The sequence below is a fragment of the Phoca vitulina genome, unplaced genomic scaffold, assembly GCF_004348235.1.
Source record: "Phoca vitulina isolate PV1807 unplaced genomic scaffold, GSC_HSeal_1.0 scaffold3, whole genome shotgun sequence".
Taxonomy (NCBI): Eukaryota; Metazoa; Chordata; class Mammalia; order Carnivora; family Phocidae; genus Phoca; species Phoca vitulina.
Genome location: NW_022589706.1, coordinates 53,498,957 through 53,571,045, shown reverse-complemented (window position 1 = coordinate 53,571,045; position 72,089 = coordinate 53,498,957). Strand labels below are relative to the sequence as shown.

General features: G+C 36.9%; 1 protein-coding gene across 1 annotated transcript; it reads right to left on the bottom strand.

Moving 5' to 3' along the window:
* Window positions 1-45,265: 45,265 nt before the first annotated feature.
* CXCL8 (C-X-C motif chemokine ligand 8) lies at window positions 45,266-48,523 on the bottom strand. Its single transcript, XM_032398271.1, has 4 exons — window positions 48,281-48,523; window positions 46,979-47,114; window positions 46,608-46,691; window positions 45,266-46,159 (listed from the first exon to the last, which is right to left on the bottom strand). The coding sequence occupies exons 1-4, from the start codon at window positions 48,342-48,344 to the stop codon at window positions 46,138-46,140; spliced, it is 306 nt and encodes a 101-aa protein (XP_032254162.1). The 5' UTR covers window positions 48,345-48,523; the 3' UTR covers window positions 45,266-46,137.
* Window positions 48,524-72,089: the final 23,566 nt, after the last annotated feature.

Here is a 72,089-nt window from a genome sequence, read left to right as displayed (position 1 = left end):
TGCCACAACAGATGTGATTTAAACCTCAAATTTTACACTAAAACATTTGTTTCATATTCAACAATGAGATGGTTTTGCTTCAATGTTTTACTTAAATATTTATTTGTTACTGGTCAACTCAGCAAACACTGGGGCTTATGGAAAACCCCTGATACTTCATGACACAGGTAAGAATGAGCTGTCTGTTGATTTAGCAGTATGAGATGTTGGAGTGCGAAATAGGAGATTCTCAATAAAAACAATATTAATGCCCAACTGTGCATTTCCGTTTCTGAGATCAGTCATCTCTGAGTTGGGTTTCGCCAACCTGGTTGCCTTAATCATGTTGATACTTGTGATACAAATCTTAGTATTTAATGTTTTGGTAAATACCAAAATTGTGAATTGGCTCCAAAATGATTCAAGCATGCTTATGAATCATAGAAATCTCAAATGGTATGATTGGATATGAGCTAATATTTGGATTTACTAACATATTAAAGGTGTATATATTGGAGAAATGGGTAGAAGATAGAAATGACAGAGTAAATATAAGAAAACATATCCTTACAGTTTTTTTATTTATTATTGTGATTGAATAAAAAAATATAATTCTATATTTACATAATGCTATAATACATCTATCATTTCTCCAAAAGCGGGGATTATAAAGAGATCTCTCACTTGTACTTTTCTTCATCATTTGATAGCCATGTTCACTAAAGCTGGAGTTAGTGGCCTCTGGCAATTGTTGCTGACGTTGAATAAATTAGTCTTAACTGTCCTTAGGCTGCTAGGACACATGATACTGGTTTATAGCTGAAAAAAATAACAGGATATGGTGTAACATGACGCACTAAATCCTCTGCTGAATCAGGCTTTTGTTTTTCTCAACTATCTTCCTCTTTCATCTGGCAGTTGATCTAATTATGCCTTACCTCTATTCATGAAACCTAAAGGTCTAACTAGGTCAACACTAGAAAGACTGTGACTGTTGCCATTCCTGTTGCCACTTAATTCTTCCTCTAAACAAGCACTTTAACAGGTAAGAAAGGCCTTACTTACCTAAATATTTGTTACAGAATAAGCCCAATTCTTGGATCTCCTGATCCTTTTTTTTTTTTCTCTTTCTTTCATTATTTCACCACTAGCCAGCCCCACTCTATCAGGTAATAATAAACAACAGCTAATATTTAATGACAACTACTTTGTGCAAAGTACATTTTATGAATTATCTTAATTTAATCCTGCCAACAACAAACTCTTTTAACCAATTTTTAGATAGGCATATAGAAGTTTAGAGAGGTTCAGTGGCTTGGCTAAAGTCACATGGGGATGTGGTGGAAGTGGAGCTCAAAATCAGGCTTTGTGACAGCAGAGACCATTCAGGTAACTGACACCTGATAGTCTTCCTTGCCTCTCTCCCAAGGTCCATTTTGCATATGCACAACTTTACCTGCTGAGGATGGGATTTGACTTTTTACAATGACAGGACAGGTGTGTCAAAGTGTCAGCACTTTCCATGCTCTTGCCACTTGCCGTCATCCCCAACCATTTGTCCATATCTGTCTCATCATCTTTTCTCTATGACATTTTTTATTCATCAACCATTTATTGAGCTTCTACTAAGTACCAGGCAATGCTCTTAGCACTGAAGATATAGCAATAAACCAATTAATGTTTCTCTCTCAAGGAACAGGCATTCTGCTGGGGGTGACAATTGATGAATAAGGAAAAAAAGGTGTGTGTGTGTGTTTGTGTCTGTGCATATTATAAAGTGTGTTCTAAGGAGGACTCTAATGCAATGATATTTGAGCAAAAGCCTGAAATAAGTGGACAAACTTCAAGGCTTTAGGAAAAAAAGTATTCCAGGCATATAGAACAGCAGGTGCTAAGATCCCAAGGTAGGAGTTTGCTTTGTATATTTAAAAACAAGTGTATCTGAGCATTATTAGTAAGAAGTAGTTAGAGGTGGTAAGATTGGAAGATTTGTGACTTGTAGGGTATAATGAGAACTTTGGATTTTCTCTGAGTGAATGACAAAGCCATTTGGAGGATTTTAAACAGGAGAGTGAAATAACCTCTCTCACTTTTTAAAAATATACCATGCACTATGTGAAAAATAGAACACAGGGAAGTGAAGAAAGATGAAAAGAGATCAGTGTGAAATCTTTTACAACAATTCAGTTGCAAGATGATGATGCCTTCATTTATAGTGGGATCCTTATAGCTGGTGAGAAGTTTTTGAGTTGGGGGTGTCTTTGAGAGGTAAAGCTAATGGGACTTGAGGATGAATTGGATTCAAGGCATGATATACATGATGTATTAAGAATGGCTCTGAGATTAGCGTAAGCAGAGTGGAAGCATGAAGTTGCCATCATTGAGATAGGGAAACTCAAGAAGATTAGATGGGGGATGGTTTGAGGTTTAAAGTTTTATTTGGGTCATGTAATGTTAGATACTCCTATTCATTCAGTAAAAATTTAAAGTATTACACAGCTGGATATAGGAATGTGTAGTTGAACAAGAGGCTTGGCTTGAATTATGTAAAGTTGGGAGTGATTATCACATGGATGGTATTTACAATCAGAGAGTTGGATTAAGTCACTTATGGAAGTGACTATAGAATAAAGAAGAGAAGCCTCCTCTTAATAGTTCCTTATCCTAGTTGCACATCAGAATTCCCATGGGACTTAAAATATATATACCCATATCAAAGCTCCACCACAGGCTCATCGAATCAAAATCTTTGAGAGCAGAACCCAAGAATCTATATTGTCAATATCCCCAGGTGATTGATTATGTAGAAATTGACATGTGTTTGGGAATCAGTATTATAAGCCATTCTGTTTGTGTTATAATAGGAATTAATTTTTAATGCTGTGAAGACACTTCTCTCCATGTCCACTGTCATCTACTTAAATCCAAGCTATGGTTTTCCCTTACCCTAAGTGTTCTACTCACATCCATCCTTACCCCTATGTTTGCACAATTAGCTCAATAATTTTTTCAAAGAATAAATCTTCAGTGCATCTCATTGTTCTCAAAGGCAACAATCCTAAATGTGGCCTGCAAAATCATGCCTGGTATTGGCCACCTGTCTATCCACCTCATCAGGCACCAGCCACCTCCTTGCTCTCTGCACTACAATCAGACACTGGCCTTGCTTCAGGCCCAAGTACACATCTATTTCCTCTTGTCTCCAGGTTTTGCATTTGCTCTATCTTCTGATGATTTTATCCTCCCTTCTTTCACCTAATTAACTCTTGCTCATCTTTTGACTTTGACTCAATCATCATTTCTTCAGGGAAGGCTTCTCTGACTTTTCTGACTAAACCAAATTCTTTACCCCCCTGGTACTAGGTTATGAAATAAGTTGAGGAAGTTATGACTAGGATTTTTTTTTAAAAAAGGAAATAGAATAGAATGGAATAGAAAAATGTTGGAGTGGGTTGCACATAATAAAGATAAGTATTATCTTATAAACTTTTGTTTCTATGTGTATTAATAGGTTGATGTACTCTCCTGGTAATACCTTTATAGTTACAATTTTTTTGTGCAATTACTAGTTTACTGTTTGACATTCTCATTAGGTTGAAAGTCCAATGTGAGCAAAGGACTGTGTCTGTCTCCATTTTATCCATAGTCCCTGATCAAATGAATAGCCTTATCTAAGCACTCAAAGTATATTTATGGGAAGGAGGGAGGAAATAAGATAGATGTGGGAACTTGTATTTAGGGCAGGGTAAGCCTGTACTATCACACTTTATAGTGTGGTCATGCTAGCTCTGCCAAAGCCAGTTCTGTGGGTTCATTGACCTCATACCTGAAAACAACAAGGCTTCCCATAATGTTTATTTATCTTAATAATGTTTAAATAAGCAATGAAATGCCTTCATTTACAAGTGTTAAGTGAAATGATAAGCTCAGGAAATCTGATACTGCTGTGGGTTGCATTATTTCTTGAGAGGAGCTTTAGAAATCCAAGCCTGTCTGAGAACTACAGTAGGGAAATCTATTTTTTTTTCCTTCTGAAAATTTATGGACAATTTAGAGATGGTATCACAACTAACGAATTAGTGTCTCATCCCTGCTTGAGAGCACTTTTTATTTCCTTAAGAGATGACTGTTTCCTTCTTGAACGTCTGATTCACTGCCTTATGGCATACACAGTACCTTCTTATATAGTAGGCTTTTCTTAAATTATATCACCGCATCATTTAACATATAAACCCCGCTTTTCACGCTCTCTGGTTTTACCAAAAATTTCATGTGCATAACTTGTCATCCAAGTATATTCTAATTTTTTTGGTGACTATGAGGTTATAAACTGTGTTATACTTTTACAGTGATGGAATCTTGATCTCTTCTTAAAAATTCTTTTAAAGATTTTATTTATTTATTTGAGAGAGAGAGAGCATAAGCAGGGGGAGCTGCGGAGGGAGATGGAGAAGCAGGCTTCCCATGGTGCAGGGAGCCTGATGCAGGGCTCGATCCCAGGATCCATGTGGGGCTTGATCCCAGGACCTCAGGATCACAACCTGAGCTGAAGACAGATACTTAACCAACTGAGCCACCCAGGTGCCCCTTAAAAAATAATTTAAAACTGTGGCTCAGACATAAAGTGAGAAAGTGCCAAATGAGTTATTTTACTCATTATTGAGAAAACTAAAAGGATGATGAACACTGGTTCAAAGAAAGAGAGGAGAGATATGTTTAACCAGTAGGAAAAGAGAATGTTGGGACTAAATTACAAAACTAGATAAAAACTGATTAGTGTTCCACAGGGTAATAAAATTGTAATACTTGAGGTTATTTTTTCTATTGGGCAAAAATAATTTGTATCACTCAGGAACAAAAACAATTGGCACTTATCAGTCCTCTACAAATTAACATCTAACTTTGCAGAGGATGGACACAATTATAGTAAATAGAAAATCAAATAACATTACATCCACTATTATACAATTTATAATCCCCATCATTATGTTGTACCCTGAAACAAATACAATGTTCTTTGTCAATTATATCTCAATAAAAAGTACAGCAACAACAACAAACTACATTACCTAGAGAGAGAGAGATTTAACTTACATGGGCTTGACAGAAAATACTCTAGTATGGCTCTGAAAATTATGCAGTAATCTTCTTCCCAGATTTTAAATTTTTTTTTCTTAACACTATAAATTAACAAAGATATCTAAGCACATAGGTTGGAATGGAGAAGGTAAAGAAGGGCTATTTTCAACTTCTAGGAATAGAGGAATTTTTGTGTCACAGGACAGGGCAAGTTGGAGAGAGAATAGTCAGTTCTGTTTCCATCAATTGGCCTAACCAAACTGAAAATACACCTTAGCAGTGGACCAATTGATGTGTGAAAGACTAAGAGCAGAGCCCTTCTGGGAAGCTGACTAAAACTGTGTGCCTAGCCTGTTGAGGTGGTCTGTTACTGGGAGATCACTAAAAGCCTTTAACCCATAAGCACACACTGTAAGAAGCAGCAACTACCTGACAAATCAATTTATGCTAATGATGTATGCCCTTGGATTTGTCATTCCCTTTTCAGCAACTTGCCAAAATGAAGGTGATGAATCAATAACAGGTTGATGGGAAAAAATTTTCATAGCCAGGCTGAGGGGTGGAAACCCCAGTAATTTGTAAGTTGCATAACCAGGATAACTATCCGTTGCATCCATAGACCAATCTCTGCTCTTCATATGCATGATTTTCTAGTTCAGAAGCTTTGCAACCTGTTTCTTTCTAGCTGAAAAACAAGTTTTATTCTCACTCTATTTGTGGCAGTATCTATATACTCTCTTGGTACTTTCTGCTCCTTCATTCTTACTAAAGCCTTGTTTAACTTTCTTGTGAGGCTGGGAATTTCCTCAGGGACTTCTAAGAATAGCAGAGACATGACCCTATGTGTTATTGTTGACCATTATGGCAACCATCACCATATTTTAATTGCAAAAATCACCTCCACAATCTCCATTCTCAAAAACGCAAAAGACATGTTCAGGTCATAACCATACCTAATGTTACATTAAATATATTTGAGGCTGGGAATTCAAATAAAGATCCTTACTGCCTCTTTGGAGATATGGTACATATAGAACTGACTCTTCCGTGTAGCAAGCTGATAGTCCCTTCCAGAGAAATTCCCAGAGGAATGGCCCTGAAATTGTGGAAAATACATATTTCTGTTAACTTTGTTTTAAACAATAATTCCGTGCTTTTTTGAAGCAGCAGAAAACTATAAAGTGGAAAATAAAGGAACATACAAAAATGAGAGTTTCAATAGCAAGTCTGGCATCCTGGGGAACAAAGATCTTTTCTTACTGTCTGGTGCACTCTTCATGGTTTTCCTCAGTTTTTCATAGTCATTTTTTTCCATTTTAATCATGTAACAAAACTGTCTTGACCTCATATATATATAAACATCTAGGGATTTCCAGAGAAGATCTCTTCTTTCTATGTTCCTATAAAAACAGAATTCTCTACCTTAATGGTAATAGAATATATGAAAAGGTGATATAGCCAAAAGCATCAAAAATGAACTTTAAAGAATATCAACTCTTTGCCTCTATTGAGTAATCATAGATTTGAAATGGCTTCTCCAAGAATAATATTTTCCAGAACTCTATTCTGGGAATTACCATAAAGGAAGGAATCATCACTTAAGAACTACCCCTTTCCTGTAAGTTCAGTCCATATAAAATATAATGCAAAGCCACACCTGTGTATTCTATCTGCTTACCTTCTTGTTCCACCCAGGGCAGGCAATGACTGGGTAAAGTGTGTGTGCCTTTTGAAATGTTGTTGTTTTGCTTCTGACACTAGAGAGGGTGGTAGATAATTGGCCATAGGTTCCTAGGGTGAAACAGTGGGGCACCACAGTGGAACCAAAAGTAGTGACCACAGAAGTTAAAGGCAAGGCTGGTTCATGATCAAGCAGTGAGGGAGGGGACTTTTCTTCCTCCTTACCTAACTATCATCTCCAAATCTCTCCTTTTCTCCCCTGGCATTTCCTCACTATCAAAATATTTTTTTTTTTCTCAGATAAAAGATCTGATCTCAGTTATGCACATCTTACTGTAAATTTTTATGTCTGGCAGGGAGATAGAGCCATTGTTTTTGGCATTTCAGTCCAAGTGCCTAATGAAGAGTAAAGGTCAGTTACCCCACAAAAAAATTTCAGGCATAAGAGTGTACATGGGGAATGTGAGGGAGAGAAGAGGTGCTTTGCACTCAGAGCCTGAAATTGGGATAATCCTGCCCATAGAAAATTAGCAGTGCCTGTGCTCTGAAAGAACCTAGCTTATTTTGGGTCAGAGGTTTTGAAACTTCAACTGTAGTGCTTTGTCTTAGTCACTTTTCTGTATTATTCTCAGATATACCAGTATCATTATACTTAGTTTAATTAATTGCATCATTATTTTTGTGATTAATTTATGTTTCTAGCTTCCAAATGACACATTTATTTGCCATTTACAGAGAAAAGCATAAAACCACTTAAATTATAAGTCCTCATTTTTCTTGATCACAACAAATAGGCTTCTTCATTCTCCTCTCTCAGCTCTGCAGTAGGATTACTTAACCATTACTCTTTCCCATCACTACCACTTCAAAATAATTATTTTTTATCCGATTGTCTGGGAAACTCTGTCTTTCTATGATGCTACATTCTTAAACTTCTTTTAGACCTCTTGCTTTCCCATGAGAGCCAGTATCACTAGTTGGCTACATCATTTATGTGGTGCTTGTTTTGTTTCCCTTAAAGACCTATTTTTCTTTTTAGCTCTTATTCTTTTAATGTCTTCTTTACTGTAAGCTTCTTGTGAAAAATATATATATATTTCATCTCTGTATTCTAAGTAATTTGCATAGTGAATTTTTAAATTGTAGTTGCCCAGTGTATTATTGCCGTATTTGAATTGAAGAGTAATGAGAGGTTGCAAGACTTATAAGACTTGTATCCAAAATATATGAAGAACTCTTAAAACTCATCAATAAAAAAACAAGCATCCCTTGTTTTCTTATTGCCCAAGAAAAAAAAGTGGGCAAAAAATCAGAAGAGACTCTATTATAGAAGATATACAGATGGCAAATAATCACATGAAAAGATGTTCAATACAATTTGTCATTAAGGAATCACAAATTGAAACAACAATGAGATGCCACTCTAAACCTATCAGAATGACTAAAACCCAAAACACCGACAACACCAAAACCTTAGCAAGCATATGATGTGAAACAACAGGAACTCTCATTGAGTTTTCCAGACTGGTACATGATCTTGAAATAAGACAAATAACATTATGAATATCCCATAAGATAGTGCACATAAAGAACTAAGCCCTATTGATGAGGGAGCAGAAGGCAAGCTGAGGACAAAGCACAAGCCTGCCCTGCCACGGAATATGTGTGACATTCCTCAGGCACGCCTGGCTGCCCTACAGCTAAGGGAAGGAAAAACAAATGGTTAATTTATAGAGATTACAGTCCTGCAAGACAAGAGTTTCCCTCAGTTTACAAATGTATTAGTGATTTACAAGAAAAAAAGCATTCTTTCTATTCAATAACCAAACTTCCAGAAGGAAATGTAGAAAAAGTAAATGTCCTTATAACTTGTAGCCCATTGACAAATCCTTGAGGCAGGCAGAGTATAAAGTTCCTCCCGGAAGCTCCCAACTGTCTTCATGTTAATGGTTTACTAGAGGGAAAAACAACTTGACAACGGCAAGGCCTCAGGTATCTTGTAGGTCCTCTTTAGCATATGAAAGTTCTTTAGAAAACCTGCCTTTTCCTTTACCTCCCCCAACTCCAAGTATATAATCAATTGCTCCTCACAACCCCAGTGCAGCTTTTTCTGCCCAGGGGTCCTGCCCCCATGCTTTAATAAAACCACCATTTTGCACAAAGATGTCTTAAGAATTCGTTCTCGACCATCGGCTCCGGACCTCACCCCACTGAAGCTCACCTATATTCCAAAACTACATCACTATTGTGCAGAGTTGGCCCGCCGCAGCACCTCAGTAAGAACAGAGTCATGGGTGTCTTTTTTATTTTCCCAGTGCTACAAGTTTCCTGCTTAACATTTCAAATTCTGTTGTTATTCTGACCAAAAAAACCCTTTTAGGCTCCAATGACAAGAAGATTGGCTCTGCTTCTTCTACAGTGGATCATCCACTCGATTCCCACATGCTATTGCCAGGGTAAGCACTGAAATATGCATAGAAAGAGTTGTGCTCTGGTGAAATTTGTAAGAAAGAAATGGTCTAAAAAATGTGAATTTGATACAACAATCTTAGAGAAGATTTCTATTTAACTGTTCTATTGTTTATATTCATTGAAGGTAAATTTTTATGTTCTCTATCAATTACCTTGGATAATTAGATTAGGTTGAAAAATATTAATGGTCTGAATATAAACTGAAGAACATAGACTATCTTATGTATATAAAGTCTTTCTCCATGTCTTTAATCATAGTTTAATGAAAATTTAGTAGTTTAATGGAATAAGAACAGAAGTGCATATAAGTCAGAGAAAATAATGTATGGAAATTTAATAGTCTAGATATAAAGAAAATGTGTAAATTGGCCCCCTAATGGCCAGTTGGAAATCCTGTGAACAAAAGGTCATTTGGGTGCCAGAAAAAAACCTTCTGACCATTAAGCACATAAAATTTCTGGTGATATTACGGGGGCGCCTGGATGGCTCAGTCGTTAACCGCCTGCCTTCGGCTCAGGTCATGATCTCAGGGTCCTGGGATCAAGCCCTGCATCGGGCTCCCCACTCAGCGGGAAGCCTGCTTCTCCCTCTCCCACTCCTGCTGCTTGTGTTCCCTCTCTCGCTGCGTCTCTCTCTGTTAAATAAATAAATAAAATCTTTAAAAAAAAAATTTCTGGTGATATTACAAGTTAATTACTTAGAAACTTTTCAAAAAGGGGTCTGAAAATTTTAGGGAAGGAATGAGTTATCCAAATCAGTATGAGTATAATGCCTAATGTAGGACAAGATGTTAGGATTCGAAGCTGATGGCCAAGAAAGAATTCTTGAGACGTCTTTGGTGCAAAAATGTGGTTTTATTAAAGCACAGGGACAGGACCCATGGGCAGAAAGAGCTGCACTGGGGTCATGAGGAGTGGCCCATTATATACCTCCAAGTTGGGAGGGGGTTAGGGATAGCATAAGTCTCTAAGGAATTTTGGAAGCAAAGTTTCTGGAACCTTGAGGGGGCTAGCTATTGTTGGGAAGGGGTCATTTATTACCGTCTAATAAAATCTTAGTCATGAGACCCTTCAGATGTATACTGGTGAGGCATATGCTTGGGGGATGATTACCAACCATATCTTGGGGGTTTAGAGATAAAGGAAATTTTTAAAGGAATTTTTATGTGTTAAGGGAAGCATATAGGGCCGGGGGGGGGGGGGGGGGGGGGCGGTGCTAGTTGGGCTAGGATTGCCTTTTGCCCTTAGCAAAATATTAATATCTAGGCAGTTGAGTCCCTAGAGGAATGTCACTCTGTTTCAAGGACATGTCAATGGGTTATAGATAGTAAAGAAATTTAATAATTTTTCTTCTGCCTTTGTTTCCCACATCAATGCCCATCAACTTCATGGTAAGTGAAAACACACACGGCAATTACAGATAATGTGCTAATGCTGTATTTCTTGTTTATATAATTACTTCCAATCTATAAAACAAATTATTAATTGTAAAATTACAAAATGACAATTCCTTTATAAAACTATTCATATGTATGTTGTTGAAGTGGGAAGTTAGAGATAAGCAAGGGGAGAAGCCTTGCTGATTTACATGGTAATGGATTAGAATTTTTTTTTTTTAAGATTTTATTAATTTATTTGAGAGAGAGACAGAGCATGAGTGGGGTATAGGGCAGAGGGAGAAGCAGACTCCCCACCGAGCAGGGAGCCCGCTGCGGGGCTTGATCCCAGGACTCTGGGATCATGACCTGAGGCGAAGGTAGACAGACGCTCAACCGACTGAACCACCCCAGGGGGGCCCCGTGGATTAGAATTTAAAACATCAGTATGAACTCATGTTTAGCTTAATATAGATATAGATGGTTACATACAGAGTTATTTATAGATACATTTATGTACTTTAGTTAGTATTCACACATATATTTTCCTGCTTTGTCAGGTGAATGGGTCAATAAGCAACAATCCCCAAAGAACAATGAGCATACCTAGTGTGCAGATTTTAGTTTCTAATACCATTCTTCAAAAAAAGAAGAACCAGGAATCCTTGGGTAAATGGCAATTCTAAGATTGGAGCACAACATTTATTATATGATTCTGGAGCATCTTGTAGTTCCAGAAGACAAGAAAGTCTTAAAAGGAAACACACAATGATGGGGTATAACAAAGTAACACAGAAGCCAATGAAAGAGTTCCCAATGTCCAAAGCTGGAACAATTTGAGCAACAAAATAAAACAATATTGGATTATAAATCAAAATATAAAGTAAATATTCATGAGTTCATACTGCTATAAATAATTGATTTAATAAATAAATAAGAGAGACTAAACAAATCTCCTCTACAGAAGAATTCCAAATAATTTATGTAGATAATCTGTCTTCAAGGAGGCTCAGCATAAGTATGGGCTTTACATACTGACTTCCTTCCACCGAGTATAGTATACAAAGGACAAAAATTAATATCGTCAGAGTAGAGAACCTGACAAAGACTACTTCAGCCAGATGACCAAGGTTAACATCAACAGGGATGTCATGTTGACATGATAAAGTTAATATGATACTTTTGAGATAATGTGATGAGAATGACATATTACTTTTGTGGGCTTCCTCCCCAAAACCAATAATTCCACTATAATTACGGAAAAAGCATCAGACAAATTCTAGTTGAGAGATATTCTACAAAATGTCTGACCAGTACTTCTCAAAACTGACAAGGTCATCAAAAACAAGGGAAGTCTGAGAAACTGTCACAACCAAGAGTTGTCTTAGGAAATTTGACAACTAAATGTAATGTGGTAATCTAGATAGGATCCTGGAACAGGGAAAGTTGAAAAGGATAAGAACAAGTAAGGAATAGAAAAGGAAAAGTGAGTTGAATCTCAAGATAATCCAAAATTTGTATGGCAAGTAATGCTATCATTATATCATACTTTTTTTTTTTTTCAGTAAACAGTACTTTCATAGACTAGGTAAACATTGTTTAATGGTTTATAAATTTTACAATCAACAAGTCCAGATGGCTTAATTATGATCATAGAATAGAATGTGACAGAAAAAATTAAGGAGACTAGATTATCAGCTCTTATAGAAATACGTCAGTAGAAACTCAATTAAAATGTATAAATTAAAAGATTTTGATTCAAGCACATTATTTAGAGATATGCTATTATCTACCAGGACAAAATCTGTTTTGTTAAAGGAGACAGTTTTCCAACACTTTATCTATTTTTTTTAAAGATTTTATTTTATTTATTTGACAGAGAGAGAGAGAGAGAGACAGCTAGAGAGGGAACACAAGCAGGGGGAGTGGGAGAGGGAGAAGCAGGCTCCTGGCCGAGCAGGGAGCCTGATGCGGGGCTCGATCCCAAGACTCTGGGATCATGACCTGAGCCGAAGATAAACGCTTAACGACTAAGCCACCCAGGCGCCCCTCCAACCCTTTATCTTTGAAAGAAGGAAGTTTTTTTTTAAATACTTTGTCCTGATGTTTAATTTTTTGAATTCATATATTTCAAAGAAAAGAGAAGTTAATATTTCATTTGAAACAGATTTTATGCTGTGGTCTTTTAAATAATTTGCCAAATCAAATTTACTTACAGCAAAATTTCATTTGACACCATACACACTCATGTCGTAAGTTTTGTGAAGTGTATTACCAGGGAGAATATGGCAACTCAGTATTTTGATTTCATAGAATAAAATCCTTTTGTAAAATTCAAGTGAAAATTACAGAATGAGGGGTGCCTGGGTGGCTCAGTCGTTAAGCATCTGCCTTCGGCTCAGGTCATGATCCCAGGGTCCTGGGATCCAGCCCCGCATCAGGCTCCCTGCTCCGCGGTAAGCTTGCTTCTCCCTCTCCCACTCCCCCTGCTTGTGTTCCCTCTCTCTCTCTGTGTCTCTCTCTGTCAAATAAATAAATAAAATCTTAAAAAAAGAAAAGAAAAGAAAAGAAAAGAAAAGAAAATTCCAGAATGAAAGCAATAAATTCGAGTAGGAAAGTGTCTCAATCTGTTCTTTTTTTGGTGAAATTCTCTGGAATGACTTGTTATTCCAACGTCTCTGCTTTGATTTAGAAGTTTACAATCCCAGAGTTAAAAAGGGACTAGGCTTATTCAAAGGATTTGAAAGGCCATACTACTTCTAAAATAACAATACCTATTCTGCATCAATTATTAATTAATTTAATATATTTGTTCTGAACCCTAGATCATCTGAAGTTATTTTGAGCTGATTATCTTAAGCTATTAGGGATGTATGACACACAAACAGAAGAGATACCTGAAATGAATATTTAAAATATAAGAATACTATTTTGGGACTTCTGAGTGAATTTTTTGGTTGGAAGAACTTTACAGAATTACAAAGACTAGGATTTTATTCCCATAAAACTGCAAATGGCTTGGTAGATTTCTTGCTTTTCTCTCACATGTAAGCATATGAAAAGTCAAAAATGTGAATATTTTCCCAAACTTATGGGAAGAATTCAGAGTCATGCTTTTTAAGAAAGCCAATGTAGAAGTGACATTACCAAAATAACAGGCTAGGAGACCCCAGCTTCAGTCTCCCCACAAAGATCAACAACTAGATGACAAGTCACAAACCAAACACTTCTGGGAGGGCTCTGTAGTCCTCTTAGGAAACTTCAGCAGAACAAAAAATCTGAGAATACCACACACAACACAGAAGGAAGACAGTTTCATTTTGCCTGCATTATCCCACCTCTCATGCCAGCATTGCTCAGTGCCAACAGGGAACTCTCAGTTAGAAAAATTCCCCTTACCAGGAAAGTAAAAACATATCTGATAAAGGTTAGTATCCAAAATCTATAAAGAACTTATCAAACTCAACACCTAAAAAATAAATAATCCGGAAATGGGCAGAAGACATGAACAGAGATTTTTCCAAAGAAGAATACAGATGGCCAACAGACACATAAAAAGTTGTTCAGCATCACTCAGCATCAGGGAAATACAAATCAAAACAATGAGATACCACCTCATACCTATCAGAATGGCTAAAATTAACAAGACAGGAAACAACAGATGTTGGTGAGGATGCAGAGAAAGGGAAACCCTCTTGCCTTATTGGTGGGAATGCAAGCTGGTGCAGCCACTCTGGAAAACAGTATAGAAGTTCATCAAAAAGTTGAAAACAGAGCTACCCTATGACCCAGCAATTGCACCACTAGGTATTTATCCAAAGGATACAAAAATACAGATTCAAAGGGGTACATGCACCCTGATGTTTATAGCAGCATTATCTACAATAGCCAAATTATGGAGAGAGCCCAAATATCCATCGACTGATGAATGAATAAAGATGTGAGATATATATATGACTCCTTATATATATATATATATATATATATATATATACACACACACTTATAAATACACACACATATATACACATACATATATATATGCACATACATATATATGTATATATAATGCAATATTACTCAGACATCAAAAAGAATGAAATCTTGCCATTTGCAAGGACATGGATGGAGCCAGAGTGTATTATGCTAAGCGAAATAAGTCAATCAGAAAAAGACAAATACCATATGATTTCACTAACATGTGGTATTTAAGAAATAAAACAGAAGAACATAGGGGGAAAAAAGAGAGGTAAACCATAAAACAGACTCTTAACTATAGAGAACAAACTGAGCGTTGCTGGAGGGAAGTGAGTGGGGGTGGGCTAAATGGGGGATGGGGATTAAGGCGGGCACTTGTTGTGATGAGCACTGGGTGTTATATGTAAGGATGAATCACTAAATTCTACACCTGAAACCAATTTTACCCTATATGTTAACTAACTAGAATTTAAATAAAAACTTGAAAAAGAAAAGAAAAAAAAAAGGTAACATGTTGCCAAGGTTGGAGAAATGGGAACTGTTTTGCTGTTTGTGGGAATGTAAATTGTTGCAACCACAGTGGAAAACAATATAAAATTTCCTCACAAAACTAAAAGTAGAACTGCCGTATGATCTAGTAATCTCACTTCTGGGTATATATCTAAAGGAAATAAGAACAAGATCTCAAAGAGATACTACACTCTCATGTTCATTGCAGGATTATTCACAATAGCCAAGATATAGAAACAACTGAAGTGTCTGTCAATGGATGAATAAATAAAGACGATGTGGCATATGTGTATAATATGGAATATTAGTCAACCAAAGAAAGAAGGAAATCTTGCCATTTGCAACACCATGGATGGTACTTGAGGGCATTGTGCTAAGTGAAATAAGTCAGATAGAGAAAGACAAATACTGTATGATCTCACTTGTATGTGGAATCTAAAAAAGCTGAACTCATAGAAACAGAAAGTAGAATGATGGTTATCAGGGGCTGGGAATGGGGCAAATGGGAAGATGTTGGTCAAACGGTATAAACTTCTAGTCACAAGATGAATAATTTCTAGAGGTGTGATATAGATAGAGCATGGTGATTATAGTTATTTTTTAAAGGTTTTATTTATTTATTTGAGAGAGAGAAAGAATATGAGCAGGAGGAGGGGCAGAGGGAGAGGGACAAGCAGACTCCCTGCTGAGTGGGGAGCCCAACACGGGGCTTGATCTCAGGACCCTGAGATCATGACCTGAGCCAAAGTCAGATGCTTAATAGACTGAGCCACCCAGGCACCCTGATTATAGCTATTAATACTGTATTATATTCTTGAAAATTGCTGAGAGAGTAGATCTAATAGAGTAAATACTCTGGTCAATTTTCTCACTACAAAAAAGAAATAATCATTGTGTTGATGTGATGGATGTGGTAGTTAATGCTATGATGGTAATCATTTTGCAATATAATCAGTGTATTAGATCAACACCTTTTACACCTTAAACTCACACTATATGTTGATTATATCTCAATAAAATTGGAAAAAAAACAAGAAAATCAATGTATTAGAGTCCAGTGAGTTACGAACAGAAGATCAAATGATTTGGGTTTGAATAATCTCTGCCACTTAACTTACATGTGTGACCTTGGACAAGTCATGTTACTAAGGGCTTCTTGACTTCAGCTCTACCCCTTATTTCTATCTGGAATAAGATGAGTAACCTGGAGCTTACCATGGTTAAGTAATTTGCTCAAGGTTACCAAACTCTGGCATTGAGACAGGATTTAAATTCAGAGAGTGTAACTAATTCCAGGGACTGAGTTCTTAAACAATAACCTTTAGAACACACATACATGGCCAATTGATTTTCTGCAAAGGTGCCAAGATATTTCATTGGGGAAGATAGTCTTTTTAATAAATAATTCTAGCCAAGTAAATATTCACACGGAATAAAATGAATCTTGATCTTTGCTTTACATCAAACACAGAAATTAACTTAAAATGTATCATATACCTAAACATAGAAAACTATAATTATCAAATTTCTAGAAGAAAACACAGGAGAAATGTTTTGTGACCTTGGGGGGGGATGCAAAGGGTTTTTTTGCAAGATAGTAAAAATACTAATCATAAATGAAAAAAATTGTTGAATTTGACTTCATTAAAATTAAAACCTGCTGCAACACTCTTTAGAAAATGAAAAGTCAAGTCACAAACAGGGAGAAAATATTTGTAACACATATATCTAACAAGATTCATAATCATTCATAAGATATAACAACTCAACACAGCTCAGTAATAGGGAAACAAACCATTTAAAATCCCAAAGTTTTAAATAAGGACTTTATAAAAAAAAGTATGCAATTGGCCATTAAACACATGAAAAGCTGCTCCAGATCATTCGGGGTTAGATGGGTTGATAGCTTTGTCAAAACTCATCAGATTCTATACTTTAAAAGGATGCTTTTACTGTAGGTAAGATAAATCTGGGTATGTTTGCTCTTCATATCCTTATTCAAATGGAATGCCAAAATGGCAGCTCCTGGAATTTGTCACAGACGGGAAACACAATGTCATCTTCACCCCACAACTGTAGGTCTTGAATCTGGAGAAGCCCTGTATATCTTCCAGACTCCATCTGTGGCTCAGTTTGGAATTTCAGTGGCTTTATAGACGTAGCCCTCCTGCAGACAATGGCAAGGCATTCCTCAGCTGATTCATTCACTCAGTCACTGTGAAATGTGGGGTAATTTCTACCACTCTGCTTCATCGTTTGCTCTTTCTGAGGCTCAGATGACACTAAACCCATCTGAAATTTTTATTCCAGCAAGTGGCAGCAAATGGTATGAAAAATTTCAAAGACGACTGCCACAGAGCCCTTTCTTCTGAAAAACATAATGTGAATAAAATAATTTTAAAAGGCTCTTAAACTTGTCATATTTTAAATAACACAATTTATAAGTGGGAAGCAAAAAAAAAAACCCAAAAGATGAAGATTAATTTTAAAAAGTACTTAGTGACTGTACATCATCATTATTAAAATACAATTTTATAAATTAAACTACAGAAAAATGAAAAAAAAAGTCATCATTAATGACATTTTCCCCTTAAACTTAAGATATTTTTCAGAAGCAAAGGTTTTATTTGCTTTGACTCAAATGCATTATTTACTTAAAATTAAGTATAACCAAAAAGTGAAAGTAGTATGCTTTTAATGTTTCTCTAGCAATTGAAAACAAATTGTCAAGCACTGTGGTATTACAATGATTTACCAGCGTAGTTAACAAAATCAAGTACATCCAGCTTCTAGAGACTATATGTAAAATATATCAAACATACATTTTACATATTGGAAAATAATTCCTGGAAGCATTTCTTTGGATTACAAGGACTTCAAATAATACAAGTTGGATGTCATTTTTTATCTTTGCAAAATCATACATTTTCACTGAGATAGCCGCTGTAAGTAAAACTTTTAAAACAATCTTGGGATTTTTGCAAACAAGTAGAAACAATGCATTAAGTATTAATCCCAGAACAGCATCATGCATGTTCTCAGAATTTTTCCACTCTGCTCTGAACACCCTTGCACCAAGTGAGGGGTGAGACGGGGTAGTTTTAAGGCCCACATTGCAGACACCACAAGGGAACACAAGCTTGGTGACCTTTAGAACATTTCACCAGAAGTTGTGTCAACATCAAAATGTTTTGCCTTTTCCCTGCAGCACTGCCAAAGAAAATAATTTCCTTTTAAAACCTCCAGCTTAGAATCTAGGTTAGTGGAGGGCTTTATGTAAACCAGCCACATTTTCTTTTTCAGAATGAAACCACGGAAGTAAATACAATTTGAGATTACTAATCCCCATAACAAGGAAGAAGGAAGTTTGTCAAATAAAAACTCAAAGGGATTTTTTTGATTAAAGAAATATTTAAATCCCTTTCTTTTTCCCATTTCAAGAAAAAAAATTCCACATATATTACTTTTAACAGTCAATTATAAAACCTTTTAAACAAAAAGTAAAATGCATAAAGTACATAAGACTTCCCTATCTATCTACTTCTGAGATTAAGCAATATTAACATTTTATTATACTTGCATTTTTAATGAAAAAATAATATAGATACGAAAGCCCTATTGATCATTCATTCCTTTTCTCCCTTCACTGCCCAAATCCTAGAATGATAGTGTCACTCTCGTAATGTTCTGACCCTTTACTGCGCATGCACATTTCTATAAATAATAAGCACAAGACCACTATTTGGTGGTTTAACATTTGCATGAATGGTATTATACTGAAGGTACCTTTTTTTTAATCCAAAAGTATGTTTTGAAGTCTTACTCATATTAATCTAATTAGGCTGAGCAGTTTCATGTTAACTCTCTATCATGGCACTGTTTACCAATTCAACACTGAGGGATAGTCATTTCCACATCTTGCTATTACCAAGAGCATGTCGTGAGCATCTTTATAGATCACTTCTCATGTACCTGACTGAGAATTTCTCTAGGACAGACACTTAGAAGGGATAAAGTGCAGGGTAAGATGTACAGATTTTCAGCTGCAACCAGCCATTGCCAAGCTCTTATGAGCATTTATATGTCCTCCAGCCATGTCCAAGTTCCCATTTCCCCATATCCTCACCAAAAGTCAGTGTCATCAGATTCACCAATTGTTGGAAATGAAATGCTGTCTCATTGTGGTTTAAATTTCATTTTTTTGATAACTAATGAAATTAAGTATCCATTAAGTTCTGCAAATCATCCATTCATGTTCTTGTTCATTTTTCTATTGGGTTGTTTTTCTGTGTCTTTTGATACATAGCAGTTTGTAATATATTCGAGATATCCACTGCAGAAGAATGAGATTTTCGTTGTTTAAAGTTGATCTGTTAGACCATTTATATGTGCCCATTTCATTTCAATTTCACTCGGTCTCAGTAGAACAGTTTTACAATTTATTTTACATCTATCTTGAGTCTCAAGCCTTACTCCTCGATATTGCATACAAATTCTCTTATGTATACAAATGCTCTAATATTCCTTGATATATCTCTACATAACTATTTGTCTCAGAGAGACAAATACAGCATCATGTTTAAGAGGACAAAGCAGGTTCTGAGTCAGACTGACACTTTCTAGCGTTTAATCTCAGATCTGTACTTACTAGCCATATAATAATGGGCATATCATATAACTTCTCTGTGTCTTAGTATTTTCATCTGTTGAATGTAAAAAATAATAGTACTTACCTCATCAAGTTATAATAAAGATAGAACACTTAGCACACTGCTTGGAACAGAGTAAGCACTCTATGTTAGCTATGATTATCATTCTATAAAATATTTTTAAATTACAATATTATTGGGGCACCTGGGTGGCTCAGTTGGTTAAGCGACTGCCTTCGGCTCAGGTCATGGTCCTGGAGTCCTGGGATCGAGTCCCACATCGGGCTCCCGGCTCGGCGGGGAGCCTGCTTCTCCCTCTGACCCTCTCCCCTCTCATGCTGTTTCTCTCTCTCTCTCTCTCTCTCGAATAAATAAATAAAATAAAATCTTTAAAAAAAAAAAAGATTACAATATTATTGACAATTTTTAAAACTTTAGTTTTAATATAAATTATATTTAATAGGGATATCAAAAGTAATTCCTATAGCCTCAAAGTACCTCTTTCCTTTAAATATTTAAATATTTAATTACTGTGCTGTTTTTAACATATGACCACAAATTCTTTGACAGTCCTGTCCCAGGAGATGGAGCTTAATTTCCTTCCCCTTGAATATGGGATGGACCTAGTAACCTCCTTTCTAACAAATAGGGTACGCAAAGGAAAGCACTTTACAGTGGAGCAACCTGACTGACACCACTTTAACCAGATGATCAAGGTTAATGTTATTTGTAATAAATAATGTAGATAGCATGTGCCCCAATATTATACACTAAGAAGGGCTCTTCTGTGATAGTTTTCAAAAAAAATTCACAAGTCCAGTCTATTCATGAGAAAATATTAGGCAAATTCAAATTGAGAGATATTCTACAAAATACCTGGCCAATACTCATCAACATCATGTGTCAAGGTCATAAAAGCCTGGGAAATGATCACAGATTGGAGGATCCTATGGAGACATGACAACTAAATATAGTATAGTATCCTGGTTTGAATCCTGAAACAGAAAAAAGACAACCGTGGAAAAAAGACTGTCGTTTAGTTCATAGTATTGCACTAAATGTTAATTTCTTAGTCTTAATAAATATATCATGGTTACAACAAATATTAACATTAGAGGAAGCTGAGTGGAGGTATATGAAAGCACTGTATGACTTTTGCAACTCTTCTATCAATCTTAGAACAATTCTAAGGTAAAAGGTTTAAAAAGTGAATACCCATATTATTTTACTACTGTTATGATGAACCAAGACCATTTATAATTAGACAAAAATATATAGATAGCACACACAAGGAGATTATATGTCTTTATTTTCTTTGTTTGGGGCCCAATATATTTAGAATTAAATTTACTGGGTATATGTTGCAATGATCTGTAACACAATATGAATTGTCTAGAAAGATGTACCCCTTGGAGGATAATTAGCATTTAGTTAGATTTATTCTAGGTGATAAGAGAGTATATAGACAAGCAGAAGTGGATTTTTTTTTTTTTTACATCATGTTTAAGTATTATCTATGCCCTCAAAGACCCACACACATTAAAATTACTTAATTATTACTTTAATTTTCTTCCATCCCTGGCTGTTAAGGTACTAGAACTTTTAATTTCTTTAAAGATGTTTACATAAATACATATAATCTATTACTTTGGAATTGTATTAGTCCAAACTGACAAAAATCAATTAAGGAATCCAAAAAATCTGAGTTAACAACAAGGTAAAATACAATTAACATGGATACCAGGATATGTCACAGAATTTTTTTAAAATCTACCTAGAAAATTTAAGTGGAATAATTTTTATAAAACCATATAATTTGCAATATTGTCAGAGATTCATAGAAACCAATTTTATTTATTTATTCTAAAAAGATTTTATTTATTTATTTATTTATTTGAGAGAAAGATTGAACATGAGCAGGGGAAGGGGCAGAGGGACAAGCAGACTCCCTGCTGAGCAGGAGGCCCAATGCAGGGCTGGATCCCAGGACCCCAGGATCATGAACTGAGCTGAAGGCAGATGCTTAACCGACTGAGCCACTCAGGCGCCCCCATAGAAACCAATTTTAAGACTTTAATTATTGACAAATAATGTAGTTACAAACCTATGCTTATATTCATATACTTTCAAATATCAGTTTGGATAATGATGAATTATACAAGGAAATAAAAGAAATTTAGAAAATTTTCACCATTTCAATCTTTGTGTAAAATTCAGAATTTTTCAGTAATTAAAGTTTCATACTTGTAACCAGATTTTTATTAGTTGTAATTCACTATCATCATAGGAATAAAAACATATATTCAAATATTTTAAACCCAAACCTGTAAAATAATTCAGTCACCTAAACATCTTGTCTTAATTAAAGTTAGTGGAGAAAAAAAAATCAACTACACTTTATTTTTTTCAGTTTAAAATTTCTAGTAATAAAATTCTCAAATGGAAAGGATTTTCAGCTTGTAATCCTAATTTTAAAATTAATTTTTCTTAAAAGAATGGCAAGTAGAACAGACTTCTTTCAGGCTCCCTTATCTCTAGCTAGAGATGGCTTCAAGTGAAAGGAAAAATCTTTCTCTTTTTTTTTTAAGATTTTATTTATTTATTTGACAAAGAGAGAGAATGAGAGAGAGTCCTAGCGGGGGTAGGGGCAGAGGAGTGGGAGAAGCAGACTCCCTGCTGAGCACAGAGCACGAGTGGGCTGTTGTGGGGGGTGCTGGATCATGACCTGGGCTGAAGTCAGACACTTAACTGCCTGAGCCACCACGTACCCCTCTTTCTGGTTTTAATATATAAAACTTTTAGCCTTTTAAGGACTACTATTTTTGGCATGATGTCAGTTTTAATATATCTGTTTATTGTCTCTGATTAAGCTTACACTAAAGAAGCTGCCGTTTCTAAGTCAGATCTTTTTCTACTTTTTCTTATTAGACTGCTTGTATAGATAAGAAAAGGAGTTGTCCTGAAAACTAGGATTATTAGTTTAAAATAGAACTCATATACAAACAATTCTGATTTGTTTTCCATAATTATATTTATTCACATTCACGTTTATTTTTCTTCACTAAATTTCATGTGTTTTTTTTAAAGTTTAATAAGTTATAGAATATTTAATTTTCCATCTCAGAGGGAGCCCTTTCTAACAGAAAGTCACTTTATGATCCAGTTCCTTGAACACTAATTTCTTTAACTCAAGTAGTACAGTTGTATAGATCACACTTGTCAAAGTTCAGCTCTCTTACAGGCTCCATCTTATTTATCTCTAAGAATAGATCAGTTAATACCTGCTCTGACACAGGACCTAAAAGGGACTAGCGAGAGAGAATCAACCAAACTTTTAATTTTACTAAAACAAACAAAACACCAGAAATTTATATCAATGTTTTGTTGATATCTCAATTACCCCTGGAGGGTTAATTCCCTGTTAAAATTCCCTGGCCTCCCCTTCCATAGTGTGAAAGCATATATGATAAACAGTGGTTCTAAAATATTTCAATGCACTTGGGGCTGATATTCAGGAATATCATTTTCATATAATAAATAAATTATTTAATCTTATTATAATGAGAGATTGCAATGTGGCATTCCCTCACTCAAAGTATTTGTTGCTTACAACGTCCTATTCTAATCAAACTGTAGGGTTTATTGGACATAGCATGGAATATTAACATCCAGAAATGTGGCTACATATCGTCATTATACATAGCATTTTCTCACTTTATAAATCTGCTCATAAATATTATGTCAACTGAGTCTACCTGTGTGTGTGTGAGTGTGTGTGTGTGTGTGTGTGTGTGTGTGTGTTGGGGGAAGATATTCAATCAGAACCAAGTATCTGAACACGAAGTGTCTAGAATTGAGAAGACTTTTGTCAGCCATAGATCAATACCTTCCACTCCCTTTGTGGGTGCCTGTCTTCACCCAGAGTCCAAAAGAGAAAACCCACTCAGTCCCCTAGTGGTGGGCAGCTTTTTAAACATAACTTTGTTATCTTCCATCTGAGAACTTTTTTTTCCAGGGACAAAGTCCACTTTGAGAATCTAGTAACCAGGGTTACTAGGGTTACCCACAGATGTTGGAAGATACCGTTTTGGTCAACAAGCAGTTTTGGGATTCTCTTGTCGGTGGTATAAGTCAACTCATTCTAAAATAAAAATTATACAAGCACTGTATATATAAGCACTGTATATAAAAGCACTGTAATCCCTTAATTCTCTAATCTGACTAACATCTTAATCTATACGGATATAAAGAAAGGCTGAAAGAACAATTGCTAATCTTTTATGATCTCATAGTCTGTAAGCCAGAATCTTCATAGAAATGCAAAATATACTGATGATAATGCTTCTAAACATAAGTTATTTATTAAATATTCCTATATTCTTATGTTTTCTTTACCTAATTTAATGAGTCTAATAGATTCCACTACAAAAGGTATGAACTGAAATGGTTCTGGGCAAGAGAACTACATTTTAGATGGGAAGTCTCCTTTCTGAGGATAAATCTACTCATTATTTGATAGTACGTTTTACAGTTTATTTTAAAAATCCTTCCATATCTCAAGATTTTAAAAAATTCACTTATTTTTTCTTCCAAGAGTTTTAAAATTTTTATTTGGATTTGTTTTTTAGGCATGCTGTGAGGTAAGGAACCACTTTTATTTTTTAAATAAATAGGTAACTTTTTTCTCTCAGTATATTCTTTTCCTCACCAATTTTACATTTGCTTTTGTGGTGTGTCCATGTTCCATCACTGTTTATTTCTGAGCCCTCTGTTTGTTCCATTGGTCTGTGTGTCTCTTACTGTATTTGTCATTCACTGCATATACCACACTGTCTTAATTAGTGTAGATTTGTAATAATTCTTGAGATCCAGTATAGCAAGTCTCCCCTCTTCATTCCTTTTCTTTATAAGAGTCTTGACCAGGGGCCACTGGGTGACTCAATCGGTTGAATGCGTGACTCTTGATTTTGGCTCAGGTCATGATCTCAGGGTCATGGGATCAAGGTTCTTGGGATCGAGCCCCATGTCAGGCTCCGTGTTCAGTGGGGAGTCTGCTTCTCACCCTCTTTTTCTCCCTCTCCCCCCACTCATGCTCTCTCTCTCTCTAAGATAAATAAATAAATCTTAAAAAAAATATATAACAAGAGTCTTAGCTATTCCAGGATCTTTTTCATATCAATTTTAAATTCAACTTGTCAAGTTCCATGAAAATCCCAATTAAAATTTTGGTTGAGACAGCATCGAATCTATAAATCAATTGGGGGAAAATTTACATCTTTAGGATTTTAAGTCTTTCAGATCACTTAGGACAGTATTTTTAAAACTACTAATTATTGATTTCTTTTTATGTACATTCACTTATCATGTTACATAATTTTTATAACTCTCTCCTGCTAGCATTATATACTGTTTTGAAGTGTGAATAAACTCACTCTTAGATTATTTGTTTCAACTGACAGGGCTATGCAGTAGCAGAATGAGGAGTTAACACTATGTCAATCTTGGTTTAAGATCATGTTTTCAACAACTTTTCAATGCTCCTTTGTCATGTATCATGAAAACTTCTAGCTAAGACCTTTATTAAAAAGTGTTGCAGCCGCAGATTCCCTGGAAAGAAGGAATATGCACTGTCCCACATAACTCCACCATAACAAGAACACAGCACTGCTTATCACCTAAATTATTTTCTATTGATTTTCTTTGTATAGTCTGCATTCGTTTGCTAGGGCTGCTGTAACAAAGTACCACAAGCCGGATGGCTTAAACACCAGAAATTTATTGTCTCATGGCTCCAGAGACTAGCAGTACAAGATCAAGGTGTCAGCAGGGGGGTTCATTCTGAGAGCTGTGAGGGAGAATCTATTCCATGCCTCTCATCTAGCTCCTCGTAGTTTGTTGGCAATCTTTGGCATTCTTTGGCTTGTAGAAGCATCACCTTCATCCCTGCCTTCATCTTCATGTGGCATTTTCCCTGTGTATCTGTGTCCAAATTTTCTCTTATCTCTATCTCTTATATTATCTTAAGTAATTACATCTGCAATGACCCTATATGCAAATAAGGTCATATTCTGAGATACCAGGGGTTCAAACTTCAACATATGAATTTGGGTAGGAGGGCTAGACACAATTCAACCTATAACATGGTCCTAGTAGTAAATTGGTGCTACTTAGAAGCTTCTTAAATAAAGATAAATTTGTAACATTGTACTAATTATTGTATTTATTTTTAAAGTGGAGGAAGACTCTGACAAATTAGCAAGATAAAGGCCAGTCACTTGGGAAAAGTTTTAAGGAAGTCAATGTTTTACCACTATTTTATGTGGGAATCACTCATGACACCTTAGTCATTGTCCTCTAAATGATGTGTGGGAACAGTGAAAGCCCCTGAGTCAAAGGTAAGAGCTCTGTTCTCTATGCTCCTGTCTTGCTGTTTTGATTTTATGTGTCCTCTCTGAGTCTCGATGGGCTTTCGTGAGGATTAATGTACACCTTCATATTCTCAGCACAGTTCTCAGTATTGGGTGTTCAATAATATCACTTCTTTACTCTCACCAGGAGTTCTCTAAAAAGAGTGTATGAGTTAATTTGATGTTAATTTGCATTAACATCAGCCACCTAGACTCTACTTATCACTTGGAGATGTGAAGTGGTGGGGACAATAGAAACCTACATTATTTGAATGAGATAAAACACATTTTATCAACAAAATGTTGCATGCACATCATTGTATCTGAACACCACTGACAGATTTCTTTTTTAGGAAAAAGGGGATTTTTTTTTTAAAGATTTTATTTATTTATTTGACAGAGAGATACACAGCGAGAGAGGGAACACAAGCAGGGGGAGTGGGAGAGGTTCGAGAAGCGGGCTTCCCGCTGAGCAGGAAGCCTGACGTGCGGGGCTCGATCCCAGGACCCCGGGATCATGACCTGAGCCAAAGGCAGATGCCTAACGACTGAGCCACCCAGGCACCCCTGAAAAAGGGGATATTATAGTAAAAGCCTTTCTTATAGCCTTTCTTCTATATCTATCTATCTACCTATCTATCTATCTATCTATCTATCATCTATCTATCATCTCCAAAACGGTAGATCATAAATATCTAGCCCACAGTAGGTACCCAGCATATTTGAAGAAGGAAAAGAAGAAGAGAACCAAGGAGAGGGAAAAGAAGTGAAAGAAAGGGAAGGAAAGGGAAGAATAAAGAAGAGAGGTTATAAGAAAGGAAGAGAATGGGAGAAGGGAAATGGAAAAGAGGTAGTATCAGGCTGTTCGTGATCAAATTACCCTGTAATTGGTACCTAGGACTGTAGGAGTTCAGTGTTGTGACCGATGTAACTTAGTCTGAGATTCCATAAACATAGATTTGATTCCCCCACCCAGTGGCCACTGCTGATTCATTTTCTATGTGAGTTTATTGGGGATTCCCTTTATGTCATGTGCACAAAGAAGATTTTCTATATTTTATCCAACATTTTTAGGCATTTTGAAGGAATTTTCTTTGTAATTTTGTAAAAACCTAATTGACTCTTGCCTTCAGCTGCAATGCCCTGAAATCTACCATTGATTTGCCTTAAGGCCAGCCTTCTCAAGTATTGCTTCTCACTGACAATGAAGTATGACATGGATGCTATGGTAGATCCCCTTCCTGGGAGATGCGGATCTCCTCTGACAGGTCACTCTGGCTTTACAATTCCCAGATGGCCTTACCAAACTTTCCTTTGAACTGCACTGCAGTCTAAGATGCCACCACCCAACCCTCCACTCCCACCTTGACCCTGGATCAGACCCGCCTTGTGGTCTGCTAACTCTCACAGCCTCCTCCAGCTCCTTCCCCATTTTCTCCCACTTGCATTTACTCTAATACATTTCCTGCATATCCAAACCTGACATCTACTCCTCCCAAGATTTGGACTAACTCACACATACACAAATATATCTTCAGCTGCACCCTAGGTTAATATCTCTGAATGATGGATGACTAATTCAGAGATATTAACAGATGAAATATGAACAGACAAGATATAAACAGATGGATCTGTATTTCATTATCCCCAATCTATTCTTCCACATGCAGTCACACCCAATCCTATCCCTTAGGTCCATATCCCATGATGAACTCTCTTTCCTGTTCATTCACATTCTACTCTGCTACACTACACAGAATATTTACTCATTTTTAAAAAAGATTTCTATTGAAGTATATTGAAAAGTACACATAGTTAAAACTCGCTGAGTTTTAACAAACTGAACTAGCTTCCAGATCAAGAAGCAGAATATTACCAGTACCCCAGAATCTTCTTTTCTAGTCATATCCTATGTCCCAAGGATTACCACGATTCTGAATTCTGAAAGCATACCTTGCTTTTTACCTTTTCTTTCTTCTGTGTATAAGTGGAATCATGTAGTATGTAAGTTTTTGTGTCTGGATTTTTAAACTCAACAATACACTTGTGAGATCCAGCCATACTTTTGTGTATAATTGTAGATAGTTTATTCTCAATGTTGCATTGCTGTAGAATATTCCATTATATGAATATATCATAATTGATTTATTTATTCTGTTGTTGATAAACTTTTCAGTAATTTTCAATTTAGCACCACTACAAAACCGTATTGCTATGTACATTCTTTTTTTAAGTTTTTATTTAAATTCCAGTTAGTTAACATACAGTGTAATATTAGGTTCAAGTGTGTAATATAGTGATTCAACACTTCCATACAACCCTCTGTGCTCATCACAGCAAGTGCACTCCTTAATCCCCACCACCTGTTTAACCCATCCCCCACCTACTACCCCTCTGGTAACCATCAGTTTGTTCTCTATAGTTAAGACTCTGTTTCTTGGCTTGCCTCCCTCTCTCTTTTTTTTCCCTCTACTCATTTGTTTTGTTTCTTAAATTCCACATATGAGTGAATCATATGGTATTTGTCTTTGACTGACTTATTTTGTTTAGTGTAATACACTCTAGCTCAATCCATATCATTGTAAATGGCAAGATTTCATTCTTTTTTATGGCTGAGTAATATTCCATTATATATCTATATCACATCTTTCATTATATATTGTGTATTATACATTCCATATATATATACATTATATTATATATACACATATATTATTATATATTATATATTATATTATATACACACATATATTATATATATATTTTATATATATATACTTATATATAATTATATATATATATACATATATATATATATAATATACCACATCTTCTAAACTCAACAACACAAGAAATAACAGGTGTTGGTGAGAATGTGGAGAAAGGAGAACCCTCTTGCACTGTTGGTGGGAATGCAAGCTGGTGCAGCTGCTCTGGAAAACAGTATGGAGTCTCCTCAAAAAGTTAAAAATGGAACTCCCTACAATCCAGCAATTGCACTATGAGGTATTTACCTAAAGAGTACAAAAATACTAATTCAAAAGGATATATGCACCCTGATGTTTATAGCAGCATTATCTACAATAGCCAAATTGTGGAAACAGCCCAAGTGTCCATCAACTAATGAATGGATAAAGAAGTGGTATGTTTATACAATGGAATATTACTCAGCTATGTACCCTCTATTACATGCTTTTTTAAGACTATGCACACATGTACACTTATACTGAGTTTACCTAAGAAAAGATTTAGTGCGTCATAAGTAATGTGTATGTCAGCTTAAATAGATGCTGCCAAACAGTCTTCCAAACTGTAGCATTTACTCTCCCATCAGCAGAGTTTAAGAGTTCTAGTTGCTCCACGTCCTGACTGATACTTAAATGTTGTCTGTCATATTTTAGCCTTTCTGATGGATGTGCTCATTGTTCATCTGTGGTTGTGTTAATACTTAGATGGATCTCTAATTGCTTTGCTTCTGAAGCATTACATCACAGAAAATGAATACTATTGATTCTTATTCTACTTCTTTATTATGTTCTGCTTGTTCTTTGAATCAGAAATGTTGCTAATTCTGTATCTTTCTGATATGAATAGAATAATAGTTGTCTTCCATTCCTCCTCAAACTCTTTGTAGTCATTGATGAATAAGGTGACTATGCATTAAAGTAGCACTTTAGTTACAGATCATTGATGCAAATTTTAACGACTACATTTGCTACCTGAATGTGTTATTTGGAAAAGCTCTAAGACAAGTCCTTATACTCATCAACATAGCTACTACACACAGCGGTGGCAGAAATGCTGTATTTCTCCTACTGTTTTGCCCTGAGGCTTATCAAGACATGAGGCTCACCCAAATGTTTCCAAATTCTGTTGGCTTTGCAAGGACAAGTGGTTTCTCTTTCCTTTCTAACCAGACCTCATTAAGATTTTTGCTATCCTAGAGTGTAGTCATTTGTACAGTAAAAGTACCCAGCTTTGTTTCCAAAAGGATACAAATTTATTTTATTTTTTCAAACAAATCAGATATCAATAGTGCCTTTACTTGGAAGCATGGTTATTATCATCCCTGGCATTAATTTTATCTCCAGAATTGAAAGACTCTCAGAAATAGGTTTATGAAATCTCTTCAGTGTGCCAGTTCTGCTTTTTCTTAGTATCCAACTGATACCTAATTCTATATGCTTTGATTTTAGACTGACAAATGCAAATTCTGCATTCTAGCCAGAGCTAGCAGTATATATATATTTGAGCCTTGAAAACAAAAAACAAGTTATACAATAAACAAGTTATACAATCATAAGGAACACCTACACTTCCTCAGGAAGTGATTATATAATTTGTTTTCAAGGCTCAAGGCAATAACATATACTAATAATCAAATTACTACAGATTAAATTCTTCTCTCATCCAGATATATTTTTATTCACAGTCATCTTTATTACCGGAGGAAATGCAAGCTACGTGCTTCAAGATTTTTGCAACCAGGGGCGCCTGGGTGGCTCAGTCATTAAGCGTCTGCCTTTGGCTCAGGTCATGATCCCAAGGTCCTGGGATCAAGTCCCGCATCGGGCTCCCTGCCCAGCGGGGAGCCTGCTTCTCCCTCTCCCACTCCCCCTGCTTGTGTTCCCTCTCTCGCTGTGTCTCTGTCTGTCAAATAAATAAATAAAATCTTAAAAAAAAAAAAAAAAGATTTTTGCAACCACACGGGAAGAATATTTTAGCAGGCTGACACATGTCACTCTTCTCAAGGAAGAACCAATGGATTTGCAACTTACAGACTTCCATTTCTCAGAATTGTTTTCCCAGGAACAAGCGACTAGAGGATTAACAGCCCTTCCAACTCTGCATTTTTGTGGTTCAGTGCTTGGCAAAATCTCAAAAGAATACAAACATACATCTTGTTTATTTCATATATTTTATAGTCCTTACAACATTTGGCCATGTGATGGGCTCTTAATATATTTACTTTAGAGTTTGTTTTTAAGAAAAGAATTGTTAAATGCTTAACAATTGGAGAATGAGAGACCAAAAATTCTCTTTAAAAATAACATCTAGGGGTGCCTGGGTAGCTCAGCTTGTTGAACGTTGGACTCTTGATCTCAGCTTAGTTCTTGATCTCATGGTTGTGGGTTCTAACCCTGTGTAACCCTGGGTTGGGCTCCCTACTGGACGACAAGCCTACTTAAAAACAAACAAACAGACAAACAAACATTTAAGGACCTAGTAAAAGGGGCGCCTGGGTGGCTCAGTCCTTAAGTATCTGCCTTCAGCTCAGGTCATGATCCCAGGGTCCTGGGATCGAGCCGCACATCGGGCTCCCTGCTCTGCCGGAAGCCCGCTTCTCCCTCTCCCACTCCCCCTGCTTGTGTTCCCTCTCTGGCTGTCTCTCTCTCTCTGTCAAATAAATAAAATCTTAAAAAAAAAAAAAAAAAAGGACCTAGTAAAAGGAATCAACACTTCTTTTAAGATTTTATTTATTTGAGAGAGAGAGTGAGTGAGAGAGAGAGAAAAAGAGAACACAAGTGGGGGTAAGGGGCAGAGGGAAGAGGAGAAGCAGACTCTCCCACTGAGCAGGAAGCCTGACTCAGGGCTCAAATCCAGGACCCCAGGATCATGACCTGAGCCAAAGGCAGAGGCTTAACCGACTGATCCACCCAGGCATGCCAGGGATGAACATTTTTTAAAGTGATCTAGTGAGACAGAGTTTTAATATATAATAATCACCACCACCATCACCACCACCACCATGAAATACGATCTTGATCTGGCTACTACATGAGCATTTCTAGTAGTCATACCAATTTCTACTGAAAATTCATCATAGTCAATTCAAGTTCTTTTCCATAGATACCAGCTATAGTTTATTCAGTATGATTACACCATAGTTAAATTAAATATTAATCCTTTCAGTTGATATAAATGCAATGTCCTCAGATAATGGAGATCAAGGAGAGTGAGAGAGGGAGGAAAACATAATGAAAGCAAAGTATTTTATTTGCCAGAATTCCTCATAAGAATAAAATTGTAACTTTTGAAAAAGTATTATAATGGCAAGTAAGGAGAAAGGTGAATTTCCTAAAGGGTGCTAAATGTGATTAGAATTATTTCATGTGAGAAAATGGAAGAACTTGAGATGAGAAAAAGAGGAGAAAGAGAGTGGAAGAATTAAATCAGTGAGATAGAGAAGACCATATGATTTTCAATGGACCTTTTTCCTCCCCAACTAGTATTTTTTTTTAAAGATTTTATTTATTAAAAAAAAGATTTTATTTATTTATTTATTTATTTATTTATATTTATTTGAGAGAGAGAGAGCAGAGGGGCAGAAGGGGAGGGAGAGAGATAAGCAGACACCACGTTGAGCACGCAGCCTGACAGGGCTCAATCTCAGGACCCTGAGATCATGACCTGAGCAGAAATCATGAGTTGGGTGCTTAACCAACCAAGCCACACAGGTGCCCCTGCTCCCCAACTAGTCTTATGACAGGTTTCTAAATGCACAGACGGTCTAGAATTAGTAACGTTTGGAGATGCAATCTGGTGAAGATTTAGGATTTGCACCATGATGATCACAGAAGAATGAGTAAGTTCTGGAATCTCACAGGATTTGTGCTTCAGATTCTGGATTCTTAAAAAGCCTTGGACATGGTGCTTAGGTCAAGTTTAACCAAATCCCCCAGGCAGGAGGGCTCCAGCTGACATCTAGGTTATAAAGTAATGGTGACAGTATTAAATACTTACTCAGAAATGGAAGTTCTCTATGAGTACTCAGAGCTGCAGAGCATTTGCCAATGCCTGTGGGATATAGCACATTTGACTGTACCTATGTCAAATGATAATACCGATGACTACCAAATTTTCTACCTATTTCTTAAGGAAAAGAACTGTAGGTTACTCACTCATATCTATTACCCAAAGTTTCCATCACAGAGATTAATAGATGGTTGATAATGAATTCTTACGAAATTAATTTGAGTGAGCCTGACAAGGTCTTGTGATATAATGGAAAGAGAAGATTGATTTGGGGACTAGAAGACCTAAGGCAAATTGTGGCTCAAGGTAACCTTAAGCAAGTTCCTTAAATTTTCTGAATTTTAGTCTTATTAATTGCAAAATGAGATAATATTACCTTTCTCAAAGTCTTGTACTGAAATGAAAGAATATAAAAGTACCAATTAAATAATAAGCATAGGAATGCAACGTGTGTGTGTGTGTGTGTGTGTGTGTATGTGTGTGTGTGTGTAAAATATACATTTTATTGCCCGGTTTTCAAAGATTATAAGCCTTTTACATTAAAGTTTGGTACAGTAAGGACTATTTTTCTTACATTTAGAACAATGCTTTTGCTTAATTTTGTATAGCCATGGGCCCCTGTGAAAAGAGGTTCCGTGAAGCATTTTTGTGAGGTTTTAATTACAGTTTTTAGTATATCTATATGTAAATTTTAGTGACTATATTCTATTTCTGAATGTCTAAATATCTGTAAATACATTTAGTTCTTATTTAAAGTGAAATATGACTATTACTATCTTTCAGAAGAGAAAATAGGTATTCATATTGAAAGTAAGGAAACATTTTATTAAAAGCACCTTGTCACTATTTGTACTAATATAGTGTTTGCATAAAATATCTGGCATTATTTACTCACCATTTTCATAAAAATTCAGAATTCAGAAATAATTTTACTGTTGCTATTAGTAGTATATCCCCCTTGGTGACTGTGACCTTCTTAAGCTTCTAGAGGAAGCTTAATATAGCAAGGATAGAAACTAGTCAGCATTGCAGAATTTTGGGAAGTTTTACAGGCCTCATGATTACTGTTGCACCATGGAGTTAGGAAATGATACATTCCAAGCCCAACTCACAACTATAAGTTTTTTCAAGTCTTTACAAAGATTAAAATCCTTTTTTCTATGGCAGTATTTTTTCCTATACTCTCCTCCAAAGCATAACAACCAATACCCAGTGATAACTGGCAGGGGAAATTCCAGAGAAAGAGAGAAAATTGAGCCTCCTCAGAGAGCTCATTCAGTAATTGTTTTCTTATGAGTTCTTGGTCCTTGTAACATAAAACAAGCACCCATGAGCAAGAGAACAATCCTCAGATGGATCCAAGAACTCTTTGTGCTTTGGCTGTCAAGATTTTGCTTTCTCATAAAGATATGCTTTTCTTAGAGTCTAGAACATCAGATAATATGTCTTACAGATCAAATTGGGGAAATATATAATGCTATAAAAATTTTAACACATATGATACCAAAAGCACAGGCAACAGAAGAAAAAACCCAGATAAATTGGACTTCATAAAAATTAAGCACTTTCACACATCAAGCAGACACTATCAACAGAGTGAAAAGGCAACCAATAGAATGGGAGAAAATTTTTGCAAATCATATACATGATAAAGGGTTAACATCGAGAATAAATAAAGAACTCCTACAACTCAACAATAAAAAACCCAAATGACTCAATTTAAAAAGGGTCAAAGGATTCAAATAGACATTTCTTCAAAGAAGATATGTAACAGCTAATAAGCACATGTAAAAATGCTCAACATTACTAATTGTTAGTAATGGAAATTCAAATAGAAATAGTATAGTAATAGGAATAAGAATATTAAAATCAAAATCATTTTGAGATATCACTTCATATCCACTTAATATCCTTAAAAAGGAAAAGAAAATAACAAGTATTGACAAGAATATGGGAAATTGGAAATCTTGTGCATTCTTGGTGGGAACGTAAAATGGTGCAACTGCTATGGAAAACAGTATGGTGTTTACTCAAAAACTGGAATTACCATATGATCCAGAAATTTTATTTCTAGGCATATACTCCAAAGAATTGAAAGCAGGGACTCAAACAGATACTTGTACACCAATGTTCATACATTATTCAAAATTCACATTCGTAACATTAGTCACAATTGCCAAAAGGTGGAAACAACCCAAATGTCCATTGATGGATAAATGGTTAAACGAAATGTGGTCTATACGTATAATGGAATACTATTCAACTTTTAAAATGTTAGAAATTCTGACACATGATACAACATGGATAAACTTTGAAGACATAATGCTGAGTGAAATAAGCCAGTCACAGAAGGATAAAAAATTGTAGAGTTCCACTTATAGTAGGTACCTATAGTGATCAAATTCATAGCTACAGAAAAATAGAATGGTAGTTGACAGGAACTGGAGAAGAAGGGGTATGAGAGTTATTGTCTACTGGGTACAGAATTACAATTTGGGAATATAAAAAAGTTCTGGAGACGTATAGTGGTGATGGTTGCACAACAATGTGGATATACTTAATGCCACTAAACTGTGAACCTAAGAATTGTTAAAATGGTATGCTTCATTATGTATATTTTATCACAATAAATAGTTTTAACACAATAGGAAATGCCAGTGACCCCTAGAGATAAATAATAGATAGATGATAGATGATAGATAGATAGATGATAGATAGATAGATATAGATGGTAGAAATAGATGATAAATAGATAAATAGATAATAGATGGGTGGAAACTTTTGAGAATTATTTAAATAATTCTTTTTTTAAAAGATTTTATTTATTTATTTCAGGGAGGAGGGGCAGAGGGAGAAGCAGACACCCTGCTGAGCAGGAAGCCCAATACAGGACTCGGATCCCAGGACACTGGGATCCTGACCTGAGTGGAAGGCAGACGCTTAACTGACAGAGCCACCCAGGCGCCCCTGTTTAAAGAATTCTTAACCTGAATAAAAGTGGTGAAGAGATACAGATAGGGCAGGTTTGAATTCAGACAGATGCTTCTTAAGTTGGGAATCCAGTATAGCTTATCCAAATTCCATTAATTATCCTTCACTTACCTCTATTCAACATATAATACTTCTAGAATATCTGTCTTAGGCTGCCAAGTTCTTTCTTTTTAGAGCTAAATAAAAAGATTTCAAGGTTATGTTAGAATGAAGCTGAAAGACATTCTGAATAGTCAGAGGCAGACACAATGCAAGGGGCAAGTACAGATAATAGTCAAGGAAGGGAGTCAAGGGTCAGTACTGGAAATCCAATCTCAGTTATTACATCTAAAGAAAAAGTCGGGGGGTATAGTTAGGAGGAAAAAGAAATGGTCAGAATCTGGGGTTGCTAAAACACAGTGCAAGGCAAGAAAATATTATATGGTTCAAGAAAAAAGCCTTTAGCTTTACTTTTACGGAATGCCAACCAAGTCTTATTGAGTTGTAAGTCAGTCAAAAGAAAGTCCTAGTAAGAGGAACTTGGTTTTCATATTTTATTCTCTATGTACAGAACTCATATTTATTGCATTCTTTTTCCATCTCCTTATGTCTCTCTTCCTATCTTCTGTTTTCATGTCTTGTGTCATCACAATTCAAATCATATGAAGATCTTATTAACATTGGATGAGAGAGAAGAGTAGGAAGTTGAAATTGTGTGGAGAATAGCTGGTGGCCAAGAAGTGCACTTGAGCTCAGACAGGATTGGAGACAACTAAGTCAACTGAAGCAACAAATCCCAGTTAAGGCACTTCTATGGTTTCTTATATGTCCAAAGGACAGTGGAATCTCAGACAGTCAGTCGGATCAGAAGGTCCACTGAAGTAGGCAGGAAATTCCAAGTGATGGCTCAGTTTGTTCTGGGAATGAGCATATGTCCAAATGTGGTCAGATTTCTGTTAGGGGGATGGGACAAGGAGGATGAAGAATTGTCTCTAGACTCAATGAGTGGAATTGCCTGGAACTACACCAGTCTGGTTAGTCCAATTAATGCTTGAGATTAAAGTGAGAGGAGAGGACAGAGGTAAATGATAGAGTAACTACAGAGAAAATTCAAAGTGATGCTTAAGTCAATGAGTCCTGTTTTTTGGCCAAGGCCAGCACAGAACACAGATACAAGGAGATATTAATTCAAGGACAAATTATTGGGAAACATGGTTAGATAGAAGACCGTGGGAGCTAACGGCCCATTGATTGGGTTGCTGGAACCTGCTCCTGAGTTTAGTGCTTATATTTTTATTCATCCTGTCAGTATACACCTAAGAACTGGGGAAAACTGAAGTTCAGGCTTAGCCCATCTGTTGAGCCAGCTAGAGGTAGCTGGGGAAAACAGGGTGGAAAAGAGACAATCATTAACACTTGATTGCTTTCAGCCCTTATCTCTCTTTTGTTGCTGCATTTCTTTTTCATTGGGCCTGGTGAAGACTCAAGGAATAATTTGACTCTTAAATCATATTTATTGAATGGTATCTTATTCATATTTCTCAACTCTGTCATTCCAGATACAAAAAAAAACCCAAAACCCAAACCAAAACTATAGCCCTAAAACATAAGTGGTCCAACATTGATTATCCAATCCTAATCTAAGGCAAGTAGCTATAAATGGAACTGTAGAATTAATCATAGAGGAATATCTGTAGTGCCAGATTTGACTACTAGATAAACATTTCTTTGAGGGCTTAGTTGTTATCAGTCAATTCTGTTATTGACTGGCAGCCAAAAGAGTTTGGCTTGGCAAGTTCCGCGTTTTAAGATAATTTAAATTATTATGACTCCAGGCACACCATGTGTTTTCCAGCTCACCACAATACCTATGACCTCTTGCTGATGGTACTTTGCTGTTATATACATTTTTCTAACCTGTTCGGTCACTGAATATGATTATAATTATTATAGAAGAACCTTGGTATATTTTGCAAAATATAGCTAGAGATTTGGCAAGTTCTCAAAGCCCAGCATAGTTCTAGTAGCAAACCTCAAGAAAAGAAAGACAAAGCTGCACAGATGTGATGAATGATAAGCTTAGCTCCATCGCTGCCTAAGGGCCATGCTCCCTACAGATCAGTTTCATAGCCCACATACCAGGTTTATTGTTATTGGCAGAAAACAACAACTTACTACATGCTGTAGGTTATTTATTTATTTTGTTCCCATCTCCCTACTTATCCTTTTAAATAGACTTATTTTTAAAGAACAGTTTCTGATTTACAGAAAAATTGAGATGACATTACCGAGAGTTTCCATATGTCCTACACCCAGTTTCCAGGATCATAAACATCTTAACACTAGTAGGGTACCAATACCATTACATTATTGTTATGGACTGAATGTTTTGTCCTTTCCAAACTTATATGTTGAAATCCTAACCCCCAAAGTAATGGTATTAAGAGGCGAGGACTTTGGGAAGAAATTAGGCCATGAGAGTAGAGGCCTCTTGAAAGGGATTAGTGCCCTAGTGAGAAAAGACATGAAAGCTTGTTCAGACTCTGCTTCCCGCCAAGTGAAATAACAAGCAGGACTCAGAAGACTGCAACTGAGGAGAGGATCCTTATTAGAACCTAACCAGCCTGGCATGGCTTTCCAACCTCCAGAACGGTAAGAAATAAATACCTGTTGTTTATAAGTCACCCAGTCTATGGTACTTTTTTATAGCAGCCCAAATTGACCAAGACAATATTAACTGAAGTCCGTACTTTATTCGGATTTTCACAGATTTTACCTGATGTTCTTTTTCTGTTCTAAGATTAATCCAAGATACAGTACACTTAGTTGTCATGTCTCCTTAGGCTCCTGTTAGATATAATAGTTCCTCAGAACTTCCTTGTTTAAGATAACCTTGACAATTTTGAGGAGCGTGGTCAGAGATATTGCAGAATGCCTCTCTATTGGAATTTGTCTGATGTTTTTCTTATGATTAGACTGGGATTGTGGGTTTTCAGGAGGAAGACCAGAGAGGTAAAGTGCCATTTTCATTACATCATTGCATTCCATCAATACAATTTATCACTGTTGATGTTGACCTTGGTTGACACAGTGTTTTTCAGGTTTCTCTGCTGTAAAGTTACTCCCCCCTCCTCCCCCTTCCATAATGTAATTTGTTTGGAATGAAGTCACAATGCACAGCCCACACCTAGGAGTACATAGTTACATTCCATCTCCTTGAGAAAGGAGTATCTGTGTAAATTATTTGGAATTCTTCTGCATGGGAGATTTGTCTCTTCTCCATTTATTTATTTACTCAACCATTTATTTTTATCAGTATGGACTCATGAATATTTTTGTTATGTTTGTTATAATGCATTGCTTTATTTATTTTGTTCTCAATTTGTTCAAGCTTTGGCCATTGTTCCAGCTTTCAGTTGGTTCATGGTCTTCTTTGACATGCCCTCATCAATTTTTTTTGGAGGGAAGCACTTCCTTACTTTCTGATGCTAGATGCTTAGGACTTCTTGTATAGTTCTTGACCCAGTCCTATGATCAAACATTTCTCCAAAAAGCTCTGGTTCATTTTATTGGGAAATGGTGTGCTTGTTGCTACTACAGTATCATCACTTCTAAGTCCTATCAGTAGACAAAGGAAGGAAATATATCTGTATTTACTAACCTCTTTATAAGTATTCCTATGTGTATCCATCTATATCTATACTAAGCTAAATATGAGTTCATATTGATGTCTCTAACTCTAACTCATTACTACATAGATTATTTTAATCTCTTCTTCTTGCTTATCTGAAAGCTGCTACTACAACAGTGAGGACCTGGCTCCCAGCAGCCGTTCATTTATTTAGTTGTTCAATTACATTGTTCAGTTACATGTGTAGCAGCATCAGAATTGTCAATCCATACTCTCTTATACCACAGATTTTTTCAACAGTCAAAATTTCAAAAGTTAAATCTGTAAAAACCAATGTATTGTGTCTAAAGCAAGTATGAAAATGGCATTCATTCTATTCTTAATAAATGCCACACAGAGCATCCCATATTTTTAAATCAGACTTCATATATCTTTGTTCGTTATTAGATCCCATCAAAATTTTAAATAATTGGAGAAGATATGGATTGAAACATGAAACACACAGCTTATATAAAATCTATGTAATATTACATATGGAAGATATAATCTAAATTCTAATATTAGTTGCTACTAACTTGTACTTCTATTTTGAGAGCAGACAAAATGAAACTGAGAATCTAAGTAAACTGGGAGACTGAAAAGATTCCTTCAGGAAAAATTGTAGTGCTAGGAAAAGGACTTACAAGTAGAAATCAGAGTGCATTTCATGTCAGCACAGAGGTTTCATTCAAGTTTTGTGAGAGGAGCTCATAAATAGGAGATTTTTAAAAACATCCAGATATATTTATAAATGGAATCAATAATAACAAGTTTTCATTTGAGAAGTTTCGAATGAGCTGTTTACTAAATGTGACTGGCATATACTAGAGAAGAATAAAGCTAGTGTGGAAGGGGCGCCTGGGTGGCTCAGATGGTTAAGCGTCTGCCTTCGGCTCAGGTTATGATCCCAGGGTCCTGGGATCGAGTCCCGCATCAGGCTCCCTGCTCAGCGGGGACCCTGCTTCTCCCTCTGCCTCTCTCTCTCTCTGACTCTCATGAATAAATAAATAAATAAAACATTTTAAAAAAAAAAGCTAGTGTGGAAAGTTGGTAAGGCTGACTCACATAAATCATGATAAGGCTCCTGGAGACCAGTAGAGACCTAAGCAGAAATAAGTTGTGACTTTAATAAAACATGTCTCCATATGGGATTCCTGTAAGGGGCCCGGTGAAAACCTTTGGAAGCATAAAGAAAATGTAAATCCAGGCAGAGGTATCTCCTAGCATGCTTTCCCATAAGCATTTCATTTAGGGAAACACTAAAAATATAAATGCGAAGGTATTTTGAACAGCATGGGATGAACGGCAGATTAATTGAAGATGCAGACAATGAAAAGAACCACGTCATAACATGATGAAAACATGAGCTAAATCGTGCCCTATGAAATAGAAATGCTAGCTATATTAAGATAGATCTTCAGCCCAAGCACCATGATTTTTTACACAGCTATCAGAACATTCTCTAGATAGGTCTGAAGCAGACTTTATGTGGAAATATCTGCAAATGTTTCCCATCTTAATTTTCCAACATACTCTTCTTTTAAGTCTATCAGCTTACTAAAAGATGTTGGAAAGTCTTGTAACAATAATATTTACCCAACTTGATTTTTATCTATGGGAGTGCAAAAAGTGTAGAAAGCCCTCTTTCCTCCCTCACGGGAGTTGGGTTCTTTGACCCTTAAGTAATCTTTTGGAGAATTCCTGATTGCTCCATCTGTAAATCTTGAGGAAACAAAACAGCTTGGTATTTACTGTGTTACATTGAAAATTTCCCTATCTGTTGTCTGTGATCTCTGCAAATTCAGCTGATGGTTACTGAACGTGGGGCAATTGCTTGCTGCTGTTTCTTTTTTTTTTTAAGTGAGTAATGGAGAAATTATTGCTTTTTAAGCTTTCTTTTGTTTTTGCAGGGTTAATACAGTCTTAAGCAATTTTTGTTTGTTATATTTCTACCACAAACCAAAAGCAAAACTTTTTTATCTTATCTTCTTAAGTTTTCAAACATAGCCTGGATGGCAAAACAGATGTATTATAGTAGGAAATTATTATCTGCTGCTTTGTCAAAATCTTGATAATAAAGGAGTTTGCTTAGGTAATTTTAACCTATGAATCCATGTTTTGGTACATTTCTAGCAAACACACAGCAATTATGAAAATTATTTGATTTTGTAGGTTGTACATATGATGTATTATGTATCATAGTATTTTACAACTCATGCAGTTTTAAGGAACACTTTATTATTATCTCTCCATATCTTTTTATTTTGTGTGTGTGTGTCTATGTATTTACATTTGTGTTTCTACTTGGTAAAATTAGATTTGTAATTTGTATTCCACAAAAGTGGATTAAAGTTATGGAGTAATAGATTGCATGTTAGAGTTTGTGTCTAAGTCTGTGTCTATACAAATAAAACCCATGTCTATATACATAAATTTACTAATATCACTTATGCAAAATAAAGCAAAAATTTTCAGTTCAGCAAATTGACTGGCTTTTCCTTCTCTCTCATTCTTACTCTCTTATTTCTTTTTCTTTCTCTTATTCTTTTACATTGTTCTTTTTTGGCTTGTTTACACGATGCCTAATCTCTAGTTTGATCTGATGTGGAGCTGGGGCTCAATCCCAGGACCCTGAGATCATGACCTGAGTGGAAGGCAGATGCTTAACCGACTGAGTCAGCCAGGTGCCCCTTGGTGGAATACTTTTGCTGTCCTATAGCAATGACAGCATAGATGAGAAAGTGGAGAAAATCCTTTAGCACATTTTAAAGGCACTAGAGATGAAATTAAAACGTAGATTTTTTGAGAAGTAGTCATTATTAAGATTTACCAGATTGGTGCAGATGTCTTCAGCTGGCTTTCAATGTTGGACACTGATCATATTAACAATGTGTACTTAACACAGTAAGAGGTTTTGTACAAAGTTGGGGGTGCTTTGATGATTCATATTATCTACTTATTTATCAAAATCTTGAGAATAAAAGATTCTGCTTAGGTAACTTTAACCTATGAATCTATTTCTTGATGCATTTTTAGCAAAAAAACAAACCAACCCAAAATAACAATTATGAAAATTAGTCAATTTTGCTTGTTGAATGTACTATGTATGTATTTTACAATTAATGCAGGTTTAAGGTGAGCACTTTATTATTGTCTCTAATCAAATTAATAATACAAATAGCATTAAAAATCCCCCAAGATCAGACTTTTGAATTTTTTTTTTTTTTTTATGGTTTCTCACTTCCTTTTGGGAGGAGACCCAGGAAGAACAGCCCGTAAGGTTCACAATTTAAAATGAGAGTAATTGGAATCTACTAGAAGTTTTCAATTCCAAATCTAAGCCCTTTCAAGATTCCATAGTCCATTTAGTATAGCTTGATCTGTTAGTATTTGTTTTGCTTCATGCCAAACTCTACCCACACTGAAATTATTTCACTTCTCAATTTGTGACATGTTCTTGCTACAAATTACTTCTCCCCCGATGTCTAGACCACCCTTCCCCACGCATCCTTCTTCCCTTTGTGTAGCTAACTCCTACTCACCGTTCAGACTCTAGTTTAGATTTTCTCAGTGAAGCCTACTCGAGTTAGGTTAGATAACTCTTTGCTATCTGCTTCTGAAAAATCCTGTATCTTTCCTATGAACATTTTGTTAAAATTTCTTCTCTGCTATCTGTTTTATTTACTCATATAAATTCACATTTATTTATATGAGATCCGCACGATGAGAGACTGCAAAGGGTGGTAAGCCAAGGGAACTTGAATCTGCGGAGGACAACGTGGATATGAAACTCGGGCAGAACTCTGAGGAAGAAGAGGCCCTCTAACAGGATCTGAGAAGAAATAGAGGCAGGGAGAAATCACCTCGAGAGGGAAACAATATTTTTAGGAATGGTGAGTACCAGGGTTGAATTTCCGGTTGGTTCCTGGTTGTGCATTACTCATAAATCTTTCATTAATGTTATTATGCTGCACAGTTTTGTAAGGAAGTATATTGGGAATTAGAAGAGAGAAAGAATGGGCTTTGTGCTCCACACTGCAGATCATGTTGACCCATGGAAAAAATGGGAGCTGCAGGTACCTGAGTAGTTATAAGGAGCTAAATGACATAGCAAAAGCAGGTTGCAATGTGAACCAATGAGTGAGAAAATAGGAGAGGACACTTCCTCCCTCAACATTGCGGAGCTTTAAAAGAAAGTGGACTTAAAATACCCAAAAGCAATAGTAAATGAGCTGGGAGGTAGATAAGTGTGAATCAAAGTTCTAAGATCCATCTTTTTTGACTAGAAATGTAAAGTTAGGCATTGATAAGTTGGATTTCTTGAAACTATGGATTGTTGTTCTTCATCATGTGGTAAGTTTTCAGTCATTGTCACTTCAAATGTCTCTGACCCTTTCCTTTCTCCTCCGCCTGTAAAAATCCAACTAGACATTGGTAAGACCTTATCCCCAAATCCGCCATGTCTTTTCATTACTTTTTCCTATTTACTACCTCTTTATCATTCTGATGTGAATTCCAGATAAAGTCCTTTTGTTTTAGTTCCTGGATCTCCGATTTTCTTTTCAGCTGTGTCTATTCTGGTATAAAACTTCTCCATTGAGTATTTTAGTCAAACTATTGTAATTTTTACTTTTAAGAGTTTTGTTTGAATTATTTACAGATATGCTTGGTCTTTAATCATATTCAAGCTTCCTCATCTCATATGTGTCTGTTTTACTCCTCAATGAGCAGAGAAGTGCTTTGTAAAGAGTATTCACTTCCCTCTTTCACTGAGTGCTCAGCTGTGCTAAGCTGTACAAACACCTGGGTTGGTTAATTAAAAATCTGAAGTCAGCCTTATTAGCAAAATGGAATACAAGGTGGGGGGGTGAGAAAATTTCCATCATTCTGTGGAAGGGACTACTGTTTGTAACCCATCTCTGGAAAAGATACCTGTTTTTCTACAGAGGTTTGTAATTTTCCACATAATATACAAAATGCTAAGGGAAGCATTTATGTTTGTTTGTTAGATTTTATTTATTTATTTTGAGAGAGAGAGAGAGAACCAGGGGATAGAAGCAGAGGGAGAGAGAAAATCCCAAGCAGACTCCACACAGAATGTGGAAAGCTACATGGGGCTTGATTTCATGATCCTGAGATCGTGACCTGAGCTGAAATCAAGACTGAGACACTTAACTGATTGAGCCACCCAGGTGCCCCAAGAATTCATGTGTTTTTTTTTTTAAGATTTTATTTATTTATTTGACAGAGAGAGACACAGAGAGAGAGGGAACACAAGCAGGGGGAGTGGGAGAGGGGGAAGCTGGCTTCCTGTGGAGCAGGGAGCCCAATGCAGGGCTGGATCCCAGGACCCTGGGATCATGATCTGAGCCGAAGGCAGAGGCTTAATGACTGAGCCACCCAGGCACCCCAGAATTTATGTTTTTTAACTCAAAGTATTTTTAATGTAAAAAGATATAAAACAATAACTTTCAAAACTATCAAAGAAAAATAAACACCTGATGACTTTGACAAGAAGTTTTATTTTAAATATTTTATGGTTACATCTATATTTCCATACATCAAAAACAGAAAAAAGTCTCTTTGGGAACACATAAAAGCATTTTAAAGTCAAAAAATAAAGTCAGTGTTTAAAAACACAATAATTTAAGTGAAATTATTAGAATCCATTTGTAAATGATAAATAAGTTTTATCTAGCAAGAAATTACTTTGTTAACATTGCCTGTTGAATTTTTGCTGTTTTGAGAAACAATTCTAACTCAGGGTTCTGATGATTCAACACAGCACTGCACAACAAGGCTGCCTGTGATAAGACAAGACTGGGAATATCAAAAATAGGATTGCCAGTTCAATGAAAATTTCAGATAAATAATGATATACTAAAAAATTAGCCATTGTCTGAATTCAAAATTAATTGGGTGTCTGTTTTTAATTTTGCTAAATCTGGCAACCTTGTTCAAAATAGTTCTCTAATATAACATCATTTAATATTAAAATAAATATAAATTCACTACCATCATTCTACCAGCCTATCAACAATACTTCCTTTCCCATTTTTCCAAATTTATGCACACATATCCCTATATTTATTTCTTAAATAAATATATAAATAATAAATAAGCAAACAAGTTTCACTTGAACATAATTCAGACAACATGAGAAAAAGTTAAAGTGCTTCCACATGTCCTCACATCTCTGTGAGGTAGGATGGTGGCTGATACTTTTTCTCCAGTTGAGGAATAAAGAAGAAACCAAGACAAAGTTGAACAGGGACTGGTGCATCCTGGCCAGCAGGCTGGGGTGGAACGATGTAACAACAACAAAATATATCCAGGATTTTCAGCTAAATTTGAATTTACAGTAAACAATGAATAATATTTTTAATAGAAGAGTGCCTAGATATTGCATAGGACAACGTATATGAGACATTGGAAGAAAACTATTCATTGTTTTACTTAATATTCAAATCTAACTGGGCATATTGTATTTTATCTGCCCACCCCACACCAGACCCACACGGAACATGAAGTGCTGAAGTAGATTTCTTTGAAGTCTCATTGGCATCTTTACTGAGGAATTCTTGGAAACCATGGAGAATGTGTTTATTTGTTTCATGGTTCCTGTTTCTCAGCCCTGAAAATAAATAAAATAAAAAAATTAATTAACAGTGTTCTAATAAGGAGGAAAGTATTGTTCTTGAATATATATTTATGAGGGAAATGAATAATCTTAGATATTCATGTGTTAGAAGTATCCTAATTTGCAACTATGAATAGAGAGACAGATAAGTTATCATCCAAGCCAGGACTCTTCTGAGAATGAAAGGGAACCATACCAGTGATACAGGGCACAGGCATAAGCCCAGAGTTCCCTGGTCAAACTGAGATGTATGGTCTTCCCAGGCAAGAATACAACTAATTCACTATTGCTACTTCTTTTTTTTTTAATCAAAAGGGCAGATCCCCAAAAGAGTAGAATTCCAGCAGCAACAGAAAATTTATAGGCTAACTTTTAGACTGTATGTCTCAGGATAAATGAAGAATCAAACAAACAAACAAACAAACCAAAAAACACAACTTACCTCTTCAAAAATATCTGCACAACCTTCTGTACCCATTTTTCCTTGGGGTCCAGGCACACCTCTTTTCCATTGACAAGCTTTACACTGAAATGAGAGAGATATGATTAAATCAGTACTTAGCAGGTTTCAGACATCCCTTTGCCCTTCAGTTTGTGGTTCCTGAAGTACGAGCATAAAATCTGAGTCCAAGTCGTTTTTAGTTACGAGGCATGGAAGTTACCATATTTAAATGCCATGGAGACAAAGAATCTTTCTTTTCTGTTCTGCCCACTACGGTATTCCTGTACCTAGAACTTTGCTGGATACTTCCACCTTCCTCCGTTATAGGTTTGCTGGAGTTAACATATCTAATCACTTTTGAAAGTACTTACATGATTTCTGAGTTTTCACAATGTGGGCCACTGTCAATTACTCTCAGTTCTTTGATATATTTGGGATGGAAAGGCGAGGAGTGAGTATTTATGCACTGGCATCGAAGTTCTGAACTCATTCTTGACAGAACTGCGGCTGTGAAAAAATAATAAAAACAAGGATTAACTTCATCCCAAACATGGCTCTGCTAGCTACTCTCTCCTTAATTCCCACCTGATAATATGGTGACTGTATGTTTGGTAAACATCACCTCTTTAGTAAAGTCATTCTTGAGGGAGAAGCCTGGATATTCTCCTAGCCCCTAAGTTCAATTAAAAAAACAACAGCTGTCATTAATGACAGCATTGATTGACTTCCTTCATAAAGACTTGGAGTTGTCTTTGTGAAATGTTGACATCCTTACGGTACTTTTTCTTCTAGTTGATATTGTGTAATCTTCTGTGATACCACAATGCTATTTATAGTATGTAAACTAAGATTCAACCACAGAGAAATTGCCTTCAGAAAGAATTAATAGAAATATATAAGTTTCACAAAGATGTCTCTTGTCTTAGCAAAATCTGTAATGCTCAATGGAAAAGAAAAAAAATGTAAAAACAAACATTTCCAACTGTATTTCTTTCATGGGAGGGATCCAAGAAGATTTACAGTTTGTCAGGGTGTCTTTAAATCCAAGAGGAAATGATAGCGTCTGAAGCTTGTCAATAAAACTGCACGGGGAGTAAAGTTACCCGAGTTACCTCCCTCGATATTAATAAATAATATGGGTAATTGTGGCCCCTCATAAGATATACTCTAGGGGTGCCTGGATGGCTCAGTTGGTTAAGCATCCGACTCTTGATTTTGGCTCCGGTCATGATCTCAGGGTCGTGAGATTGAGCCCTGCATCTGGCTCCTCGCTCAGCGTGGAGTCTGCTTGAGATTCTCTCTCTCTCCCTCTCCCTCTGCCTCTTCTCCCACACACTCTCTCTCTCACTCTCTAAAAATAAATAAATACATCTTTTAAAAAAAGATAACTCTAAATTGCAGATTTATATTAATGCATTTATATGTACGCATCCTATGGAGTATGAAAAATAGGAACGGGGTGTCTCTATTAATCAAACTTTATACTTTTCTAAGTATTGTAGAGATAAAACCTAAACAATTAAAGCTTCAATTTAACATTAAGTGACTGCAAATATTATTTCCTTTACTTGAATAAAGAGGATGTTTGCTATTAAAGCATTAAGGGCAATCTTGCTATCTGAGGATCACATTTAGACACAGGAAAACTCCGTGGACCAGAAAAGTCTGCTTACCTTCGCACAGAGCTGCAGAAAGCAGGAAAACTGCCAAGAGAGCAATAGCCAGCTTGGAAGTCATGTTGACACAAGGTGCCTTCGTTCTGGTTTCTCCCTGGCTCTTGTCCCAGATGCTGGTGAGCTCTGCTGTCCCAAGGGACTTCTGTTGGACAGAGAGCTTCTGTGGCTTTTTATATTATTCAGAGCAGCAGAGAATATGCACCCTCATTCTCACATTATGTCAGAGGAAATTCCACAATATGCAACCATCCGCCTGCCCTTTGAGAGCAGACCTGAGTCATCAGACTCCTCTAATTTGTCTCATCAAATTTTTGGCAGGATCGAAGTTCTATTGGATCTTTAACAGAATTTAATTTATTTTATTTAAAAATATATTTGTTTTAAAACATGTTTAAAAACCATTGTTAGATATTCAAGCTTCTTTGATACATTATTATCAGTTGTACTTTTTTATGTATAAATAAGTTTATTGTTGTACTATCTGGCAGTTGTTAGAGTAAGGTCATTTATGATTACCCTTTTAGGGCACGGTCATTTCTTGAGGTAAATTATGTGTGCTGCAGTGATAGAGAAGGTAATCTCGTCAACCACTTTTATTGAAGACATAATTTTGAGAAGTCCTTTTCTGAGTGTTTTGGAAAGTTTCCAGGAACTATTACCATTCCCAAGGAGCATATTACAACTCTTCACAAGATTTGGCTTTCTAATGTATGTTTGAAAGAATGAAAAGGCACATCTTCAGTTCCAAAAATATTTATCAAGTAACTTCTGAGTAATGTGGGGATCTAGAGATAGATAAGACTAAATACTTGTTTTCAAAGAGTTTGGTCTATCAGAAGAAGAAAGCGATATAAGGACTTTACTGTAAGTGGTACTGATATGTTAATTCCAACAAGGGCATAAAGGCAGAATATTCCATAAGCAGTGTGAGCAGGATGTTGAAGGATGAGAAGATGGAGAAAAAGAGCACATTCTACATAAAGACATGGTTCAAGGACAGGTGAATGAAGATATGTCTATGCTCTAGGAAGCGGTTCGCTGGGGTTATTAGGTTGGGGTGGGATGAAGTGGTATCTAATGGAAAAGTAAGCAGTGTATGCTTGGTGGATAAAAGTTCAAACTCTGCTTCAGCCACCTAATTTTTGTATGACTTTTAAACTTTCTGACTTCCGGTCTCTGTATCTACAAAATGGGTTTAATAACACCCCCATCTCATAAAGTTAATTTATATAAACTTCCTGGCTTAACTTTTAAACTAGTAAATTCTCACTTATTCCAAATGCTATGACTTATATTTCTCATTTTTGTCAGATTACTGATTTCCATACTGCAAGGATATTCAACCAACAGTTGTTTCCTAAAAATCTCATTTGCCTTAGAGGCATTCTTGATAAAAGATCAGTTTCTGAAATACCAGTTGAGCCAGCTTACAGCATGCAATATAACAATATAATAAAATAGAAACATCATCAGTTCCAGTTATCATTTGCTAAAATTAAAGTTCCAAATAAAAACCTGACTGCATTAGCATTCAAATTGCCCTCTCAAATGAAAATCTGGAATATGGAGAGTCTTGAAATCTATAGAATTCCAGAACTCCTGAGGAAGTAACTCATTTAAACTCTGATACAAGATTTATTTTTTTAAGATTTTATTATTTATTTACTTATTTGACAGAGAGAGAGCACAAGCAGGGGGACCCAGAGAGGGAGGAGCAGGCTCCCCACTGAGCAAGCAGCCCAATGTGGGGCTTGATCCCAGGACCCTGGGATCATGACCTGAGCCAAAGGCAGATGCTTAACCAACTGAGCCACCCAGGTGCCCTGATATAAGATTTAAATTAAATTCTTTGACAAAAAATAATTGAAAATTAGAGCAACAGGAATAATGTTTCAGCTGCAGCGAGTGATCCAGAAGATGAAGCTAAGATCATTCATGAAGGTGGCTACACTAAATAACAGATTTTCAGTATAAACAAAATAGTCTTCTATTGGAAGAAGATGCCATCTAGGGCTTTTATAGCTAGAGAGGAAAAGTCAGTGCCTGGCTTCAAAGCTTCAAAAGACAGGCTGACTCTCTTGTTAGGGGCTAAAGCAGCTGGTGACCTTAAATTGAAGACAATGCTTATTTACATCTCAAAAAGCCTAGGGTTTTTAAGAATTATGCGAAATCTACTTTGCCTGTGTTCTCTGAATGGAACAACAAAGCCTGGATGACAGCACATCTGCTTACAACATGGTTTACTGAATGTTTCAAGCCCACTATCTAATGCTTAGGAAAAAAAAAAAAAAAGATGCCTTTCAAATTATTATTGCTCATTGACAATGAACCTGGTTCCCAAAAGCTTTGATGGAGATACACGAGATTAATGTTGTTTGTATGCCTGCTTAACATAACACAGCATCCATTCTGCAGCCAAGGATTAATTTCAACTTTCAAGGCATATTATTCAAGAAATACATTTCATAAATCTATAGCTGCCATCGATGGTGATTCCTCTGATGGATCTGGGCAAAGTAAATTGAAAACCTTCTGGAAAGGATTCATCATTTTAGATGCCATTAAGAACATTCATGATTAATGGGAAGAGGTCAAAATATCAATATTCACAGGAGTTCGGAAGAAGTTGAATCCAACCTTCATGGGTGACTCTGAGGAGTTAAGACTTCAATGGAACCAGTAACTGCAGATGTGGTGGAAATAACAAGAGAATGAATATTAGAAGAGAAGTCTGAAGATGTGATTGAATCACTGCAATTTCATTGATAAAACTTGAATGGATGAGGAGTTGGTTCTTACGGATGAGCAAAGAAAGTGGTTTCTTGAGATGGAATCCACTTTTGGTGAAGATGCTGTGGCGATTGTTGAAATAACAACAAAAGATTTATAATGTTACATCAACTTAGTTGATAGCAGCATCAGGGTCTGAGAAGAATGACTCCAGTTCTGAAACAAGTTCTAGGTAAAATGCTATCAAACAGCATTGCATGCTACAGAGAAATTGTTCATAAAAGGGTCAATCAATGTGGCAAACTTCATTGCTGTCTTATTTAAAGAGACTGCTACAAACATCCCAATCTTCAGCAACCACCACCCTGACCAGTCAGCAGATCATCGAGGCAAGACACTCCATCAGCAAAAAGATTTAACTCACTGAAAGTTCAGATAATAGTTAGCATTTTTTAGCAATAAAGTATTTTTTAATTAAGGTATGTACATTGTTCTTTAGACATAATGCTATTGCACACTGAATAGACTACAGTATAGTGCAAACATAACTTTTATAGGCACCGGAAAACCAAAAAATTTGACTTGCATTATTGTGGTGATCTGGAACCAAACTCACAATATCATTGAGGTATGCCTATAATCATGTTTCTTTCTTTTTCTTCCTCCAACCAACCTAAGACTTGAGAAGTAAATAGTATGTGAGTTACATTACCTTTTGTAGCAAAGTAAATGTTTATATATAATACAGTTCCTATTGTTTTTAACTTTACTATTTCAGGAACGTGATTGTTCATTTAATCACTCAGTATATATCATTTGCTAATGCTAGGTATTGTAGTGGGAGATGTGAATACTATGTAAATAAGATATAGTCTCTGACTTCAAGGAGTTTCCAGTCTAGTGCAGGGTATGGATAATTAGTTATACAAGCAAGTACAATACAGTGATGGGGAGCAAGTAAACAGGACCTCTGATGCAGTTTTGATGAATGGAAGTTTTCTGAAGAAATGACTTCAAAACTGTGACCTAATATTGGTGATGAGAAGACCAGTGGGGTGGGGAAAAGGAGTGACTGTGTTGCTAGTGGAGGGAAAAGCAAGTACGAGGTAATGAGATGTAACAGAATATGGCCCTTGAGTTTCAGAAATTGTAGAGCATTGTATGGAAAACAGGGTGTGGCATGAGGAGTGGAAAAACTTGGGATCGGATATGTCAGCAAGACCTGCATCTTAAAGAAAATTCCCAGTCTCTGCGTCAGTAATGTTGATTTGTTCTGTGATGACATGTTCTCATATGGACAGACTCTGACATAACTGAACCAGTCCATTATGATTAGGACCCAATCATACTAGTGACGCCACTAAAATGCTCAGAGTTCTAAGGATTTGCAGACACCCTTCTTCTTTTCCCTCATGGTTGCCTTTGTATTTTTGCTGAATCCTTCTTACAGAAGGACCTCATTTCCCTCTAGTTCATCTCCTCATCTCCTTCCTTCCTTGGCTTAGGGTCTCAACTGCATCCTACATCATCCTTAGAGGTTGAGCTAATGAGTTCTATTTAACCTAGATGCTCACTTTTTTTTAATGGAGGATTTATTTATAAGGCAAAATGACCTCTTTGCAAATGTTGTTCATCTCTCACAATGTAACCTATGTCCTTGGACTCCTCTCTCCGTCAAAAGGGTGGACAAAGACAAAGTGACAAGAGGCAGAATAATTCTGGTCTGGTTTCACCTCTATAAAAGAATCCTTTTGAAGGCATTGTATAGTAAGTAGGACTAAATGGGGTTAAGAAGGGGGAAAAGGGCTAATTAGCATGTTTGAGGAAATGCCACTTTGAAATAGAGCAGAGAGAAAATTTTAAGTGAATAGCAAAGCTGCACAGAAATACAAATGTTTTGTTACCCCTAGGGATGAATGCAGAGTTCATGGATCCATCAACCATTGAGCTGTTTATTTAAGTTCCAGCCAGCTCCTGAGACATGAGAAATACTTAACAAACAGAGAAGAGCATCCAGAGAGCTTCACCATAGACATGTGACCAAGTCTATCATCCAAGAAAGAGAAGAGCTCAAAAAACGACCAAGATAAAGATGGGTATTTATTTTTCTGCATCAATACATAACTTCTTTCATCAAACTCTCCACAGGAAAGGTGAGTGTCTTTATGCAAATAGGTATTTTAGAACTAGGGCTGTTTTTCACCACCCACCAAAGCTGTATTTACATAATAAAGCAGAATGTGGTGGGAAAGCTTGGGCTTTGAAGTGATATGAATTTGAGTGTGAATCTTGTCCCACACTTCCTAAGAGACCTTGAGCAAGCTGATTCTATGCTGGTGTTGCAATCGCTGCTGCTAGTGTCTGAGTTACTTTTCCAATCCCGGTAGTAAAGTCTTAACTGGCCCCTGGAATTTTTTTATCTCTTTGAGGAAATTAGTTTCAGCTCAGCAGCCCTCAAGGTTAAGAGAACCATGGACAAATGCTAAACATGTATCAGGGAATTACAATGCCATTAACGCTAAATCATAAATACAAAATATCTACCCCCTGAAATTTTAATCAGTAAAACTCAGAGTTCGCTGGAAGATGTAAAACATGTTGTTACTTTTACGGATAACAAACATGTATATTTACTTTATTAATAGCATAACTTATCTGCTCTAGTGTCTCAAGGACATTTCAGTTCCATTTCCAAGTTCAAATATCTCCAGTATATGATTTGTAAAAATGCTAAGTAAAGTTGGTTCATGCTGCTAAAAGTGTTCTACCTTGAAAGAAAAGGTATTTTCCAGTCTTGACATGTTGGGGGATCAAACGGCTAAATGCATTGGTTTTGAGCAACTTCAAGTCACAGTACCTTAATTTTAAATGTATGTATAGGTGTTGGGCTAAGACAAACCTAACTTTGAGCCTTGTTCCACCACTTACCAGCTGAACAGCCATGAGGAGTTTTTTTAAACCTCTGAGTGCCAGTTTCCTCATCTGTAAAATGACAGTAACACCAGTTCCATAGGATCACAGTGAAAATTAAATGAGGAAATACATAAATAATGCCAAGAGTGGCACATGGCACCTAGGAGATACTCAATAAATGTCAGTTTTCTTCCCCTCTAATCTGTCACATAAGTCACACTTCGCTTGGAGTCGGAGAGCCACATTACTTTTTAAAAATTTACCAATCAAGGGGCACCTGGGTGGCTCAGTTGGTTAAGCCTCTGCCTTCAGCTCAGGTCATGATCCCTGGGTCCTTGTTAAGCTCTCTGCTCAGTGGAGAGCCTGCTTCTTCCTCTCCCTCTGACTGCCTCTCTGCCGCTCTCTCTCTCTCTCTCTCTGTCGAATAAATAAACAGAATCTTAAAAAAAAAAAGTTTACCAATCAAAAAGTAAAGATGTATCGACATAACAAATCTCTTCAAGTTTACATCTGGCTGCTTTTTTCCCCTTCCATTTGTAGAACTTTCATTTTTATACCTAATTATTCAATTCACATTTGTGTGTTTTAAAAAAGTACTGTTAATACACACAAAGAACTGAGTACAATTGCCAATTCTATCTCCCAAATCCATGGAGATTTTGAGACTATGTTTAAAGGATGGGATTGAAGGAAGAGGCTGGTTGTGGAAGTAGGCATTTATTATGGACTTGGGATATCTGTCTTCAGTATGAAAAAAAATCAAATGTAAATATTTACTTCTAGTCATTTCTTTGTTAAATCTATAAAACAAAAGTTTATTATACACCTATTTTCTTTGTTAGTTTATACTAAAACAATTTAGAGATTGTTTACTCCAATGTTTACAATAAAATATATCTTTGAAATAACAACAATTATATATTATTTGTCACTAGGGTTTCTTTCATGTGAAGTAAAGATCATAGGAAATGAAATCACTTGGCAGAAAGGGAAGTTGCTATATTAGAAATGACTGGACTTATGTGTGTGTTTATGTCTTGAGGTAAATAAGAGTCACAGAAGAAATTGAGTCAAGTAACAGAAGAAAAAAAAGTTATGAAAATGTTGAAGTAAGGTGGTATGATTTCATAAGAATAGTTTTCTTCTTTTCTCAAAAGTTCTTTTATTATTTTTATTTTTTGCTTGTTCTAGACATGTGAGACTTTAAAAAGCTGTGTGGAGATGAAACTCAGCAAATGGAAGAAAGTAGTTTAAGTGGAAAACAAGTCTTATGTTGTAATTCCTTTATTTTGTTCCTTACAACTCTCCTTCTTAAAACTTTGATTGTTTTAAAGTGTTTCATTTCATAATATGAGCTTCACCTTAACTCGTTCTTCCCCCAACTTTGGCATTAGGGATTGCTGAAATATTTATGACACCATTTGTCCACAGTACAAACTCCATGTTGGTGGACTCTGTTAAAATGAGGAGGAGCACTCAACCCATTTGTGTAATTGTTTGTTGCTATGTCTCACTCACTTCAATGGAAATTCCACAAGGTCAGAGGCCATGTCTGTCTTCTTTACACTGTGCACCAGCTCCTGGCTCAGTGCCTGCAATTAATGGGTGTTCTAGAGATATTTCATGGATAAAAGTACAAATGCTCCACTTTGCAGAACTTCCCTAACAAGAGCAATCTCAACAAAAGGAACCGAGAATGTTTATCTTTGTCTGTTGTTTTATCTACATGAACCCAGAAGAATCTAGTATGGAAATTACAGTTTTAGTTCATGCTGTCATTTAGTGGTGGATAGATAAAACAGTAACCAGCTCAGCCAGGCGGCCATTTCCTCCTTGGGTGAATTAGCCGTCCAAACTCTTTGAGTATGCTTCCAGACTGGGGTGAGAGGCAAAATACAACAGGCAGGATAAGAGACGGAGAGCAGCATGCAGGGAATTCCAGTGACGAAGTAGACTTCTCCACTGAGGGAGAAGCCTCCGCTGCTTCCTTCTTCCCATTGCCTGTCTTTCATGGACCAGAGTGTCCAGAAGACCACACATAGTATTTCCAGAGATCAGTGAGTGAACATGAATGATGTCACATAGGTTTAGTCTAATAAACCTTAAATGTGCTAAGACTAAACAGATGAGCTTTCTTTTTAGGTATTACCTCAGTTGTTCTTAATTTTTTTTTTTAACCATTTAATCCTTTGAAAATATAATGAAAGTTATATGCCCTTTGCTTACCTAAACCAAATGTACAAAGTAGTGCATTAAGTTTCAGGAAGTTCCCTGACCCATTGAAAACTCTTGAGTAAGATCAGTGAAGAGTAAATTGGAGATATAACACTTGAGAATAGTGAGTGTTTCTCAAGCTGACTATTTTTAAATCATGTCGACTGAAAGATAAATGTTATTTTCTGACCCCTGCTTGCTGTCCCTAGATATGTCCAGGACAGAGACTTCAGAACAAAAATTCCTGAAGTCCTCAAAAGAGAAGGTAGAGATCGATAAGGACAAGAATGAGGAGGAGGAAGCAAATCCTCATATTATGTGAATTCAAGACAGGAATGACCTTTGATTTTCCTGCTGTCTACAGGAGTAAAATCCAAATCCATCCAAAAAAAGATGAAAACTGAGTAGTGCTCTCAAATGATGCAACCTCCTTAGCTAATCTGCTAAAAGATAACACCAGTGGCAAAAGGTGGTTGTTATAGGGGGAAAAATTTTAGTCCTTTCATAATTTCCTTCAGCTTGCCAAAAGATAAAGATTCAGGGAAAAAAAAGTATGTGATATTTTAACATATAAAGAAAATAAAATTGGGAAATCATTCAGATTGTATATGGGCTTAGGGATGTGGCCAGTCTCTTAGAATTCTCCAAAGTGATGCAGAAGAAGGATATAAAACTTCTTTCATCAACTCTACCTAATCTGGTGCCCTATGTCATCTGATTTCCAGATGTAAGCCCCTTTTGTTTCTGGGTAGTGTATTTTCCCATGTAGCAAAATTTCCTATTTGCCACATCTAGGGAGTTCTTTTTCCTAACTGTGTCACCTTACGCATCAAAATTAAATCCTTCCATGTGGTCCCTCAAATAGAAAGGAGGAAATCACCACCTACAAAATCTAGTCAAGTTTTGACACTTAGGAAAAGCTCTCCACTCCAAACCTGTTGGATGAACTTTTCATGCATGTCCCTTTCCCCAGTGGTGGGGGTGGCCCTAGAAAACACCACGGGCACCATCTCCTACAAAGTTGGAGATAAGAGCAAAATGGGCAGGAAGGAGGAGAAATAACACACCCAGCCAGAGATAGCAAGCACACAGGAGAGACCCAAAGAGAAATGAAGCAGGTATTAGGAAGCCAAGTTGAGTGAGAAAAATTAAAATGGCGCCTTTCTTTTCTGGACTTCATGGACTTAGACTTCAGCAATAACGCAGTCCTAACTCAAGAAATAATCGCACTAACAGGATCTTGCTGCTTGTGTGTCATAGGTTTTATTTGTTATAACATTCATAATAACTTATATTTTGGTCTTGTTTATTCCCATTTAACCAATGAGGAAACAGACTCAGAGAGGTTAAGGAACTTGCTGAGGTCACCTGGCAAGGAGCAGACAGAGTTAGGATTTGAACCTAACAAGAGACTCTGTTTTACCTCAGGAAGTTTCTCTCACATGTCTGTAACTCTCGCAGACTTGGTTTTGAGCACACTTCCCTTCTATCTCCCATCCTCTGCTGCCTGAGACGGCTCAGAAGGTTGGAAAAGATGGTCTCGATTCAAAGCAGGAGGGGGACAACATAATCTAGTAGGACTGGTCCCTCTTCCTGTCAAGGCCTCAGGTTTTTCATTTGTAAAATGAGGGAATTGGCCTACACAGTCCCTTCTGTCTGATGTATTAATCTAAGAAGCATAGTGTATGTGGAACAGAGGGAGAACTTCCTCTGGGAAACTTGACCACTTGTGTCAGGGAGAGGATACTTGCCCAAACCTCAGCTTCAGCAAAACTGAATTAGTACTGCTCTTAAATGTAGCTAACAAGTATCATTTTCAAGATTCTCATCATCATCTGAGAGGAGAAGAGCATTAACATGAATGGGTTTAATGAAGAAAGAACCCAGAATGGGAGGTCATGAGGATGGTGTGAGTTGCCATCAGATTCTTGTCCATCCCCCATTCCCACCCCAGAATGAGAGGAAATGTTTCCTGTGTGTGATCTTCTCTTTCCTGACACCGTTTCCTTGTACTTGGTTTCCTCATGACTCTTAGATAGGTTACAACTGTTGACCCTTATTGTGAAACATGTAATGTGGTTGGGGTTGGAAAAATTCATTCAGAGAAAGCAAGCAAGCCTACATGATTTGCTGGAAAGCAAACACATCAAATTTTATGGGTATCACTTGAAAATATCTGTGAAGAGGCTTCACTTTTGCATTATTTATCTATTCCACAAATATTTACAGAGCACCTTCTATATTTAAAGCACTTTTCTAGTTGCTTGGGAAATATTAGTGACTAACAAATCAAAATGGCTACCCTTGGGGAGTGTCTTGGGTGGATAAATGTTACAGGGGGAAAACTGTAGAGCAGGGCAGGGGATCAGGGTGTCAGGTGGGTGAGAGTATGAGAAAGATTACAGCACTGGGGAGTCTCTAGACTTATTCATCCTACATATCTGCAACTTTGTACCGTTTGACCAATACCTTCCTACCTCCCCACCACCTCTTCACCATCGTTCTGCTCTGCTTCTGTGTGTTCAACTTTTTAATATTCCACATATAAGTGAGATTATGCAGTTGTTTTTCTTTCTGTGTCTGGCTTATTTCACTTAGAATAATACCCTCCGTGTTGTTGCAAATGGCAAGGTATCCTTTTTTTTTTTTTTTTTTAGGATTTTATTTATGTATTTGAGAGAGAGAGAGCAAAAGGGGGGGGAGCAGAGGGAGAGGGAGAAGCAGGCTCCCTGCTCAGCCCTGTATCAGGGCTCCATCCCAGGACTCCGGCATCATGACCTGAGGCGAAGGCAGATGCTTAACGGACTGAGCCACCCAGGTGCCCCAAGATATCCTACTTTTTTATATTCCATATCACAATTTCTTTTTCTCTTCCAGCTTATTGAGATATAACTGACTTATAACACTGTATAAGTTTAAAGTGTACAAATGGGTTTGTTGCTCCATTCATCCAGGAATGGACATTTGAGTTTTTTCCGTATTTTGGCTATTGTGAATAATGCTTCAGTGAACATGGGAATGCAGATATCTCTTCAAGGCACTGATTTCATTTTCTTTGGGTATATGCCCAGAAGTGGGATTGCTGGGTCATCTGGTAGTTCTATTTTTAGTTTTTTGAGGAACCTTCATACTGGTTTCCATAGCAGCTATACCAGTTGATATCCCCACCAGTAGTGTACAAAGATTTCCTTTTCTCCACATCCTGGCCAACATTTGTTATCTGTTATTTTTTTATAATAGTCATACTAACAAGTGTGAGGTGATATTTCATTATGGGTTTGATTTCTATTTTTATGATAATTAGTGATGTTGAGCATCTTTTCATATACCCGTTGCCCATTTGTATGTATTCTTTGGAAAAATGACAAGTCCTTTGCCCATTTTTAAATCAGGCTGGATTTTCTCTTTAGTTTTGTTTTATTTTGTGCTATTGAGTTGTATGAGTTCCTTATGTATTTTTGATATTGACCCCTTATCACTTACATGCCTGAAAATATTTTCTCCCAATCTGCAGGTTGCCTTTTCATTTTATTAATTGTCTCTTTTACTGTGCAGAGGCGTTTTAGTCTGTTGTAGTCCCACTTGTTTATTTTTGCTTTCATTACCTCCACTTTTGGTGTCAAATTCTAAAATTCATTGCCAAGGCCGATGTCAAGGAGTATTTCCTTATGCTTTCTTCCAGGAGTTTTATAGTTTTAGGTCTTACTTTAAGTCTTTAATTCATTTTCAGTTGATTTTTGTATATGGTGTAAGTTGTGGGTCCAGTTTCATTATTTTGTATGTGGATATCCAGTTTTCTCAGCAGCATTTATTGAAAAGACTACTGTTTCCCCATTGTGTGTTCTTGGCACCCTTGTTGAAAATTAGCTGGCCATGTATGCTTAGGTTTATTTCTGGGCTCTCTATTCTGTTCCATTTTTCTATTTTTATGCTGCTACTCTACTATTTTGGTTACTATGGCTTTCTAGTATAATTTGAAATAAGGAAGTGTGATATTTCTAATTCTCTTCTTCGCTCTCAAGACTGTTATGGCTATTTGGACTCTTTGATGGTTCCATACGAATTTTAGAATTATTTTTTCTACTTCTGTGAAAAATGCCGTTGGAATTTTGATAGGGATTGTGTTGGGTCTGTCTATAGCGTCGAGTATCTTATGTTCTTTACACAAGTTAACTCATTTACTTTTCACCACAAATTTCTGTGTTGGTGCCGTTATCCCCATTTTACCAATGAGAAAGTGGAGGCTCAGAGAGTAAAAAATGGTGTACCCACAGCTAGCAAACATCTGGGTTCAAATCTGAATTCAATTCTGAACCTTGACACCTAGGCTCTTTCCTCTCTGCAGAATGAGCTCCAGGCTAGACATGGAGAATTTATATCGTGGTGTCCTAAGTCCTGAAAACTATATTTCAAAAGATCATTTTAAGCTTAGAAATTAAGGGAAAAGCTTCTGATAGGTGGGAAGTTGCTTAGAAGAGCAAAATGTGCCCCATCACCACCATCTCTATTAAATCTATTCAGTAACATCTGTGGTTTGTAAACAGAGTTTATTAAAGGGGTGGGGGTGAGGGGCAGGAGTATTTTTGTCTAGGATCTTGCATTCACAAAACCTCTTGAAGCTGGTCTTTGATGTTATCAATGAATAAAGTCATACCCTCAGTCACAGAAATATAGTGATAGAATTTAATATTCAACTTTGAACTGTTTACCCCATCATGGACCAGAGCCTGAAGGTACTACAAAATGCTTACATATGTATATATTTTTAGGTTTGGTTCTTCTATCCCTCTGTAGAAAGGCCACAACACTACTTTGGGATTCAGTTGTTTTATTTTTATTTTTTTATTCTCTTCATTCTCATTATTTTTCTTTTATGTATTTATTTATTTTTAAATTCCAGTATAATTAACATATATTATAATAAAACTAATATTATATCAGTTTCAGGTATACAATATAGTGCTTCAACAATTCTATATATTACTCAGTGTTCATCATAATAAGTGTACTCTTAATCCTCTTCATCTACTTCAAGAAGTGCTTGTATTTTTAATAACATGAATATATTGCAATATATTTATGCAATCTTGAAATAACATAAATATATTGCAATATATTTATGCAGTCTTAAAAGTGTAATTTCTTAAACACAGGCAATGGATTTATTTTAAGAAGTCTTATAATCTTGTTTTGACACTTCTCCTTTTTCTTCTTCTTCTTTCTCTTCTCCCCCCATTCCCTTCAACATACTGTATTCCAAAGGAAGAGCAAAAAAGGTAGTGGCTCAGGTTCACCTTGACCTTTCAGGAGCTTTCTGAACAGGAAAGCCCTACCTACCTGCACGAATATACCATGGCAAGGGAGAAAGAACTCTGAGAAAATAAGGTATTTTATCTTTCCTATGATAAGTAAGTGTTCCAGATGCAGGTCTTAAGCTATACACTAATTCTATTCTGGGTGCTTTTGGAATCCTGCAGCCTGGTAAGGTAACGTGTAGTAAGCTACTCTAGGTTGCCCTCAATCATATCTACATGACAACATAAAAAGTTTTCTAAATGGAAAAGGCTAACAAAGAATCTTCTAATGTTCAGTATGTTCCAATACAAACCCCACCTTGTGGTCGGAAAGGAGCAACACCACACTCCTGTCTACAAAAGATTTGTGAAAAGGTGGGGCTGGGAAAGTTTCAGGAAATGCAGGCAGGATTGGAGGCAAGCACGTAGCCCTCTATTCTTCTTATTTCTCATTTCTTTGAAATTATATCAGTTCACCTGCTCATTTCCTCTGTGTGTGTGCGTGCGTGCGTGCGAGCGCCTGTGTGTACTGTTGCATTTAAACACCTGGGTTTGTCATCTGTTTTATTTACTTTCTTCCAGTTTCATCTTCATCAGATTTCCAAGCTTCTTGGAAATTGGGCTTCCCACATGTTTCTTCTTCCATTGACAGTGTTAGGGTCAAGTGAGCTTGTTCTGAATCACTGCTGTTCAGAAACACCGTGAGGACCAGGGTGTAGCCTTGGCCACAGTGGCTGGTCGTGTGGCTGTGGATTGTGTGTATATGTGTGTGTTGGGGAAGGGGGCAATCAGTCCATCTATCTGTTCAGGGTGGGGAGGAGTGAGAGGAGGAGAACAGTTATGAGAATGGATAAACGAGTGAGGATGTTAAGACACCTGTTTTTCTCTCCAAAAAGCCGGCATTTCCTTCATGCCAAGGATTGTTAAAATAGTCACATTGAATTATCTTTGGAATATGTACCAACGAAATGTACAACAGTACAGCCTTTTTAAAAAAACAGTTGTGGCAAAATACACATCACATACAATTTGCTATCTCAACCATTTTTAAAGGTACGGTTCAGTGATATCAAGTACATTCTCATTGTGGTGCCGCCATCAACACTGTCCCGGTTCTGAACTGTTGGTACTGACTTTTGAATAAAAATGACCTTGCTTCAATTTGAGACTCTTGGTGGAATCACTTTTGTCTGAGGCTTCAGTCTGTCTCACCTGTAAATTTTTTTAAGCAAATTGACAGGGTTGTTGTGAGGATTAAATAATTAATGTTTGTAAAGTGCTTAGTATAGTGATAAATGATAGTATTCTTTTGTTTTTGTTTTTGTTTTAGAGAGAGGGCGCACATGTCTGTGTGAAGTGGGGGAGGGGCAGAGGCAGAGGGAGAGGGAGAGAGAATCTTAAGCAGGCTCCACACCCAGCGGGGAGCCCAATGAGGGGCTCGATCTCACGATCTTGACCTCATGACATGAACCGAAATCAAGAGTTGGGTAATCAACCAACTGAGCCACCCAGGCGCCCCTAAATGACAGTATTCTTATTGTTATTATTATGACTTCCTGTCATTCTAGTCACTTATTACTTCTCCATAAATGAGATGATCCCAAAGCTTTCTGCCGTCATCTACTGATGCCATTTCCCTCACTCCTAGATCTATTGCTCCATAGATTCCTTATATTATTATTATTAATTATTATTATTATTTTAGAACCATGTGTCATTTTCTATAGCAGGGAAATGGGCCCAGAGGGGGGAAAAAAAGAAAAAAAAAGTAGCTGCTAAGGCAATCAAAGAATAATCTTTAGCGCTACTCTGTTCCAACACATTTAAATTATCAAATTATCTCGACAACTAGAGCAGCAAATGCTCTGAATCAGTGGGGCAGCGCCAAGGTCTGGGCAGCCAGTCCTCAGCATGGCTTTGGCAGGGCAGCTTCCATCCAAGATGTCAGACTGCACCTTGCTTTCCAGGACACAGTTTGCACGCCTCACTGAGATAAAAGTCCTGCTCCAGTGGACCCAAACTCTCCAAACTCCTCTCTGGCTCTGTCTGTCTCCTCTCCCGCCCTCAGTTTCAGTCTTTCCATTCTTGGCTCTTTGAGCCTAGTGCACAGTCTGTCTAGAACACCCTTCTTCCACCAACCTCTCTCTCTCATTCTCTCTCTCTCCCTTTTTTTTTCTCAACAAACTTATCGATCCTTTACAAGGGCTGAGCAGCTGCATCCTCTCTACCTTGCCTTCAACCTGCCCCCATCTGGGTTCTGATCTCCCCATCTACTCTCCCCTAAATCTGTGGGCCTACTTCTAGCCTTTAGTGGAGTACATCAGAATCACCTGGAAGGCTTGTTGATACACAGATCACAGGACTCCACTCCCAGAGTTTCTACTTCAGAAAGTCGAGGGGGCCCGAGAATTTGTATTTCTACAAATTTCTAGGTGAGGTTGATGCTGTTTTTCCAGGGAACAGAATTTAAGACCGGCTGCTGTAGCCTCATACGTAGTATCATAAGGAATTTTGTGTCTGTTTCTCCCTTCTGGACAGTGACTTCTCTATAACAGGGTCTGAACAGAATCCCAAGATCCTAGTACATAGTGAGCACATCAAAACATTTCCGGATACAGGAGCTCTTCCAGGCTCAGCAGCCATGCAGTAACCATGACCATCCACAGTCCACTTCCTCTGCAGGCTCCATTATGAGAGATTTCTGAGGCATGACTCAATATACATTTCTGTGCAAGGCCCCTTGCTCACATGCTGCAGGAGTCATGGTATGAGCCCATTGACCACGTGTGGGATTTCCCAAGGATTTTGGAAATCTCCCTTCAAATCCCCGTTCTTCAGTGAATTTTCCATCACATGTGCCTCAAAGATAAGAACAATAAAACATTGTTTGCCTGTGGATAAATCACCAATTGTGTAAATGTCTGGCATTAACTTTGGTATTAAGAGCCACAAAAAGACAGGGGAAGCTACACGAGGCTTATCTTAAAATTTCGGTAAAATGTTTCCCATATGTAAATTATTTGTATTTCTGGTAAAGGGTAGGGAACAAGAAAGGCAGAACTCCATCTCAAGGAAAATATGGTGTTATGGAAAGAAAAGCCCCTTCGCATGTGACCTAATGGAAGGTTTCCATGGGACCGATTCCGTTCCTCCTACTACCTTCTAACCATATCTGCTTTCGTACAGATGACATGTCGAGTCTAAATCAAAATCTACCAAATTCAGGGAAAAAACTGGTTTGTTCAACTTCTGTTAAACACTTGAAGCTGGGAACCCAAGTGCTGCTTCCCAAAAGTGCGCTCGTTTCATTTTCACATATGAAACATGGTGTTAAGATAGTCTTTTCAACTATGCTGATCATTTCTATTAAGAAATTGCTAGTAATTTCTACAGTGGTAGGAGGTAGAAGAACTCATCCTGGCTCTGTATTTTCTAAAGACCTCTGAAAGAAATTTCAGTTTCCTCAGGCAAGCTTAGAAGACAGCTTTCATTAATACTAAAAAAGATAAAGCAAGGCAATAAGAGTGATCCAGCTCTCTCACTCCATATCTTCCCTTATTTTTTTTTCTGCAATTGTTGCCCAGTCTTTATGGGGCCACCCACTTGTGTTGCTTTTATTTCTTCATTAATACCATAATCACCAGGGCACCAATTACTTAATACTTAGTACGTGAATACATGTGTAGGAAGCTGGACTCAAAATGACAATTCAATTGGATACCTCATGAATGACCAATAGTTTTTTTTTTTGTTGTTGTTGTTTTTTTTATGACTTTTTTTTTTTTTTAAGATTTTATTTATTTATTTGACAGAGAGAGACACAGCGAGAGAGGGAACACAAGCAGGGGGAGTGGGAGAGGCAGGCTTCCCGCTGAGCAGGGAGCCCGATGTGGGGCTCGATCCCAGGACCCTGGGATCATGACCTGAGCCGAAGGCAGACGCTTAACGACTGAGCCACCCAGGCGCCCCCCATGAATGACCAATAGTTAACTTATAGATATTTAATCAGCAAAAAATAAAGATAGTGAACAACACAGATGCATTTCAAGTCATTTTTCCCTATAAATAAGTCCTAGCCTTTAATGGAATACACAGGCAACTGGGGGTGACAAACGGAGGCATAAACATAGGAAAGATTGTAGGTGTTAGGTTGCACGTTTCCATACCCCCAAGACCAGACCACGCTGGTCCTCAGGATTACACATCTTTATACCAGATTGTACAAGAAGACATAAGATCAACATGGGCATCTCCTTGTATCAGCAGCTTTAATGGGTGTAAAGAAAATTGAAATATTACTTTTATGGTGCACTAAAATAATCAAGAAAAAATTATTAGGTAGGAAATGCTGCTTAAACAAATGTTTTCAGGGGCGCCTGGGTGGTTCAGTCGTTAAGCGTCTGCCTTCTGCTCGGGTCATGGTCCCAGGGTCCTGGGATCGAGCCCTGCTTCAGGCTCCCTGCTCAGTGGGCAGCCTGCTTCTCCTTCTCCCACTCCCTCTGCTAGTGTTCCCTCTCTCGCTGTCTCTCTCCCTCTCTGTCAAATAAATAAATTAATAAATCTTTAAAACAACAACAACAAAAAAAAACAAATGTTTTCAAAGGAATTTTACCCTTGTATGGGTCATCGGGCTACTACTACTGGTCCCCAATCCCTAGGCTCCAAATGCTCTCCTGTCCCATTAGAGGTACTCTGGTTGCAAGAGTGAGAAGTGCTGGTGCACTGTGATTTCTGCTGACTTCTACTCACTCCTATCAGCTCTGCTGTGTTTAGCAATGTGTTGCAGGTAAGTGTGTGTTTATATTCTGTCTCCTACTAGAGGGGGCACTCTGTGAGGACAGGGAGTGTGTCATTTAGATCTTACCCCTTCCACTAGGCTCAGCACATGGCTTACTGCACTGCAAACAGAATAAGACTCATTAACTCCGGGACAGATATTACTTTAGGAATATTCCAGTGCAGAATTGATTACAAGCAAAATTGTGGAGAAGTTGCTATCAAAGTTCTCAAACCACCCACTTCCATGCTCCACTTCCAGAGCCCAAGACCCCCATTGTCTCTTCTCCTGTCCCCTTTTCAAAACCCCTCTTTTGATTTATCTTTTATGATAAATGATTAATAAAACCTGGGAGTGTTCTCCCTAAGAGAAAAATGCATATTTGAACAAGGAACAAATCCTTAGACCAAAGGGAATTGCAAGCATCAGTCAGTGATTGGAGAGAAATGATTTTTGTCATAGAGCATTCCCAGTTCTCTGAACACACAGACGATGACATATCCCAATGACTTATAAGGCCGCACTTGAACTAATCCTACGCTGGATGACATGAGTCAGACTGAACTCACTTTTCCATGGAAAAAAAAAGAAAGAAAGATTTTCAAATTCCAAAATAAAGTCAGTAACAGATGGCGTTACACACTGTAGAATCCACTGGGATTAAGTATGCAGATCTAAGTCTATCATAGATTAAGCTCTATTCTCTGATAAATATAAAAAAGCCACTTTTTTTTTATCCTGTTGGGTCTCACTTTCCTTTATCAAATGAGAATCTTAGGCATTTAATAGCAGAGACTATTTAACAGTGTATCCTCTAGGTGCCAGGAAATTTCCTTAGTGCTTTCCACGTAGTAAGTCATTTAATTCTCACATCAACCCTAAAAAGTCGATACTATTATTTTTATAAGGATTTATTTGAGAGAGAGCACGGGGAGGGGCAGAGGGAGAGGGAGAGAGAGCAGTGTCCTCGCTGAGCACAGAGCCCAGCTTGGGGCTCGATCCCATGACCCTGAGATCATGACCTGAACTGAAACCAAGAATCAGAGGCACCCCAGCAGTCAGTACTATTACTATCCTCAGTTTACAGATGAGGACACTGAGGCAGGAGAGGCAATACAGCTTGTCCAAGACCCCACAGGGACTGAGTGGCAGAGCTAGATTCAAACTCTGATATCAAATTTCAGAGCCTACCTTCTTCACCATCTCCATGAACTACAAAGCTCTTCCAGGGCTAAGACTCTGGGGGCCTCTTTCATTCATCCTTGCTGCATGTCTGATGTCACAGCAAGTGCTTATGAAGGGTCATAATAAAGAAACCGCACAATACCTGTATAATGAAGAAATTATGAGGATCATGATATGTGACTTGTTTGTCCAACTTTCTCAGTATATAATAAAGATTTGAGAAAGACTTATCTAAACCTCTTTATTTTCAGGCGATTTTATTTTTTATTATTTTTTAAAGACTTATTTATTTTTTAAAGGTTTTATTTATTTATTTGTCAAAGAGAGAGTGCGTGTGAGAGACAGAGCACAAGTAGGGGGAGCGGCACAGGAAGAGGGAGAAGCAGGCTTCCCGCCAAGCAAGGAGCCCGATGCAGGACTCCATTCCAGGACCCTGGGATCATGCATGACCTCAGCCAAAGGCAGACGCTTAACCGACAGAGCCACCCAGGTGTCCTGATTTTAAAATTCTATAATATGTGGACTGTGGAATAGGAAGACCACTAATAAATAATCACTAATGTTAAAAGTTTTTCTTCTATTTGTTGATCTTGGTGGAATGGATAAGTTTGTTGGCGTGTAATCCCATTGCATGTGAGCAGTAACAGCTGCCGGGCTACTCAAGGTCATATCTAGAGTTGGAGAGCTCTAAGTGTCCTTGGAAGTTCTCTAGCCCCAATTCTACACTACAAATTGTGTCTCCTATTTTTCACTTGGGAAAATGTTTTGTTGTGTATTCAGAGGATAAAATTCAAGGAATTGGAAATATTTGGCTGTTTTTCATGGGTGAGAGGTTTCTACTTACAAAATGGGACAAAGCCTCTAAACATTGAAGGGGACATTATTGATGGCACTAAAACTAAGATATATGTTAGGAACCCTATTAAAAAATCCTTATCCAGTAACCTGACTTGGGTTTGGAATTCCATCGCTTAGAACTAACCTAAACAAATCATTTTCCTTTGCATTTTTTTCACAGAGAGCTTTGGGTCACTTTTTCACAATAAAGCATTTATAGAACTCTTAACTATTAAAACCATCTTGTTGCATGCTCACCAAACCAGATAAATATCAGATAATGGATTCTACTTTGCAATATTAAAGCTGATAATTAAACATATTAAATGCTTTTAGTCAATTTCTGCTTTCTTTAAAGCACTTTCCAGGTAGTTTAAACTGGCTGGGACATCAGGGAACTGGGTTCTGAGCACTTGCTCAGCTGCTTGCATGTTCTGTGACCTTGAGAAAGCCACTCAATCTCTTTGGATATCAGATTTTTCCTCTTCTAAACTAAGGATTCGACTCACCTTTATCATTCCTTTCTGCAGTTGTCCTGGTGACTAATTTATACATGGAACCTAAACAGTGTCAGTCTCATTTGAGGGGACGGTCAGAAAAAGTAAATGTCATATCCTTTAAAGTTCCTCAATCCAATCACCCACAAAAAGTTGAGGTTTCTCAAAGCATAACTATAGCCAGGCCATTGTAGTGTGCTTTTGTGTATCTCCCTCCCCTAAAAAAATGCGAACTGTTGTGTATTTCAGAAAAAATTCAAATTTCTGATGTGTGTCATAACATCATTAATATCATAACATCATTAATATATACGAGCCATTATAAAACCAGGCTTAAGCATGCTGGTCCAAAAATTAATCACGCATTACCAGGGAAGTTTTCAGTAATCTCTATGTTCAGTCTAAACTTGTTATTTATTTGAACTACCCTGTTACATCAGCTAGTCTTCATTTTACTGATGTGCCGTTTTGACATTTTTTTTCTTGTCCTGGGATAATTTGACCAGCCTTAGAAAAATAATTAAAAGGTAAACGGAATGGGGGGAGAAAAAGAAAAAGATTATAGTCTGTCTAGTAAAGATTAGCTAAATTGATTTCCAGGTATACCCTTATAAGTAATCATCATCAGCATCTTGAATTTTGAGCAACTGTTAAGAATACAATTAATGCGACTCTGGGGAGGATTTTCCCGAGTCCTTCATTGGTGCTCCTGAAATGTATTTTCAGAATAGATTCACATTAGTAGGCACCATCTTGTTTGAGCACCATCCTTGAAGGAGAAAATGATCAACAGTCTCTAAACGGTAACCAATTTTGGAAAGCATTCATTGAAAAAGGAGATAGTGCCAAATACATTTCATGGGAGACTTGAAATATTTCTGTTTAGCAATAACATTCTAACCTAGCTTCCTCAACTCAGGTTAACCTGATCCCGCTATTGGTAGCTTGTGTTTATCTTTGCGGCTACCGAGTCTGCCAAACCCATCATTACCCATGTCTTCTTTCTGCCTTTGAACCATGTATCCTCAGTGACACTGAAACTTTGAGCAATCTTGCACACAGGGTTGGGAGGATATCATTTCCCAAGCCGTGAAATACGTATCAAGGACAATCCCTCACCTTACTCCCCATTCTCATATTTTATGAAATAATTGTATCACTCAATTTCTCATTTATGATTCACCAATAAACAATAGCCCTTCTTTAGTAATTCCCTTTGTGGTTCTTTATAAATATTTGAGCTAAGAGCAGTTTATACCATGATACTTACCTGTCTTCCACATTCTGGTGTTTAGGCCTGAGTCTAATTTATAAAATAAAAATGTGGACATGGACTTACTTCGCCTTCATGCAGCCCTAATTCAGCTCTACAGAGCAGGCTCTGTGGTCAGATAAACCTGGCTTCCAACCCTAAGTCTGAAGGTGTAACCTTCAGCAAGTTGTTAAAGGAGTTTCTAGTTCCTTGTGTGCAAATTTGGGGTAATTATAACTACCTTGAAGGATTAACCAATATGATGAGTGTATGAATAGTAATCAAAACACAATAGACATTCAGTAAATAGTACAATTGTTATCACTATCATTTGCTGAAAGAATTACTCACTAGCTTATTTTGAAGACCCAAATCAACCCAAATCTTCTGAAGAGTCAAGAGTAGCAATGAGTTATGTCAAACATTCTAATTATTTGAAAGAATGAATATCTGTAATTTGCAGGGAAGTTGTTAAGGAAGACAACCTGACACGGAGGGCAATATCCTCTTGGCACTACCATGAGGCAGCATTTCTTCTAATGATTCAGAAACCTTTTCTCATACATGAGAACATAAATGCTGTCATTGAGATGTGCCAAGAACTCCACCGAGGGTTCTGACCCAGAAAATGTAAGAGATTATGACTATGCTCTTTCACGTCATGAGTCTAACTTTATAAACTAGTAATACGAGACTACAGTTTTCTTAATTGTTTTTTTTTCTTTTTCTTTTTCTTTTTAAAATTTCAACACTTACCTTACCATTCCAGGCATTTTCATGTGCACTATCTTATTTAATCCTAACATCTCTGAGATAGGCATTATTACTCCCCATCACCAATGTCAGCTACTCGTTGGCTGTGAATGATCCAAGGAAGGGGGTGTGGCATATAACCACCGCGGACAAGGGCATTTCTTCTGGCAAGGGGGCAGCTATGAGTTGTTATCAGCCAGCACTTTTAGCAGCTGAGGGATGGGTGCATGGCCTGGGGGAAAGGGGATAGCGTTGGGCGCCAGCAGTATCTACTATAACCCCATTTTGCAGAGGGAAAATGAGAATCAGAGCATTTACATGACTTTACTATGTTCATATATCTGATAATGGAAAGCCAGATCCTAAATCAGACTGCCTGATTCCAAGTCAAGTTCTCTTTCTACCATCCCACAGCTGGTTTACTCGAGGATACTGGAGGGAAGGTTGTGAATTTATATGAACCTCTTACCAAGTGGTAAGTTAGAAGACTGACTTAAGTGCATTATTCACTGTCAAAAGTAGTAGTTCCTTTAAATTTCCTTACAGTTAGCCTTCTCAACTTCAGCTGATATCCCCTTCACCTTTGTTTTATGGAAAATAGAAAACAAATCCATGGGCATTCTATCCATGTAATCCACGACTGCATGCACCTTGATCTCAAGTCCTCTCAGAAATTCATTCCAAACTTGAGTCCTGTCCTTTGTCTGACCTCATAGAGCTGTTTTTCATCTCCTTGGAATAAAATTCAAGTTTGAGACTTGGCCACACAAAGCTGATGTTCAACAGGTCTGTTCTTGTATGCCTTATGTCTTACAGCTTAGTTTGGATGACATCCACAGTCAGCTCTTGGGCTGTGACCACTACAAGGCATCACAGTGGTTGAATGGCCAGCACCTAAATTCAGTATGTTGAGGATGCTATTTTGGCTAGGGTATTGCACAGACATAGACTTGGAAGGAGATCCTTGCTCTCAAGATAATTTCACATTTAAGGCAAAAGCGGAGAAATGCCTGAGGTACAAAAAACACTGGAGCCAAGAGGAAAGAAGTTTATTCTAATTGAGAGGATTGGAAAAGGCTTCTTGGAAAAGAATGCAATTACACTGGATTTCGAATATTGAATAAAATTTGAAAGACAAACATTTCCTTCCCAAAAGCAAAAGTCAAAACTGAAATCAGGAACTAAAGAAAGTAGATAAATATCTGGAACCAAGATCTAACAGCAGTAAGTTCAGAAATACAATGAGGGTCAGATTTCACACCCAGAAGATAAACAAATCTAAAACCAAAACCAAAAACTGGAGTCACATTAAAGACTGATAGATAACAAAAACAAAACCGAGACAAATGACTAA

What these genes read in the sequence shown, in the direction of transcription:
- CXCL8 (XM_032398271.1), bottom strand. Translation starts at nt 48,344, where the DNA reads ATGACTTCCAAGCTGGCTATTGCTCTCTTGGCAGTTTTCCTGCTTTCT. An exon ending in TGTGAAAACTCAGAAATCAT is followed by an intron (nt 46,692 to 46,978) that starts GTAAGTACTTTC and finishes CTCTCATTTCAG; the next exon opens with TGTAAAGCTTGTCAATGGAA. An exon ending in GTGCAGATATTTTTGAAGAG is followed by an intron (nt 46,160 to 46,607) that starts GTAAGTTGTGTT and finishes ATTTATTTTCAG; the next exon opens with GGCTGAGAAACAGGAACCAT.